Here is a 70,908-nt window from a genome sequence, read left to right on the forward strand (position 1 = left end):
TCATACCAGAATTTACTGTTAAACTACATCCATTAGAACTGCATGGTTCAGTTCAGTTCAGTCACTCAGTCGTGTCCGACTCTTTGCGACCCCATGAATTGCAGCACACCAGGCCTCCCTGTCCATCACCAACTCCCGGAGTTCACCCAAACTCATGTCCATTGAGTCGGTGATGCCATCCAACCATCTCATCCTCTGTTGTCCCCTTCTCCTTCCGCCCTCAATCTTTCCCAGCATCAGGGTCTTTTCAAATGAGTCAGCTCTTCCCATCAGGTGGCCATAGTATTGGAGTTTCAGCTTCAACATCAGTCCTTCCAATGAACACCCAGGACTGATCTCCTTTAGGGTGGACTGGTTGGATCTCCTTGCAGTCCAAGGGACTCTCAAGAGTCTTCTCCAACACCACAGTTCAAAAGCATCAATTCTTCGGCGCTCAGCTTTCTTCACAGTCCAACTCTCACATCCATACATGACCACAGGAAAAACCGTAGCCTTGACTAAACGGACCTTTGTTGGCAAAGTAATATCTCTGTTTTTTAATATGCTGTCTAGGTTGGTCATAACTTTCCTTCCAAGGAGTAAGCGTCTTTTAATTTCATGGCTGCAGTCACCATCTGCAGTGATTTTGGAGCCCAAAAAATTAAGTCAGCCACTGTTTCCACTGTTTCCCCATCTATTTCCCATGAAGTGATGGGACCAGATGCCATGATCTTCGTTTTCTGAATGTTGGGCTTTAAGCCAACTTTTTCACTCTCCTCTTTCACTTTCATCAAGAGGCTCTTTGGTACTTCTTCACTTTTTGCCATAAGGGTGGTGTCATCTGCATATCTGAGGTTATTGATATTTCTCCCAGCAATCTTGATTCCAGCTTGTGCTTCCTCTAGCCCAGCATTTCTCATGATGTACCCTGCATACAAGTTAATAAGCAGGATGACAAGATACAGCCTTGACGTACTCCTTTTCCTATTTGGAACCAGTCTGTTGTTCCATGTCCAGTTCTAACTGTTGGTTCCTGACCTGCATACAGGTTTCTCAAGAGGCAGGTGAGGTGGTCTGGTATTCCCATCTCTTTCAGAATTTCCCACAGTTTATTGTGATCCACGCAGTCAAAGGCTTTGGCATAGTCAATAAAGCAGATATAGATGTTTTCCTGAAACTCTCTTGCTTTTTCGATGATCCAGCAGATGTTGGCAATTTGGTCTCTGGTTCTTCTGCCTTTTCTAAAACCAGCTTGAACATCTGGAACTTCACAGTTCACATATTGCTGAAGCCTGGTTTGCAGAATTTTGAGCATGACTTTACTAGCATGTGAGATGAGTGCAATTGTGCAGTACTGAAGCATGAATACAAATGGATGAACTTATGGGGACAAAATAAAGAATAGAAAGGAATAGACTCACTTTATACGGGAATTTATTGTATAAAAAGATGGCATTTCAAATTAGTAGAGAAAAGATGGTTTAGTCAATAAACTGTGAGAATGGCCTAAGTATCTGCCAAAAACAAAGTTGGAACTTTAACTCTAAAAGAATTCCAGATCAAAAGTTCAGGCATGGACTTCGCTGGTGGCCACGTGCATAAAAATCTGCCTGCTAATGCAGAGGACACAGGTTTGATCACTGGTCCGGAAGATTCCACATGCTGCAGAGCAACTAAGCCCGTACGCTACAACTACTGACGGCTGTGCCCTGCAACAAGAGAAGCCGCTGCAATGAGAAACCTTCAAACCACAGCCAAGAGTAGCGCCAGCTCACCACAACTAGAGAAAGCTCGAACAAAGTAACGAAGACCCAGGGCAGCCACAAATAAATAAATAAAGCATTCTGGCTAAAAAAAAAAAAAAAAATTAAGATTCAAGTGCTCACTTCAGCAATACATACTGACGTTGGAATGATACAGAGAAGATTAGCATGGCCCTTGCACAAGGATGACACGCAAATTCATGGAGTGTTCCATGTTTTTTAGTACAGAAAGACAAATATCATATGATATTTCTTATATATGGAAATCTTTTTTTAAAAAAGGGTACAAATGAACTTTTTTTTACAAAACAGAAGTAGAGTCACAGGGATATAAAAGCAAACTTATGGTTACCAGTGGATAAGGTAGGAAGGGATAAATCAGGAGATTGGGATTGACATATACATACTACTATATACTAGGGCCTTCCCTGGTGGCTCAATGGTAAAGAATTCGCCTGTCAATGCAGGAGAAACAGGTTCAGTCTCTGGTCTGGGAAGATCCCACATTCCTCGGAGTAACAGTCTATGAGCCACAACTACTGATCCTGTGCTCTAGAGTCCAGGAACCTAAACTGCTGAGCTCATTGACTGCAACTACTAAAGCCCAAATGCTCTAGAGTTTGTGCTCCCAAAAGGAAGCCACTGCAACGAGAAGCCCATGCATCACAACTGGAGAGTAGCCCCCGCTTGCTACAAGCTGTCGAAGCAATGAAGACCCAGCACAGCCAAATAAATAAATAAAATTATCTTTTTAAAGGTAAAATAGATAACTAATAAGAAATTGCTGTAGAGCACAGGAAACTCTACTCAGTACTGTGTAATGGCCTATATGGGAAAAGAATCTAAACAAAGAGTGGATATATGTATATGTATAAATCATTTTACTATACACCTGAAACTTACACAGCATTGTAAATCAACCATACTCCAATAAAAAAAATTAAATAGAAAAAAAGAACTCTCTCCCAATGCAGATAATTGTTTAATATACTGAAAGTGAGTGGGAAATCAAAACTATCTGGAATTTCACCATTGTTATTTTTTGCGCCTCTTTACAAATATACCATTTATGTTTTTTTAATTTTAAACATAAAAAAATTCATACAACTTTATGTTGTTTGCAATTTGCTTCAAAATAGTCAAGGGATGGAGGAATGGGTGGGGCATAGGTGAAATGAGACTGAAAGTGAAAGTGTTAGTCACTCAGTCATGCCCCACTCTTAGAGACCCATAAATTGTAGCCCACCAGGCTCCTCTGTCCATGGGATTTTCTAGGCAAGAATACTGGAGTGGTTGCCATGCCCTCCTTCAGGGGATCTTCCCAAACCAGGGATCGAACCCAGTTTTCCTGCATTGCAGGCGGATTCTTTACATTCTGAGCCACGAGAGAACCCACTCTGCCCTGTTCTGATTGCTGTTGAAGTTGTTGAGTGTACTGCTGGTTCCTTCCTTCTCTCTACTTTTGTGTATGTTTGAACAAATGCCAAAAGAAATTATTGGGTAATTTAAAAAATAATCTTGGAGCATTCAAGGCCTTTCCAGTTATGTCACAAAACGTTAGAAGCAATAAAAGAAAAGATTGAGCTAGTCCACTAGATATAGATTTTTTTAAAGAAAAAAATTAAACAACTGAATGGCAAAAAAAATTCACCATTGATAAATCAAAAGGTAAACAAACTATGAAAAAGTATTCATGTAGCATAGAAAATAAACTAATTTCCTTTTTATTAATATATCATGAGTTCCTATAGATCAATGAAAAAACAGTAATACATATGAGAAATTGGTATCACTTATGAATATACAATTTGTGAGAAATAAAATGGCTTTCAGATACATGAAGAATGTTTATCTCCACTTATGATAAAAGAAATAAAAAGTAAAGCTTTAATGAGATATCATTTTAAGTTAACCAGTTGGTAAAACAAAAAGGGGATAATATGCTGTGTTATAAAGGATGTAGAAAGACATTTTCACAAGTTGTAAGAATATATATTTGTACCTATTTCATGAAAAGTAATGTGATAATATCTATCAACATTTAAAATGCAAAAAGCTTTTTACTCAACAATTTCACTTCTACTCATTTGTCCTACAGGTGATGTACAAAATAACAATATAAAAAGATATTCATTACAGCACTGTCTGTCCTAGCAGAAGATTGGGAACAACCTAAATTTCCACCAACAGGGAACTATTAATACTTAATAAGTTCTGATATAAGCATATGATGGACAATGAGAAAGATCCAGGCAGACTTTCAGAAGATATGGAATGACCGTCAGAAGATATTGTTGAATGAAAAAAGTGAAGTGCAGAACACTGAGTATAGTGTGTTTTGCATGAAGAAGTGTATGTGTGTGGATGAATGTATGCTATATAAATGCACACGCAGTTGTACATGTTTGTAAATGCATAGATATTTCTAACAGAGAAGACAAGAAGTGAGTAACAGGTAGGCTGGAAAGAAGTATTGTGATGGACAAACAGGGAGATTTATATTTCATTGTTTATTTTCTACCATCTTTAGACAATATCCATTCAAAAATAAATTTAAGAATCATTTGTACATATTCAAAAAGAAAGTGATGAAGGAAATGTAGTAAAATGTTAACATTTAGGGACTGTTGGTGAAGGCTCTATGGGAATGATTCTACTATTTTTGCAGCTTTTCTGTATGTCTGACATGATTTCAAAACAGAGTTTCCAAGGTGAATAAACTTAATTTCTAAAAAAATACTCTCACAACCAACCATCACTTTCACTCCCTTTTTACTGCTGAAAAATTGGTACTCAGAGTTTCCATGGCATTATTGAGCTAAATAAAAATTCATTTTTAATACAACAAAAATGTGTTCACAATTTTATTCTTGTAATTTTTATTGGTACATAGTTGATTTACAATGCTGTGTTAGTTTCAAGGGTATAGCGAAGTGATTCAGTTATACAGATATGCATGTCCTCTCTTTTTTTTTGTTTTAGACTTTTTTCCCATATAGGCTATTACAGAGTATTGAGTAGGTTCTTACTACTAGTAATTTCATATATAGTAGTGTGCATATGTCAATCCCAATCTCCCAATTTATCCCACCCCTGACCTCTGGTAACCATGTTTTCTTTCTATATCTATGACCCTACTTCTATTTTGTTAATAAGGTTTTTTTGTACTCATTTTTTTTTATATTCCACATATTATGCAATATGATATTCGTTTTTCTGTGTCTGGCTTACTTCACTCAGTATTATAATCTCTAGATTCAGCCGTATTGCTGCAGATGGCATTATTTTGTCTTTTTGTGGCTGAGTAATATTCCATTCTATATATGTACCATATCTTTATCCATTCCTCTGCTGCCAGAGGTTTAAGTTGCTCCCATGTTCTGGTTATTTTAAATAGTGCTGCAGTGAACAGTGGGGTGCATGTATCTTTTTGATTTATGGTTTTCTCTGGGCAGTGCTGAGGAGTGGGATTGGTGAGTCATATGGTGGTTCTATTTTTAGTTTTTTAAGGACCCTTCATACTGTTCTCTGTAGTAACTGGACCAATTAACATTCCTACCAATAGTGAGGAGGGTTCCCTTTACTCCACACTCTCTCCAGCATTTACTGTTTGTAGCTGTTTTTTTTTGTTTGTTTGTTTTGTTTTTTATGATGGCTATTATGACCTGTTGGAGAAGGCAATGGCACCCTACTCCAGTACTCTTGCCTGGAAAATCCCATGGATGGAGAAGCCTGGGAGGTTGCAGTCCATGGGGTCGCTACTAGTCGGACATGACTGAGCGACTTCACTTTCACTTTTCACTCTCATGCATTGGAGAAGGAAATGGCAACCCACTCCAGTATTCTTGCCTGGGGAATCCCAGGGATGGAGGAGCCTGGTGGGCTGCCGTCTCTGGAGTCGCACAGAGTCAGACACGACTGAAGCGACTTAGCAGCAGCAGCAGCAGCATTATGACCTGTGTCAACAAATATTTATTGAGTGTCTAATACGAGCCAGCACTGAGGATACAAAAGTGAAAAAAATAGGGAAAATCCATATACAATATAATATAATCTGATAGAAATAAGTGGTATGAAGAGAAGTAAAGAAGAGCAAAGGGATTGAACGGTGAGAGGTATATTTTAGATGGTGTGGGGGTGTAGCAGTCAGGAGAAGTCTGTCTGAGGAGCTGATACTAGGATAGAGTATGTGAGGAAGAAGTTTTGGAAGAAGCATGTTCAGGGCGAGGAAACAGTGAGTGCAAAGGCCCTGAGGCAAGAACTTGCTTTGTGTACATGAGAAGAGGTGAGCAGACCATTGTGGTTGAAGCAGGTAGTGGAGGGCAGAGTGAGACGAGGCCAGAGGTGTGACCCGTAGACCCTGTAAGGACACGGTTTTTTATTGTAAGTGAGACAGAAGCCACTTGGAGGATGACAAGATCCTGTGGGGGTTTTAAAAGGATCCTTGTGGCTGCTTTCTTTGTGGAGAATAAACTGCGTTAGGCAGAGGCAGAACGAAGCGGGAGACCAGTGAGGGGGCTGCTACAATAATCCAGACAAGTGATGGCAGGGACCAAGGGGGCAGCCGCAAGTAACGAGAGGTGAGCGGACTCTGGATATATTCTGGAAGGAGGGCCGGCAGTGCTTGCTTCTGCGTTTGGGCAATTGCAGGAGATCTGGGACCTTTTTCTCTCCAGCAAGGGACTCTCCCCACTTCTCTGAGAGTAGAGTGAGTTTGGATTGTTAAGATCAAGTACCCAGGATCTCAAGGCATCCCGGGTCCATTTTCTCTCACCCCCACCACCCCACCGCCCAACAGTGGAAACAAAGGGGCACAGAAACAGCAGGGGGAGGTCCCAGCCGCCTCTGACGGAGCCTGTGTCACAGAGTCGAATTTGTAGGTGGTGAGAGCTCAGCCTGGCCTCCCCTTCACACCGGCCCCTGGGGAGAAACCCGCCCGTGAGACAGCTGGCAGGAAGACATAGCTTGATGCTAGGGAAAAATTAGATGCAGGCTTTTGGGGACACAGTAGAGGTAACTTGAAAATGCAACGTCACTGGACTGAGCTCAGAAACTAAATTTTACAAAAACGAAATGAAGGAACGAGGATCAAAGACAGTGAGATGGTTTTGTGAATGCGAAAGTTCCACGCTCACTAATTTTCTTTTAAAAATTTTTTATAAGATGAAAGTGAAGTCGCTCAGTCGTGTCCGACTCTTTGCGGCCCCATGGACTGTAGCCTACCAGGCTTCTCCGTCCACCCAGGCAAGAATACTGGAGTGGGTTACCATTTCCTTCTCCAGGAAATCTTCCTGACCCAGGGATTGAACCCTGGTCTCCCGCATTTTAGGTAGACGCTCTACCGTCTGAACCACCAAGGAACTGTTTATTGATTGATTGATTGACTTTCATGTGTATTTTTTTAGCTGTGCAGCATGCAGGATCTTAATCCTCCAACCAGAATCTTAACCACAGGACCTCCAGGGAATCCCTAATTTTCTTTTTCTTTTTTTTTTTTTTCCAGCTTTTTATTTTGTATTGGGGTATAGCTGATTAACAATTTTGTGATAGTTTCAAGCGAACAGGGAAGGGAGCGAGTCCCTAATTTTCAATTCCCTAAAGGGCTTCCTTGGTGGTTCAGACGGTAATCTGCTTTCAATGTGGGAGAGCTGGGTCCGATCCCTGGGTCAAGAAGATCCCCTGGAGAAGGGAATGGCAACCCATTCCGGTATTCTTGCCTGGAGAAATCCATGGACAGAGGAGCCTGGCGGACTACAGTCCATGGGGTTGCAGTCAGACACGACTGTGTGACAAACACTTTCAAAGATGCTTGGATTCATGTCACAGTTTAGTAAACTGTGAAGCAAGATGCTCTCTGTTCTGGGGTTCAGTGGTGAGAACTGGGGCTCAAACCGGGACACCTGGGTTCCCTGTGTCCAACTCTCAGGTCCAAATTATTTCCAGAATGAGCTTAGATGAGCTGATCTCAGGGGAAAGGAAAGCCAGGGAACTGATTAAAGTTGCATTTATATAGCACGTTTTACCTAAGACTGAGAAAATCTAAGCAGCAACAAAAACCCAGGAGAGACACGGAAGGAGACAGGTGCCCTAGGCTCCTCTGAAGAGCTGTCACGCAGCTGTAGCCCTGGGCGAGGCACTTCCCCTTTCTGGGTTATCGAGCAAGCAATATGACCTGGGTCATCAGCGTAAATATCCTGGCACCCCACCACTTCCTAGGGGTGTGACCTCAAGCATGTGACGTAAAGGTTGGTCGCCTCAGTTTTTTATCTGTGAAATAGAGGCAATAATGGTGCCCACCTTGGAGGTGTGTGATAAGGATTTGATGCTATAAGCCTTATAAAGCACTTGGAACCATGTTTGGCAGATGATAATCAATGTCAGCTGTTGCTACTTTTGTGGTTGTTAAAGGGAGACGGAGTTACAGAACTGCCAACGTCTCCATCCTAGCACTTGCCCTGTGGCCTGGTTCACACGCCAGACTGATTGTCGAGGGATGAGGGGCAGTGACGTGGAAGCTGGGATGGGGTGGGGGTGAAGCTGAGGACTAGGGCGAATGTTCAGGTCAAGGAAATTCAAGCCCCAGTGAATTTCAACAAATACTGGTGTGCTGGCAACTTTCAAGGTGCTGGAAGACAGCAGTGAATACAAGAGGCAAAGACCTACCTTCATGGTGTTCGTGTTTCTGTGGGCTGAGTGGGAAGGGCAAAGCTGCAGTGATCTTTGCTAACTTGTTCACCCGGACACTAGGCTGGCTGAAGGGTTATAGCAGCCACTGCTGACACCCCCACCTGCATCCCTAGCCTCAAGTCTGTATTCACCAGAAGTTTTGGTAAATAATTCCTGGCAGGGATACAGCATCTCATCTCAAATGCTTGCATCTTTCTGGTTTGCTCTGGCATTGCGAAAACTACATCCACCCAGGGAGCAACCTGAATTTGCTCTTGGAGGCTGCTCTCAATCGACAATGGCTGGCGTCCGTAGTTAAGTACCCCAGAGGTACCTAGGCAAGTAAACCTAGGACACGTTCCACACAGTCTCCTCAGACCTCACGGTTGCACGCAGCAGAATTTGCTCACCAATACCTCCATTGGCCTTTTTTTTTAAAGTGAAAGTCGCTTAGTCGTGTCCGACTCTTTGCAACCCCATGGACTGTAGAGTGCATAGAATTTTCCAGGCCAGAATACTGGAGTGGGTAGCCGTTCCCTTCTCCAGGGGATCTTCCCAACCCAGGGATCGAACCCAGGTCTCCCATATTACAGGTGGATTCTTTACCACCTGAGTCACCAGGGAAGCCCCCCTTTTTTTGTCATTATTATTTATGTATTTATTTGGCTGTCCAGGTCTTAGCTGTGGCATGCAAGATCTAGTTCCCTGACCAGGGATCAAACCCAGGCTCTCAGCACTGGAAGCGCCAAGTCTTGGCCACTGGACCACCAGAAAAGCTTCCCCTCCACTGGCTTTTGCCTTTCTTTTCCTTTCCCACATTCCCCACTCTCCATGCTTCTAGAGCCACCTCCCAAGTAAACCACCTACATACACACCCATATCTCAGGTTGCTTTTGGGGGGAAAAAAAAATCTAAGAAAGTTGGTACCAGAAATGGCAGAAGGGCTTCTGAAAATGGCTCCCTCACCAGTGAGGTGACTATGGGGCCTGGCGCTGGCGGTGAGTAGGGAGATGATAAGTTCCCTGTAGGCTGCGGCCTCCTGCTGACCGAGACCCGGCTGTGGGAGGTAGACCTGGGAGAGACACAGAAAATACAGGGCTTCCCTGGTGGCTCAATCAGGAAAGAATCCGCCTGCAAAGCGGGAGAACCGGGTGCAATCCCTGGGTTGGGAAGATCCCCTGGAGGAAGGCATGGCAACCCTCTCCAGTATTCTTGCCTGGAGAATTCCATGGACAGAGGAGCCTGGCAGGCTGCAGTCCACGGGGTCGCAAAGAGTCGGACACGACTGAGCAACTAAGCACACACAGATGATAATTATGAGGATTGGGCACTGGCTGACCTCTGTTAACTTCCCTAGAAGTCTTGAAGAAAGAGCATCACAGGCTCAACTCAGGGCAGACCATGGGAGACAAAGAGACCCCCCCACCCGGCCCCCACAATCAAAGCATTTGAAATGGTCCTCATCTCTTGTGGCCCAAGGGCAGACTGTGCTGATAATCAGCCTCAGTTCAGTTCAGTTCAGTTGCTCAGTTGTGTCCGACTCTTTGTGACCCCATGGACTGCAGCCTGCCAGGCCTCCCTGTCCATCACCAACTCCCAGAGCCTACTCAAACTCATGTCCGTTGAGTCAGTGATGCCATCCAACCACCTCATCCTCTGTCGTCCCCTTCTCCTCCTGCCTTCAATCTTTCCCAGCATCAGTGTCTTTTACAATGAGTCCGTTCTTCCCATCAGGTGGCCAAAGTATTGGAGTTTCAGCATCAGCATCAGTCCTTCCAAAGAACACCCAGGACTGATCTTTAGAATGGACTGGTTGGATCTCCTTGCAGTCCAAGGGACTCTCAAGAGTCTTCTCCAACACCACAGTTCAAAAGCATCAAATCTTCAGTGCTCAGTTTTCTTTATAGTCCAACTCTCACATCTATACATGACCACTGGAAAAACCGTAGCTTTGACTAATAATCATAGCTAATAACCATAGCTTTGATAATCAGCCCTAGAGTTTGGTATAAAAGTGGTAGAGCTACAGGAGAGACCATGCATGGCTGCAGCCAGCAAGGAAAGAGTGGGGTTCTGAGTCCTGGAATGGAGGTGTTTAGATGGATGAATCTTACACTCCCTGCTTCCCTGAGCCCTCCAGGCCTGCAGAATGCCCGTCCCCTGCTAGAGGAGAACACTCACCCATCACTTTAAGATTCACCCCACCTCCCCTCTCTGCCTGTAGACAAGAGTCAGCAAATGCTTTAAGGGCAAGAGAGTAAATATTTTAGGTTTGTGGGCCACATGGTGTCTGTCACAACTACTCACGTCTGCTTTTGTGCTGCTTCAAGTATAACAACAGCCATAAACAGCAAGCAAATGGGTGTGTCAATACAGAAGTAAAACTCGATACAAAAATGGGCAGCTGGTCCCTGGAGGTAGGGTTTGCCAGCCTCGTCTCTTAGACCAATAACTGGGTCAGGTCTCAGCATTGCCTGAGTAGAAAAGGTAGAATTTCTGCTCCTGGAGAAGCTAACTTGCCCGAATGCTACAGGTCTGACCGATATGTTTTGGTAGGAACAGGGCGAACGTATTGGAGGAGATCTCAGGGGTGTGGGACTGGCACTGGGGGAGGGGAGGAATACAAGGCAGCCAAAGACAGTGTTTATTGAGCCCTCTCTCTTGACTCAAGATTAAACATCCCGGGGAATCCCCTGGTGGTCTGGTGGTTAGGGCTCTGTACTCTCACAGCCCAGGGCCCAGGCTCGATTCCTGGTTGGGGAACTAAGCTCCCGTAAATCATGCGGCGCTGTTCCCTCTTGGAGTCCAGTGGGTCCAAATGAGTCTGCGGCTACTTCCCAGCCCCTGAATGCAAATCGGGATGGATGTACTCAGCAAGTAGCAGAACGCTGATTGTTTCCCTAACTGGTGAAATAAAAGCCATTAGGGAAAGGACTGAGTAGAAGTCTCTTCAGTTCTCCCACTGGTCAAGATGGTAAATCAGAAGCAGTACCACCTCCCTGGTAGAATTGCGAAGGTTAATCCTACCCTCAGAAACTTAAAGGACACAGTGTTTCCCAATCTGCCCCCACCTGCTCCTACAAAAACACAAAGCAAGCATGGTGACTGATAACGACAGCCTTAGTTGCAGCCATTATATCATAAAGTATGGCATGTCTACTAGAATAGTCTCCATAGCTCTGATTGTAAGAAGCTAATAACATGGCCAATGCATTCTTTCCAATCCATATCAGGAAAGCGGATCAACAGTCATGACCACATTCCCCACAAAAATTCAGGAACTTATCATGTTAGTTAAGATTTAAATGGCCAACTGAGTTAAGGCATGCCGGGACATTCCCCCTGTGGTTGCTGTTCAGTCACTCAGTCATCTCTGACTCTTTGCAACCCCATGGACTGCAGCACACCAGCTTCCCTGTCCTTCACTATCTTCTAGAGCTTGCTCAAACTCATGTCCATTGAGTCGGTGATGCCATCCAACCATCTCATCCTCTGTCACCCTCTTCTCCTCCTGCCTCCTTCAAAAGCATCAGGGTCTTTTCCGGTGAGTCAGTTCTTCGCATCAGGTGGCCAAAGGATTGGAGCTTCAGCTTCAGCATCAGTCCTTAAAATGAATATATTTCCTTTAGGATTGACTGGTTTGATCTCCTTGCTGTCCAAGGAACTCTCAAGAGTCTTCTCCAACACTATTCAAAAGCATCAATTCTTTGGAACTCAGCCTTCTTTATGGTCCACCTCTCACATCTGTGCATGACTACTGGAAAAACCATAGCTTTGACTAAGACCAACCTTTGTCGGCCAAGTGATGTCTCTGCTTTTTAATACACTGTCTAGGCACTCCATGTGGTTAAAGGACAAATTATTATACTGTGGACATCCTACCAATAAAAAGAGGCATAGTGCTGGTGGCCAATAGGGACATTGGAGGCAGTATACTGAATACTGCTCCAGCTCATGTATTGGATGACTTATTTATTAAGTGGAGTCCAGAGCTAAAGAGGCTCTGTAATAGGTCCTCACTATGGGGAAACAACCTGGGACGTGACCCAGCATACCCCATAATACTAGAACTATCCACGGGAGATAAGCAAACAGTGTAAAGTCTCTAAAAGCCCCAAGGGCAGAGCCTCATCTCAGACCCTTAGAGTTCTGGAGCAAAGCCATGGTCCACAGAACAGAGGATTATTCAGTATTTGAAAAGTAGTTCTTAGCCAAACTGCAGGATCCAGAGCAAAGAAATTATTACTGTTTTAAGCTACTAAGGCTTCAGTCAGTCAGTCTTAGGGATGATAAATACAGATAATCAGAAGATTCATGTAAGAGTATTTTGTTCTTTTTAATGTCATATAGGATTCCACTATATACAGATACCACAGTTTATGTATCTGTTCTTATGTTCTGGACATTTAGGTTGTTTCATAGGCTCTGTTATGAATAACGCTGCTATAAAAATATCTTTTGGCACAACTGTGTGTTTATTTCTCTTGAGAACAAACCTAAGAATGGAATTCCTAGACATCATTCCTCCCCTAGGCTTGAGGGGAGGCATCTTTAGAAGATATTGCCAGAGTTATTCCAAAGGAGATGAAATAGTTCACGCTTCCACCAGGAGGTATGAGTTCCAGTTGCTCTGTATCCTCACCAACACTTGGCATTGTCATTCTGGTAGATGTGTACTGGTATCTTATTTGTGATTTTAATTTGCATTTTTTTCTGATGAGTCACAATATATTCTTTACTTTTTAAAAAACCACACGCAAGAACCAAAATACTGACAGTGGCGATCTGTAGAGGTGTGATGACTTATTGTTTTGTTATTGTCTGCTTTTTGTTTTGTGGTCTTGGTCTTTCTTTTGCTAAACTGTTTTGCTTTTTTATCAAGTGCTTATTTAATTTAAAAAACCTCCACCTACTTGTTCTTATAAATAGTAAGGTATATCAACCACAACACTAATATTATGAGTAAAGTCATCAGGAGTATTTATTGAGCACCTGCTGTATACTCAGCACTGTGGGCGGGGCTTTGAAGCGCACAGAGCAGTACAGGACTTACTCCCTGCCCTTGAGGGGCTTCCAGTCTAGGTGGAGACAGAAGAAACAGGACGTACTGGAGCCAGGAGGAAACAGTCCAGGCCAGGATGCTACAGGAGCTGGAAGGCGTCTGGGCTCAGGCCCACCAAGTGGTTCAGCCCCAGGAAAGACAATGACTCACAGCTCCCAGACCCATATTTGCCCACTTAGCATATCCTATCCACAGCCTCTGCTCCCGCCATCTGACTCCTTCAGCTGTTATTCAAAGTGCAATGAAATGGGGGAAGGGGTGGGGCCAATGGAAAAAGTCCTTGGATGAGTTCCAGGGGCTGGTGTCACACTGTCCCTCCTGGAAAAATCTGCTCCTCACCCACCTACTCCTAACACAGAGAGATCCCCATTCAAGGAGGCCTGCCTGACCACCCAGGACCCCCACCCCAAGAGCTAAGAGGAGGGGGCAGTCGCTGCTTGAGGTAGAACTGGGGAACCCTACGCCTAGCATGTCCCTTCCCCTGCCAGTCCACTGAGTTGGGGGTTAGGGCACCCCCCCAGAGCTGCCACCCAGGGCTGAGAAGATACTAAAGGGAAAGGGCATGGAGGAAGAGAGAGGAGCAGAGAGGGACTGAGAGACTAGCTGGGAAACAGGGGCCTCTGGGGCTCCTGGAAAAATGCAGGGGACAGGGAAGCCAGACACTGAGACTGGCTCCCCTGAGGATGGGGGTGGGGGGTGGGGTGGGGAGGCGGGGGTGGTTTGCTACGGGCCCCTACCTTCCCCATGCCTTCACAGGACGGAGGTGGGAATCAAGGGCCAGAAGGGTGTCCAATCCCCCAGCCTCATTTCCAGGCTGTGCCCACTTCAGGGTCACCCTGCCCAACCTTAGAGGGGCAAGGGGAACCCAAAGTTTTGATGATGCCTCCAACTCTGTTGGGCCCCCTTCAAAGTGCTATCTATTTACTTCTCAGATTGTAAGGAATTTAGGTCTGAGAATGCAGGAAAGAGGGGGCGAGACTTCGAGACTTTGTGAGACTTCGAGACTTTGTGAGACTTCGAGACTTTGTAACACCCATCAGATGGCAGGCGGGGAGGGAGCCAGGCCCCTCCAGAGAGTGCCACCCAGAGGATGGGGGTCATGCCAGCCTCAGAGGAGCGAGGACGAGGAAAGCAAAGGATGCTGCTGCTGCTGCTAAGTCGCCTCAGTTGTGTCTGACTCTGTGCGACCCCATAGACGGCAGCCTACCAGGCTCCCCCGTCCCTGGGATTCTCCAGGCAAGAACACTGGAGTGGGTTGCCATTTCCTTCTCCAATGCATGAAAGAGAAAAATGAAAGTGAAGTTGCTCAGTTGTGTCTGGCTCTTAGCGACCCCATGGACTGCAGCCTACCAGGCTGCTCCGCCCATGGGATTTTCCAGGCAAGAGTACTGGAGTGGGGTGCCACTGCCTTCTCCAAGCAAAGGATGAAGAGGGTTTAAATAACAGTTCATATAATAAAAATACCTAGCAATCTAATAAGCCTATTTTTTCTGCTAATTTTTTTTTTTTTTAAATAATTCTAATGCCAGAGGCTGGGGGTGTGGGAAGGGTGGCAGCAAGCAGGGTATGTACAAGAGGAGGCGTTTAAATTAAAACACAAATAATAATTAAGACGCACAAACTGAAGGACCAAGGCAAAAGGTACAGAAGAGGCCTGCAGTGGGCCCCTGTTTCCACGAGGACGTGCTTCCAGCAGCAGGGTTAGGGCTTCCTCTTGGAGCAGATCAGCCTGCGTTTGGAGTGGTAGAAATCTGGGGGGAGAGAACAGACGTCAGCCAGGTCAGGAGGAAGAGGGCCCAGCAGAGCCACCCACGAAGTGCAAACTGCAGAGGGGCCAGGGACCCCTCCCCAGGGCCAGAGAGACACACTGCCAAGTATAGGGAAGAACTCTGGAAACTTCTAGCGTCTCTCCCGGAGGGCTACATACATACAGAACATCCTCCCACGCTTCACAGAGGTGATCAATAACAGACTTTATATGCACGGGCCTGCTTTAAGCCAAGCTGCCCAAATGCAGTGATCGCTAACCCTAGGTGGCTGTTTAAATTAACTAGCGTTAGACTAAAAGAAAAATTTAGTTCCTCATGGCAAACACTCAGCAGCGGTACTGGGCATCTGCTTCTCTGCAGAGCCTGAGCTATCAGAGAGTGTTCTGCCTGATGTCTGAGCCATATAAAGGTTAGTTATTATTATTATCATTATTGTTAGTTTTGACCCAGCTGCAAATGTGCTGTGGGATTCTTAGCTGCACTGCTCCAAGCTTCCATTTCCTCACCTATAATATGAGGATAACACTGGTACGATGCTCGCAGGATTAAATGAAATGTTTCCGGAAAGACCTTGGTTGGGACTTCCCTGGTGGTCCAGTGGCTAAGACTCCTTGTGCTCAACAGAGGTGGCCTGGGTTCTGTCCCTGCTCAGGGAATTAAGATCCCACAAGCCGTACAGCCAAAATAATAACAGTAATACATTTGTAAAGTAAAAAATAAAAAGACGTTGGCTGAAGGCCTGGCACAGTGTTCAACTGCCAGCCTCACTTATTCCATTTCCCTCAAGCACCTACTATGTGTCACACACCATCCAAGGTGCTGAGGACTCAATTATGAACAAGAGAGATACAGATTTCTTTCTTGTGGAGATAGGATCCTATTTGGGAAGATGGACTATATCAAAATACAGAAGTAGCTGTTGATAGTTTAAAAAGTGCCAAAAAGAGAAAAATAGGCTGGGAAGTGCGGGTGAAGGTGTGTATGTATGAAGGGGAAGGCGAGTTAGGTTTGGATAAGGCAGCTAGGAAATTATCATTCATTTACTCTCCATGGCAAATTCAGCGTGGGACCTAAGGCAAATCATTCTACCTCTCAGAGTCCTGTTCCTTTGCCTGTAAAAGGATGCCAAGAATGTCCTATGATATTAGATCACTATAAGGACTAAAAGAAATCTAGACACTTATCAAAGGTCCTGGCACATAGTCAATGTTCCAAATAAATGTCAGCTAATTGGTCTTGGTAGTAGACTTGCTGTGTGACCTCAGGCAAGCCACTTCCCCTCTCTGGGCCTGTTTCCCGCCCCTCAGAGCGATGAGTAAGCTGGGCCAGACAGGTCAGCCCTGGCACAGTGAGTTCTGGGAGTCCCAATCCCTTGCCACCTCCTTCTCTGCTCCCATCCTCACCTGTCATGCTGGTCTGGCGCCGTTTCCGGCCCTGGGAAGGGCCAGGCCCACCGGGGGTCCCCTCGGGCCGCTCAGGGGAGCGAGTCACAAGGGTGCAGGACAGCGACAGGTCCAAGTGGTCCTCCTGAGACGTACCCTGCAGCAGGGCGGACGAGGGGCTCGGCCGCTTGCCCCCTCCCAGGTCGTCTCGGGGTCCCACGGGCAGGTAGAGCTTGGGCAGGCCGAGGCCCCTCACGCGCTCCCAGGCAAAGTCCCCCTCCAGCGGCGTCTCGGTGACAAAGTCGAAGTTCCACCGCTCTCGGGCCTCCTGCACGCAGCTGGCCATGAGGGCGTCGCAGTCCTGGCGCAGCTGCTCGCTGTCCACTGGACCAAAGAGGCAGCGGCAGGCCTTGCTGCTGCGGAGGATTTGAGCGTCCCTGGACGGCTCAGACATGGCACCTGTGGCTGGAACACAAGGAAGACCCAGGGCATGTAAGTGAGACACTCGGGAAGTCGGAGGCTCCCTCTCTGGGCCATGCCACTGCGTAACCTCAGGCGCAGTCTCCTTACTAGAAAGTGAGGTGAGAAGGGCTCTCGGGTTCCTCCCACAGGCTCTCCCAACCTCCACCCACAGAAAGGGTGTGAGGGGCAGAGTCAGTCAGCCTGACACCCCCAGGTCACTGGGGGAGTGGGCAGCTGACGGGCAAGTTTATGTCAACAAAGGCAAGTTTATTGCAATAGCAGGGATCAGGGTCCTGTTTACCACCGGGTGTTATCAGCTAAAATCAATTTGTTTTTCCCACTGAGGTGTCCCTCATGGGTGTGAATGCCCCCAGGTATATGTGAATTGTCAGAGTCCAGCGGTTTCCTAACTCCAGGCCTGGCCGGGGAGGTCAATTACCAAGAAAATGGACGCGTCCTCTCAAATTCTTCCGTCTAGATGCTCATGTGGAGTAATCCTGCTCAGTTACTTAAAACCTACTCTGGATTTTGGGGTTAAAAAGCACCTGGGTTCTAGTCCCTTGCTCTGCCACTTCCTACCTCAACTTTCAAAGAGTCACTTCAAGTCCCCCAGCCTCAGTTTCCTCATCTGTAAAATGGGACTGCATACATGTCTAAAGAGCGGGGCTGTAGATGCAGGCTCAAGGAAATGATTGGCGGGCCCCGCCAGGCAAGGCAGATGGAGCAGAGTTGAACGGCTGTATCTTGGTGGTTCAAGGTGAGGGCTCTGGAACCAGGCCACTTGGGTTGGAATCCAGGCTCTGCCGGGCAACCTTCGACAAGTGGCTTAACTTCTCTGGGTTCTGTTTTCCTCCTGTATAAGATGGAGATGCCCATGTGTAGAGCTGTCTCTTGTGTATGTTGGACAAGGGTGTTTGCTATGACTAGTGTGTTCCCTTGGCAAAACTCCGTTTGCCCTGCTTCACTTTGTACTCCAAGGCCAAACCTGCCTGTAACGCCAGGTACCTCCTGAGTTCCTACTTTTACATTCCAGTCGCCTATGATGAAAGGGACATCTATTTTTGGTGTCATTTCTAGAAGGAGATAACAATAGCGAATGTCTCAGAGGCCAGACGTGAGAATTCGCTAAGCGGTTGTAGATAACGCCCTCTGAGCAGTACCAAGTAGAGAGAAAGTGTTTGGAGAATATTATTTCTCTCTGCCTTTAGTTCTGGCTGACTCCTCCCCATCACTCCACCTGGGCCACCGCCTCCTTCAGACAGCAGCTGACAGGTGTTGTGGGCTGAGGGCTTTTCCCAAGGATGTCATCAGGCAGGCAGCCTGCGGGTAAGGAGGAGCTAGGCAGGGCAGGGCAGAGCAATGATTTCTCCCAGGCTGAGCCACATCCTGCCAGGTCCATCAGGTGACCTGAAGTCTAGACAACCTGGAAGCCCCTGCCCCATTCTGCCTGCATCCAAGGAACCCGTTTTGCAGGCAAAAAAAATTAAAGGCACTGGTCTACCTGGTTCCTCTCCTCCCACTAAAGTGGGAGAGGGAAAACTAAAGGAGAGGGAAAACTGAAGGTGAGCTTGCCCATGAGGGGGTGCTGGCACCTCCCTGCCCGGCTCTGGCTTGACTCCAGGTCTGAGCGCCTGCATGACTTTAACAGGGACTGGGTTTTCCTGGGGACAAGTCCTGATTTGCAGGCTCTGAAGGTGAAAGCCCTGCTGAGGGTCCTCCTGGGGCAGGCAGCCCTGGACCCACACCATATCTACCTGTCCCCACTCCACCTCTCACAGTGAGTGAAGCCCACAGCTCCAAGTCTCAGCACACAGGGGAGGGGAGGGCACTAGACGACCTCTGACCAAGTTTAAAGGGCAGGAGTTTTAAGACTTGCCCTGAACCCACACGGTTAAAAAGATCAATAGCGTCTACTCAAGCTGCCACATAGAGAGAGGGGTTACATAGCGCAGTGGACAAAGCCCATAAATAACCTTTGCTCACTCTCTTCAGGGGTAAGGATTGAGATTTATTTACATATTTTATGAGCCAAGGGCTGTTGTAAAAAAGTTTATGGATATTAATTTTTGGAAGAAATGGGTATATCAGCTCTTTTACGGAAGAGATAACCAAGGCTCAGAGAAATTAAGTAAGTTTCCCAAGGTCACATAGCTCACCAGTGGCACAGGCAGGATTTGAACCCAGCCCCGAATGCCCTGTGTTCTGCGTGCTGGTGTTGAACCCTACTCCCTCTCTAATTCTGAGATTTCCTCACCAGAGAGGAGCTCCTCACCGTGAGGAGCTTTTTCAAAATGTAGATTTGACAGGCCCCTTCTTCCCCAGATGATTAAATTCAAGGGCTTGACAGTTCTCCAGATGGGCATGCTTGGGGTGCCAGCCAAGAGGGGACACACAGAATGGCTTGAATAGACACTACGGATCTCAGGGTTTCATTGGCAAGAGGAGGAACCCTGCTAGGGTTTTATCATGCCTTGGACTTCAACCATATTTTCATTCCCAAATAATCAATAAGCACTCAGTAAACACTGCAGATCCAATGGGGGCACTACTTTTAAGAGAGGAGTGGGCAAAGACTCAGCATCAGTACCAGAGTAGATTACATTGGGAAGCAAAGGCCGGTGAAGACTCATTCCGCGGGAAGGCGGGCTAGCTATTAGCGATGTGGCCAGAAGAGGGCGCCGGTCTCCAGGAAATCACGCGCGGAGGGGGGCTGCGTGGGCAGAGCTTGGGAGGCCGGCAGCGAGCTGTGATGAGTCAGTTTCCTGCAAAGCGCTACCCGCCCGCCAAAACTTCGCATCCACTCCCGCTGCACGTCACCCTGGGGTGGGGAGGGGGAGTGGGAGGGGGCTCGGGGGGCCGCGAACACGTCACGCTGAGCCAGTCAGGCTTCCGAAACGCCCGCCACTATTGGGAAACAGCGCGCTCTCGCGCCGCCTCTTGTGAAACACACGCGCGCACGCGCGTACATACACACACACACTGCACGCACGCACAAGCGCGCCGAGATCTGGTCCCTCCACCTTATCTCCACGCCCAAAGCAAGGGATGAGTCAGATCCCTGAAAAATAAAAATAGACGGGAGCAACGAAAACAAAACCGCTCTTAAGTCCTCCCCGAAACGCAACGTGGAGGAAGGGGAAGGAGGGAGGGAAGGAGGGAGCTGCCCGGGCGCCCTAAAGCTCCAAACCCAGTTCTACGATTCTTGTCCCTACGGGGAAAGAGCAAGTGTCCCCCGAGGGCCCCAGACCAGGCGGACAAGGCGGACGCACTACAGTCCGCGCTGGGCGGTGGCGTCCGAAGGGCGAATCGCCCTGCTCTGCTCAGCCCCGTCGTCCTTGGAGAGGGAATTCCGGACTGGCTTGGAGTCCCCGAAAGCAGGTGACGGAGGCCCGGAGCAGCGACGCACCACGAAGCCCCATCCCTCAAACACAGGACCTTTCCTTCCCTTCCCCCACCGCCCCCGTCCTGGGCTGGGTGCCCCCACCGCGCCGCAGAGCAGAGCTCGGCTCCCGTCCCCGAGTCCGTCCGGCCGACCCAAGGGCAGGCTGGGCCGGGGTTCTCCCGGCAGCGCTGGGAGAGAGGTAGGTCCGGCTTCGAGGCTTCCCTAACTGACAGGCTGGCGCAAGCCCACCCAGCGCCCGGCCGCGGCTCCGGGTCCCAGAGGGCGCGCCTCGGGGCAGGGACCGGACACCCGGTCTTGGACCTCCCGGTGTCCCGGTTTCCCTGAGAACACTCTGTGCCAGCCAAATAGGTCACTGTGCTGGCGTGGGGGGGACAGAGACCGTGGAGACTGTGGCTCCGCCAGAAGTCTCCCAGCCCTGGCGGAGTTCTGATGTCACCAGGCTCGTTCCCCGGGGTCTTCTTGTCACCGTGAGTCACCTCCCAGCTTACTCTTAAGGAACGTGTCCCGACACGTTCCCAGGGGCCCAGGACACAGCCGGAGCTGACCTCAGCAGCACCGGGGACTCCGACCTCGGTTCTGGGCCGGGACGACACCAATCGGATCTGAGAACCGCCCGGGAGTGGATCCCAGATGAACCTGTTCGGCTTGGCTTTCCCCGCCCCTCCCGGAGTCCCGCGCGGACCGGGCTTTGTCCCCACGCAGCGAGCGCGCCGAGCCTGGAGCCCCGGGCGCACCCTCGGCCGGGTCCACGCCTTCCCTCGCCCCGGCGGAGTTTCCAGGGGAGGGATCGCAGAGGAGAGATCCCTAGTACTTGGGCGCCTTCTCCGCGCCCGGAGCCTCCGACGCATCCCGGGCCCTGTCCCCACACGCGCACTAACAGCCCTTGGTGTACTCCAAACCGAGACCCGCGCGCAGGGCCCCGCACGCCATTCACCTGTGAACACAGGACACACGCGCCCCCGCGGATACACACTCCCCAGGGGCACGGACAAACACGCGGACTCCCTCGGCTCGGGAGCCTCAGCTCGGCATCCGCTCTGGCCCGCCCCGGCTCCCTCACCTCTTCTGGGGGTCTCGGGATGTCTCCGTGAATCTGCGCGCAGCGCCGGGTCTCCCAACCACGGTCTCCAGCCGCTGCTCACACCTCAGCTGGCGCCGCCGGGCGCCGGGCGCCGGGCTTATAAAGAGGCTGGAGGCGGGACCGGCCGCTCCGCCCACAGCGGCGCTTCTGCCCCGGCGGCTCCCTGGTGACTCCGCTGCCAGCCTCACAGGCTGCAGTGGGGCGCTTCCCTCCTTCCCACTCTCCGCGCCTGGGTTTGAGCACTTGACATATTTCCGCACGAACTGAGTCCCAATTCTGTTTTTTTTTTTCCCCCAGTGCGGGGGGGTTGGGGTGGGGAGGGCGAGTTGGACCTCCCACCAACGTGACGGCGGCGCTACTGGGACCGGAAAGACTAGCCCCCTCTCTGACCCACCACCGACTGACTCTGGGCAAGGATTTACCCCGAACACCTGAATAAACCACGAGGAGTGACATTAATAAAGAAAAAAAAATCTTTAAATAATTTTGTTTTTAAAACAACACTTCACTTTGCAATTCCCAGAAAAGCCCCACTGTACCACCATCGGTCCCTCACTACACCACCTCTCCCCATCACCTGAGGCACCCAGAGACCCCAACAAAGCATTCTTGGGGGCCAGAACGGATTCAATTCCCTTTATTTCACAGAAGAGGATGCAATTCCCCATATTTCACAGAAGAGGAAACCGACTGAAGCCCACAGAACTAAAGGGGTGAGAAGTTATTTGTCAAATGCTCCAGGGAAGGACGGAATTGGGGACACTGCTAAGAAAGGGCTAACTTGGTCTCCAGGGAAAACGGGACACTGAGCTAAGCTTCACACCCCCTCCTCCTCACTGCCTATATCCACCTCCCGTCTCACCTTAGCAGAAGAAAGCTCTGTGATTGCTGTGGATTTGCGGGCTGGGAAGGGGAGAAGGACTGGGTGGGTAAGTTATCTCCTGGGTAATCCCCATCCACCACATACACTGCTGGAAAGGGAGGCTCAGAGCTCAGAGGCCTCACTCAGGGGATACAGCAAATCAATGGTGATGGTTAGAACACAGACCTTTTGCTTCTCATCCAGAGCTCTCTGCTTATTGCCCTCTCTGTTTCAGCGGCTTTAGAATACAAGAAATGCCCAGCACCCGTCATTTCCAGGCAATACACTGAGGTGACACCGATCAAAGCAATTCTAGAAAGGCCAACCAGAGCTTCCAACAGATGCAAAAGCAAGTGAGGTGCCCTGCTGCTCCCCATCCCCACTTGTACCCCACCTTTGCTTCCTTCCTTCATCTGAAATATTTTTGATTTCTGCTTGTAAAAAAATTGCAGAGAACAGAGTGTTAATCTGAACAGAAATTGACTAAAACATAGAATGCAGGCTGGAAGCAGCTACAATTACTGACCTCTAGGGCTGTTCGGCGTCTGGAAATCTCTGCCCAGACATGCCCAGTCTTCTTCCCCCAAAGCAGCTGACCTCAGGGAGGACAGGCTTGCTTCTCTTCTACTGCTGGGACAGGAGCCCGGGGAGGGGTGGGAGGACCCTTTACCAGACCCCCTTGCCTGCCTGATATTGGAGTCCAGCCAGAATTGTAGGTGGACTTTGGAGGAGAAACTCAAACAGGCTAAGACGCCAGGACCAGCCCTCTCCTCTCCCAGCTCCACCGTCCCTACTTCCAACACACCCGTGCCCACACCACCAAAAGGCTGGGTTGTCAAATGTCCAGCACAGGACGGGCACATCCTCCTACTGTCTCGAATCCCCTTGGCTTTCAGACATTGTAAATAGACTTGACATTGTCTATCTGTTTACTTTGAGGAAAAAAAATTTAACGACGGCTTGTATTGAATTAGTTTTATGGTCCTGAGCTTCACAATGAAATAATTCTTTTTGTTGTTTTTTGGGGAAGTGATTTTTTTTTTATATATAATTTTTAACTCACCACCACCACCACCACCACAACAGAACTCAACAAATATTTATTAAGCACCTACTGGTGTCTAGTACTGTTCAGCACTTTAAAAAAAAAGTTTCCAAGCATTCACTTGAATATGTAGCCAGGTTTGCTCTTAAGAGAGGACTTTCTGCCCTAAAGAGGCAAAGAAGCAGGTTGATAAAAGCCACACTCAAGATCCAAGTCCCAAAATACATACACACACACACACACACACAGAGGCATGCAGGTACACGACAGATCCCAGACCAGTCCCAAGGGGTCTGAGGCAAATCACATATTCTGTTCAGAGAAATGCAGACCAAGGTCTCTCCAGGGTCTTTGGGGGTCTCCTCTTGTCTAAAACCCCAGTCTTGTCTAAAAGCAGGCAGTCCCAAAGACAAAACAGCCACCATCTTCTTCTATGCCAGGGCTCAACATGTTAGGACATGTTCCTGAAGGCCTGAATGCTAGTCAGGCCTGCAGCCCGATGCCCAGGCCTGTTCCCAAGGAAGCAGACGGCTTAGGGATGTAAAGAGATTGAGCCTGAGGAACAAGAGGACCCAGATTAGCCCCATCCAGGAGGGAAGTGATGATGGAAAGGAAAGTTAGGAAAGCCCTAGCCCGAAGAAGGAGGATGTGAGGAAAACTCAATGATGGCCACAGGAGCTACCCAGGAAGGGAGGGGAAGTGCTAGGAACAATGTCACTATTTCTCAGAAAAGGCCTGGGGAGTCCCTAACAGGGACAGAGAGCTTTCAGAGGAATTCACCTCCACACAGGCTCCCAAGAAGTGAGACCGCAGAGAAGAGACAGAACAGAGACATTAATACATTATTGAGCAGAAGTCCCACTTGCTTTTTTTTTTTTTTTTTTTTTTGAAGAATAAGATTGGGAGCTCCTCCCACCCCACTTCTTGACCTTCCAGGGGCTTTACCCAGCCAGTACAAAGATCAGGACTGAACATAAGGTGAGGTAGAGGAATTTGTGACAGAATTCATGCCACACAAATACTTCCAGCTTCCCCAAGCTAAAGATTTCATCTTACCTAAGTCTGAAATTTCACCATTAGAAATTCATTTCTTTGGCATTAAGTTCTGCTCTTCATTAAATAAAATCATAGAAGTAAAATGCTTAGCATAGTGCCTGGCACATAGGAATCAGTGGGGATATTGAATGTACAGGTCCTGCAGAGGGTTCTGGGTGGCATAGCACAGTATGAATGAGTTGATCAGATCATTTAGGGACTAGAAGGTGGTGAGAAAATGCTGTGAACACAAGCCACCTGAGGAATGAAGGGCTATCTGTGCCTTTGTACATATTGTTCACTCTTCCCAGAATGAGTGTCCCTGACCAATATGCCCCACCTCCACTTCTTTCTCCACCTATTGAACTCCTATTGATCCTTCATGACCCAACCTACATGAGCCCTTGGGGTAAGACTCTCTTTCTCTGGCTCCCAAAGTTCCTGGTAAGCAGTCCACTCCACTCTGCTTTGCTGGTTGTCTGGTTCATATGCCTACTGCATCCTCTGAGCTGGGAATCTAGAGGGGATGAGCCTATATTTTATTCATCTTTGTACCCTCAAGGCCTAGCAGCCTCAACCACAGCTCAGTGAATATTTATGGAAGAGCTATTTTTGCCCTGCACTCTGAGGTTATGCTTCAGTGCCGCTGCTTCTGAGCCCTCTCTTTTATTTCATTCATCTATTTACTCATTTATTCATTAAAAATAGTATAATCAATACTCACTGCTCAACCCATGGATTAGAATATTACAAATCATTGCTATTAATACCGTCCTGTGACTTCCTCTATGCTGACCCCTCCACCCACCCCAAAGTAAACACTATCTTGAATTTTATGTTCAAGTGTCCTTTGTTTTCAATAGTTTTATTACATGTGACTGGAATAGTAATGCTCTTCCATTTTTCTATGGAAAAACTGTAATTTAGGCAGGGTAATGTGATTAGTTCTAGCCAATGAGATGTGAACCTAAGTGACATTTGTATCTTTAGAGCTGAGGTCAAGTGAAATTCTCCAGCCTTTCTGTCCTCCATGACTGTGGCAAAAGTGAGGCCTCCTGTCCCAAATGGTGCCATCTCAGTATGGTAGATTTTCTATCAGCCTAAGTTCCTAACTGGCTGGCCGTGTGGGGCCAAGCACTCCACTGGCTTGTGTAAGATATGTATGTGACTGGACTTCTCTGGTGGTCCGGTGATTAAGACTCCACCTTGCCATGCAAAGGATGTGGGCTGATCCTGGTCAGGGAACTAAGATCCCACATGCCAGGGAACAACTAAGCCTGTGCGCCACCACTAGGGAGTGCGTACGCCTCAACAAGAGCCCATGTGACACAGTGAAGACCTCACGTGCAGCAACTAAGGCCCAATGCAGCCAAATAATATATATTTTTTAGATATGTATGGGAGGAAGAAATAATCCACTGTTACATGAAATCACTGAAATGCAAAGCTTATTTGTTCCTGCAGCATAACTTACCTACGATTTATCCATATGGCTATGGGTGGTTGTGGTTGTGCAAGTCTGTGGCACACAAAGTATAGCTCTGGTTATTCACACTCTTTTGCAGTTGAATCTGACTTTATGACTCTTTCAACCAATAGAATGGGTTATCCTGTGCCTATTCTAGGCCTAAGCCTCAAGAAGATCCAGCGACTTCTGCTTTTGCATTCTTGGGGACGTTGAGACACCACCTGAGAAGTCTGATTCCTTTGAGACCACTAGGCTGAGAGAAGTCACCTGGAGGCCACATGCAATATAAGAAGGCTACTTCCACACACACAATAGCTCCAGCTGATCTCCTAGCTGACAGCCAGCATCAACAGGCCAACCACATGAGTGGACCATCTTAAAAGTTGATCTTGGGACTTCCTTGGTAGCTCAGTGGTAAAGAATCTGCCTGCCAATTCCAGGGACATGGGTTCAATCCCTGATCCAGGAAGATCCCGCATAACACGGAGCAACTAAGCTTGTACACCTGTGCTCCAGGGCCCAGGAGCTGCAGCTACTGAGCCAATGTGTCGCAACCACTGAAGCCAGCAAGCCCTGGAGCCCATGTTCTGCAACAAGAGAATCCACTGCAGTGAGAAGCCCGCACATCGCAACAAAGAAGAGCCTCTGATCGTTGCAACTACAGAGAAACCCACACAGTAACAAAGACCCAGTACAGCCAAAATGAATATTAATTAATTAAAACCCTGATTGTTCACCCTCAGTTAATCCTCCCCAGTTGAAGTCACATGGAGTAGAGACAAGCCATCCCCAATGAGCCCCTGCCTAAATGGTAGAATTGTGAGCAAATCAATGATTGTGGTTGCCACTATGTTTTAATATGGCCTGTTATGCAGCAACATGTTATTAAAACAGGGCTCAATCATTTTCACTGTTATTTCACGTCCAGTGATCCCCATCTCCTGTCAACGGGCACTTTGGTTATTTCCAATTTTGTGTTATTATGCATAGGGCTGCTATAATTATTCTTATCCATGTCTTTGGGCCACATGTGCAAGTTATTCTTGGATATACACCCAGGAGCAGAATTGCCCCCACAATCTTCTTGTCAGGAGATAAAATGATTAATGAAGCACCTGCGTTTGGCATTTGGACCTGTCTGTATCTTTCAAGATTCCTGGAAAAAGTCTAAAGCACTGAACACATGTTTGGGATTATCACTGCTTGCATTTTTGTGGAAGAATAAAAAAGGAATCCAAAGGAATGAAGCACTAATGGTGGAATTTCAGATATTGGACACCTGTCAATAAACATTTGGTGGCAAGAGGAACTACCCATAGACACTGAGTTCAATCCTCGGAGGTAGCGTGCAAAGCCATCAGGACATCCCTCTTCCAGATCCTTTAGCCCAGAATAGCTTTCTGAATAATTCCCCCTACATGTAGGAATCAGGCATTCTTTCATGTTTTCTTTCCTAACAAATTATTTTTAAGCCCCTCCCAAGAAAAAGCCCCAGCACACATCAAAGTTCTGAGGATCTTGGGTTTGGGTCCTCCGACTGCATAGTCAGATCCACTATCTGACCCCTACCATCTCCACCTTCCCCCACCTTCCATCCAGGATATGTGCTTTAGACTCATGTTACAGATGGGGAAATGGAGGGCCCACGGGATGCTGGCTTGGCTGAGATGACACAGGCAGAGATTCCAGGCAGACCCAGGGCTCTGGTTGTGGGCCCTCCCTCTCTGCTCGCCACTCCTATCAGCTGTCTGTCCTTATCTTTGCTCCTCTAGGATGGCGCTGAGTGTCACACATAGTCAAAATGCTACCAGGGCCACTGTGGAATGTAACAGCTGCAAACCCAATCCGCATATGCTGGTGACCCCAAGTTCAGAGCTAAGGGGAGATGATGCCTCCCTCTCCCCACCCTCAGTGGTTTTTAACAACCCTGCACCTGCTCTGAGGGATGGTTACCAAAGTCTCCTTTTGGGTACAAGCAAGCGGCTCAGTGCAGGACTGAGGAAGAAAAGTGGGAGTCTGTGTTAGGATGACACTGTACTGTGCTGTGCTTAGTTGCTCAATCATGTCCGATTCTGCAACCCCACGGACTGTAGCTTGCCAGGCTCCTCTGTCCATGGGACTCTCCAGGCAAAATACTGGAGTGGGTTGCCATGCCCTTCTCCAGGGGATCTTCCTGACCCAGGAATCGAACTGGGGTCTCCTGTATTGCAGGCAGATTCTTTACCAGCTGAGCTACCAGGGAAGTCCAGGGTGACACTAGCCATTGTAATAAATGAACTCTCAAATTCTAGTGACAACCCAATAGTTTATGTCTCACTCACATAATGAATACAGTTGAGTTGTTCTGGTTGGCAAGTAGCTGACCTCCAGGTGTGACAATGATTCAGGGACTCAGGCCCTTTCCATCTTGCAGCTCCACCATGCCCAAGGGCATCAGGATCTCTGCTTTCAGCTGGAGGAAGGAAGAACACGAAGAAGGTATATGCCTTTCTTCACACCTGGTTCAGAAGTAACACACATCATTTTCTACCCACAGTGCACTGGTTAGAACTTGTCATGTGGTCCCACTTAGATTAAGGGTCTGTGTAGTCCCCAGCTAGGGGCACAGATCTATGATGATCTGCTAGCTGTCTCTGCCACAACAGAGGAGCAAGGAGGGTCCGAACCCCTTCCTCTTCCCACTCCCTTCCAGCAAGAGAGTTTTTTCCTGCTGAGTTTCTGGACCTGACCACAAGAAGAACAGGAACACCTCTGAGTTGCATGACCTTGGACCTCAAATCTTCATCTATAAAATGTGTACTGTTTAAAATTTTTTATTTTTTAACTTGGCCTTGCCACGAGGCACATGGGATCCCGGTTCCCCAACCAGGAATCAAATGCCTGGCATTTAAATGCCTCTGCATTGGAAGCGCAGCATCTCAACCACTGGACCTTCAGGGAAGTTCGAAAATGGGTACTTTCATATCCATGATCTTACAACCTTTGTGAGAGGTTGAAAAAAAGGGGGGGGGGAGCGGTAGACATGATGCTCCTCATTTCCCAGAGGAAGAAACCAAGACACAAAGAGACAGTGTGACTTGTATAAAGTCACCCAGCAGGACCCAATTTCCCCCTTCTGGTACACAAGTTTGGTTTGTTTTGTTTTGACTAGACAACATCAAAGTCTGCTGAGAAATCACTGGATTGAAATGCAGGAAAATTCCCTACTCAGCAAATCCATCTGAAAATCTCCAGGGGACCTAGGAGGATTACTGAGAAAAAGCCGTTTACTGCCTGAAATGCAGGTAGTTTAAAAAATATATTTATTTATTTGGCAGCATCAGGTCTTGGTTGCGGCTCATGGGAACTATGCTGCAGCACAAAGCCTTCCCTAACTGAGGTGCACGGGCTTAGCTGCCCTGCGGCATGTGGGATCTTGGCTCCCCAGGCAGGGACCGAACCAGCATCCCCTGCATTGGGAGGCAAATTCTTAACTGCTGGACCATCTGGGAAGTCCCTGCAGATAGTCCTTGATAGGGACCCAGCCTGGACCTGGTAGGGGAGAGGGGGCCTGCTGTGGTGAGACTTAAGGGAAGGCCAGCTCCTCCTTTATCACTTTGCAGATACCCGATCTCCATCTTTCAGACCATGTGCCCTCCAGCTCAGGGATTCTCAACATAGGGAATGGGAGGAAAGGGAACCCCCTTTTGAAAAATGTTCACATCCTACAAGTACACTGAATCTCTCTGGAAGAAGACAAAAGAAATGATGGAAGTGGCTGCCTCTGGGGAGAGACGCAGGTTTGCTGTGTCACCTACCTCCATGGGCACCATTAGCACCACCTGAGTCTGTGTGGACAGCGCCCCCTGGAGTTGTGCTGTGTACAACCCTGAATGCAAAATAGGCTATTCCTCATATTAATAGCTAACTCTATTTAAAATAATAATTAAACACAATTAAGAACCTATTTCCAGGACTTCCCTGGTGGTCCAGTGGTTAAGAATCAACCTTCAAAAGCTGGGGCTTAAGGTTCCAATCTCTGGTAAGGAACTAAGATCCCACTTAACCTAAGCCTGTACTGCAACAAAGATCCCACATGCGGAAACTAAGACCTCCTTACAGCCAAAAATAAAAAAGTAAATATTCTTTTAAAAACTTATTTCCAATATCTGGCCCCCTTTCTGAACCTACTGAATTAAAATTGTGTGAGGGTCAGCCAGCTACACAAGGATACAGGGGTTTGAAAAACCTCCCCAGTAACTGAAACCTCCCAGCCCTCCAGCCTCATAGCTTTAGGAACCCTGATTTAGTCTATCCATGCACAAGGGCCCCTTTCTTACCTCTAGAAGTTCTCAGCAGAACTTCCATCTCAGTTGAGAATCAGAGAACTGGGAATAGTGTCTGTCACTAAGTGGAGGTGGGGGGAAAGGCTCAAGGGGCAGGTGGGTGAGAGCGCAAGGCTTAGTGAGCAGGCCAGCTTTGGCCCCCAGGCAGTCGGGTCCCCCAGACGCCTGCAGCTCCTAACCACTCCGGCTATTCCCGCCCTACCCCCACCCCAGTGTATCGCATCAGCATCTTTGGCCGGCACAGCCCCGGCTCGGCCTTGCCCGGGCTTGCCTTTTGTTGCATCATCCTCTGGCCTTGCCGGCTGCCAGGGGAGCAAGCCGCCCACTCACCGCTGGATAAAACCAGCTAATTATATCACCGGGAGACCCAAGGCGGGAGCACGTGGGTATTTTCAGCTGACCCAGCCTGTTTCTACTTGCTTTGCATGATTGTTCTTCTTTCAAAATAATAATAACAACTACCAACCAGGAAAAAAAAAAATCGCCTGGGGCTGTGGAGCCTGCTCCTGAAGCTAGAGCAAGGGTCCACCTGCTGCTCCAGAGGAGACCTTCTTAGCACTCAGCTCAGAAAAGGACAATCAAGTCTCTTGATTCTCAAATCAGGGCTCAACAGACAAACAGCTCTGAGAACAGGATACACTGGAATCAGCAGAATCAGGAAGACAAATATTTCTCTGACAGCATCAATAACATCCTGAACTTCCCTGGTGGCTCAGATGGTAAAGAATAACAGCAGCATAGTAATTTATCTTCTCAAAATTTTTAAAAATTATATCTGTAGTTTAGTCAAAAGTAGAGAGTTTTGTTTTCCCATGCATTCCTATATTTATTTTCTGAGGAGTTAGTACAGGCCAAAGATACAAAATGATACTCAGTGAAAATCCCTCCTAACCCTGCCCTCCAGCCATCCATTTCCTTTCCAGAGGTTGCAGCTGGTTGTTTCTATCTCCTTCCAGGGATAGTCTATGAACATCCTGGACTTCCCTGGTGGCTTAGGTAGTAAAGAATCTGCCTGCAATGCAGGAGACCCAGGTTCGATCCCCGGGTCAGGAAGATCCCCTGGAGAAGGGCATGACTACCCACTCCAGTATTCTTGTCTGGAGTCCGTGAACAGAGGAGCCTGGTGGGCTGCAGTCCGGGGAGTGGCAAAGAGTCCGATACCACTGAGTGAAACACTTTCACTTTCATGAACATCCAGGTCCACAGTCTTTCATCCAAAACATTTGGGGACAAATGCGTTTCAAGATGCAGAACTTCTAGGATTTTAGGCAAGTAATGAGGTACATGTACCATGTATTTTGTGACACTTTCCCTCCACTCGAGGGTCCATCTAGGCTCTGTATAGGATGATCCTTTGTCCCAGTTTTAATACTGTAAGTTTCACGTCCAAGGAATCCCTCAGTCACAGGCAAGCATGATGATGGGTTACCTTAGGTTTGAGGTATAAGATATTCACACTAACCGGGATAAATAACAGCTACAAACAGCTCACATCCTTTCAGCTCTGGTTTTGCTACCAATAAATTTGCCACAAACTGAAGGAAAAATTGCAGCCATGAAATTAAAAGACGCTTACTCCTTGGAAGAAAAGTTATGACCAACCTAGCTAGCATATTGAAAAGCAGAGACATTACTTTGCCAACAAAGGTCCATCTAGTCAAGGCTATGGTTTTTCCAGTAGTCATGTATGGATATGAGAATTGGACTGTGAAGAGGGCTGAGCGCCAAAGAATTGATGTTTTTGAACTGTGGTGTTGGAGAACTCTTGAGAGTCCCTTGGACTGCAAGGAGATCCAACCAGTCCATTCTAAAGGAGATCAGTCCTGGGTGTTCTTTGGAAGGAATGATGCTACAGCTGAACCTCCAGAACTTTGGCCACCTCATGCGAAGAGTTGACTCATTGGAAAAGACTCTGATGCTGGGAGGGATTGGGGGCAGGAGGAGAAAGGGATGACCGAGGATGAGATAGCTGGATGTCATCACGGACTCGATGGACGTGAGTCTGAGTGAACTCCGGGAGATGGTGATGGAAAGGGAGGCCTGGTGCTGCAATTCATGGGGTTGCAAAGAGTCAGACACGACTGAGCGACTGAACTGAACTGAAGGAAAAAACCCTTGATTTTCTGAGTTTTTTGAATTTTGAAATTGTGGATGAGGGGTTGTGAATCTGTCAGCAAATATGCATATATTCTTTTCACCCACCCGAATGGAAACACAGTGTTGGACTCACTGCTTTTTGTTTTGGTGTTTATCTTAGCGCTGTCCCACACCAGTGCAGAAAACACCTCCTGCTCCTTTGTACTGCTGTATAACACTCCGCCACATGGAGGAACATTTAAGCTGTTTCTGTCCAGTCTTTTGCTGTTATAAACACACATAGTTTTAGGTGTAGCTAACTACATGGAGGGGGCTGGGAGCAGAGGAGGAGTCAGATCTTCATTCCTACTGCTTATTTGTGACTGCAGGGTTAAGCCCAAGCCTGCTCAGAAGTTGAGGGAGAGACACCAAAACCTGCTGAGGTCTCCCAGATCTCTTGTACCTGTCCAACCACATGCGTCATGGAAAGTCATTCACATTAAGAATGGTTTTCCAAGCAAGAAAACAACTTATATTCAGACCTACTGTCTTAGGGTTCTCCAAAGAAACAGAACCAATTGCTCATTCTTTCTCTCTCTCTCTTACTATATATATAGAAAGAGAGCTCACAGTCACAGAAGAGATAAAGCTAGGGTACATAAAACAACCCCAGAGAGTATGAAGTGTCTTATATGGTATAAATTGAGAGTTCTGGGCACCACCTGAAAAAGTCCCCTCAAATATAGTCCAAAAGGGTCTTCCCTGGTGGCTTAGCAGTAAAGAATCGCCTGCCAGTGCTGTGAACATGGGTTCCAGCCGTGGTCCTGGAAGATCCCACATGCCTCAGGAAAACTGAGCCCGTTCACCACAACTGCTGAGCACGTTTTCTAGAGCCCATGAGCTGCAACTACTGAAGGCCACACGCCCAGAGCCCATGCTCCACAACAAGGGAAATCACAGCAGTGAGAAGACGACGCACTACAACAGAGAGTAGCCCCCACACTGTGCAACTGGAGGTGGGCCACGCATAGCAGCAAAGACCCGGTGAGGCTGTAAATAAATAAATAAATCATATATATATAAAATATGTTATAATATATGTATGTATAATCCAGAAGGCCAGAGAGACACTGGGAGTTCCTGCCAAACACTGAGATAAGCAGGCTTCCCCTCTGGTCAGTTTCACTTGTTGTTCAATAAAAACCCAAATCTTTAATAAAATGGGTCAGCACAGCAGTATTAATAAAGCCTAAATGTAAGAACACAAGCTCTCAATAAAGAATTCAGATACATCAGGGCTCTTTTCTCCCTGACCTGTGACCATTCAGCAGTTTCATCCTGGTTAAGTCTCCAAATTTAAAACATTTCCCAGCTAGACTTGTCATCCTGTTTCTAAACTGCCAACCACCGTGGGCTCTCAGAGGCTTCTTGTTCCACATAGATTCAAAAGGCCTTCCAGCTTCTCCTGTCTGCCAAGGGCTTTGCTTCACCCCAGGACGGAGCCATTTTTCTTGAGACTACAACAGTACAAGACTATATTCATTCATTCATTCATTTATTCATGATATTACCAGCCCAAATGATGATGTGTAGAGATTATGGCTGCAAAAGGGGACACAAAATACTGTGCACCAATAACAAAGGAAAACAGGCTTACACGGGTGAAAATGCTACCCGAGTAAGTCTCTGTGACCAGACCCAGTTAAAGAAAGGGGCTGGATTTCAGCAGATGGGAACTTGAAAGTCTGAATGAGGAACCCCCTTCCTAAAACCAAGGGAGGGTCCAGGTGGGGCTTAAGTTTATGCAATGATAGAAGTCTTTTATAATAATAAAAAAAAGTCACAGCTATAAATATAGTACTGCCAGGGCCCTTCCCATGCAAATAAAAGTTGTGGAAACCTGCCTTCATTAGCTTACCATCAACCCACCCTCTGTGTGGCTAAACAAGGATCAGGGAGGAGGTGGCATATTGGCAAGGAGTGGCACCTGGGGCCACAGTTTAAAACGTAAAGGACCAGAATGACCTGGGCTGGAGGAGAACGTGGGAGAGGCAAGAGAGAATGGATAGGGCCATCCTGCTGTGCCCAGAGCAGCTTGTCTCCTGCACCCAGGACCCCTCCCCCTGCTGGCTCTATACAGGGTACTCTAACAGATGGTGCCCTAATCCCTGCCTCCCCCAATAGTAATAATATGATAATAATAGTAACAGCAATAATTAGTATTACAGAGGCTCACACTTACTGAGCACTTTCTATGTGCCACACGCTATTCTCAGTACTTTGTCCATAGTCACTTGTTGAGTTTTCATAACAACTCTATGAATGAGACACCACTCTTTTCATCCCCATTTTAAAGATTGGGAAACTGAAGTAGAGACAGGGATTAACTCATCTGCTCAAGACAGACAGGGACAGAACAAGGATTTGAACCCAGACAGGCTGGCTCCAGAGGTAAAGCTCTTAACCACTAATAACAATAACAGCTAACACTTAGGTCGTGATTACCCTGTGTCAGCTGCTCTTCTAAGTGATCACATGTATCAGCTCAACTAATCCTTACAGGTACTATTACTAGCCCCATTTTACAGATGAGGCAACCAAAACACAGAAAGGTCAAGCCATTTGCCTAGGTCACACAGCGGGGAAGCTGCATAAGAGGGACTTGAACCCAGGCAGTGAGGTTCCAGTGACCACATTCTTGTACCCTGAACTGTACCCTTGTGCCATGACTGGATTTAAGGGTAATCTGAGGGCAGTGGCCATGGCTTACATCTCTCTGCATCAAGTGTGGTGCAACACTGTGGGATCTAATTAGCACTCAACAAGTAGTCAATGAATTTTTCTGTAAAATAACCCTTCCTGAATATACAAAAGTTGTATTTCAAGTCTGTTGTAGAAAATCTGAAAAATACAGAAAGGCTCCAAGAAGAAATGCAAGTCATCCTCATGCAACAGAGACAACCACAGTTGACATTTTGGTGTCTTTCCAGCCAGTGTTACAAAATAGGGATCCCACTCTATGCCCTGTTTTGTAACCTCCTTTTTTCTCACTTATCAATACATCACAATCATTTTCCCACGTCTTTACATTTTCTTCTGCAGCTTCCACAGAGCAATCATTTGTGAATGCTCAAGTGACTTGCTCAGGGTGCTGCCAGCAATGAACGGGAATGTCACCCACAAACAGCCCCTTCCCCAGGGGGCTCCTCGTAAACAGTCCTCTCCCGCCAATCTCTCTGTCTCCTACATAGGCCAACCTTATACACGCGACCCTCTCCTACTTCCTGGCATCTCTAGAAATCCCTTTGCCTTCCTTCTTAGACTCAGGGTCTCCTCCTCAGTTCCTGCCAAGGGTGTGTCCCCATCCAACACCCCTTACCTCTGTTTTCCTATTTTCTCCTCTCCAAGTCACCGTCACCTTTCTCATACCCTTCCTCAGCCACAATCAAACTTTTGCTATCCTGTGCCCCATTCCCACAGAACTTGCTAGAGACATCCAGTTCCATCAACAAGCAGGCATTAGGCAATGTCTGTTGCAATGTACTGAGTGACACAGGAGACGATGCCAGCGAAGATGCTAGAGGCTGCAGTGTGGGAGTCGCTCGCAGGCATTTTGAGCAGGAGTCATCAAGATACAATGCCTTTACCTAAAAGGGGGGGTCTCTCCTGGTGTGTGATTTCCAGCCACCAGACCGGGGCTGTGAAAGATATTTTGAGGCAAGGATCTCTTTTGACGTACTTTAAACCCCAACAGGGAGGTGGAGGCCTAATCCACCCTGAGGGTGGGGCAGCCTGGGCACTTTGCCCTAATGGGATGGAATGAAAGACTTTTGAAAGTGGTGGCTCAAGACAGGTGGCTTCTTGATTCTAGCCGCTGTGTCTCAGGATGGGGGGGAGTGGGGGGACTGTACAGACAGCTGGCAGGAGCGGGAAGCCTGAGTGGGATGACCAGGAGGACAGGACTTCTTTCAAACTTGCTCTGCCTGACCTGTGCCATGTGACCGCAAACAGGTGCCTATGCTTTTTGGCATCTTGGCATAATAGCACCTACCTTACCTACCTCACAGTTTTGTGTAAGGATCAAATGAGGTAAGCTCAGTAAAAACCGTTTTGCCAAGGGTAAAACCTCCAAGTTAGGTGTGCTTAGGACTCTCTGCCTCTTTCCTTTTTTTGGAAGGTGCTGATAACAACTTTGTTTTTAGGGCATTTCCTCCTTAGCTGCATTCCTTTTGTAGACGAGGGACAGTAGTGGCTGCAAACAGGAACCACTCCCGAGCCTCTTTAGATCTGGGCCACTGCAGCCCCTTATCTCTTTGACCCCGAAGCAGCCTGATTTTATCACTGGTACTAATTGAAGGTCCAAGCCTGATTCATTTGAACAGTGTGTAGGGTGACTACCATCACGGATTCCCCGCTCCTCCTTCCCCCCACCCCCACCCCAATTCGAGGCATTTCCTGGGACTTAGGACTTTCAGTGTTCAAATCAGACCAATCCCAAGCACAGGGAAACGGCTGGGCACCACAGGAGTACCAGGGGTTGGGCGAGTCTGGGGTGGAGTGTATACCTGTCCAGCCTGCTGAGGTGTGGATACGTGTGGTTTTTCATGTTTGTGCACAAACATGTAGCGTGGATCTGTTGGTACCTTGGGGTTTTGTGTTTTGAGTAAATGTTGCTGAGTGTGTAATCATAGGATGTGTGCGTGTCTGTAAGATGCGTGAATTATGCGCAGAGCTTCTATAGTATGTCGTATTTAACATGGTGTGGGTAATATCAGCACTTGTGTGACAAACGCATTGTTCTTTTCAGCCAGGGTTTAAGTGTATATTTTGTGTCTGGTGTCAGCAGTGGCCACAGGACTGGAAAAGGGCAGTTTTCATTCCAATTCCAAAGAAAGGCAATGCAAAAGAATGCTCAAACTACCGCACAATTGCACTCATCTCACATGCTAGTAAAGTCATGCTCAAAATTCTCCAAGCCAGGCTTCAGCAATACGTGAACCGCGAACTCCCTGATGTTCAAGCTGGTTTTAGAAAAGGCAGAGGAACCAGAGATCAAATTGCCAACATCCGCTGGATCATGGAAAAAGCAAGAGAGTTCCAGAAAAACATCGATTTCTCCTTTATTGTCTATGCCAAAGCCTTTGACTGTGTGGATCACAATAAACTGTGGAAAATTCTGAAAGAGATGGGAATACCAGACCACGTGACCTGCCTCTTGAGAAACCTGTATGCAGGTCAGGAAGCAACATTAGAACTGGACAGGGAACAACAGACTGGTTCCAAATAGGAAAAGGAGTACGTCAAGGCTGTATATTGTCACCCTGCTTATTTAACTTCTATGCAGAGTACATCATGAGAAACACTGGGCTGGAAGAAACACAAGCTGGAATCAAGATTGCCGGGAGAAATAGCAATAACCTCAGATATGCAGATGACACCACCCTTATGGCAGAAAGTGAAGAAAAACTAAACAGCCTCTTGATGAAAGTGAAAGAGGAGAGTGAAGAAGTTGGCTTAAAGCTCATTCAGAAAAACGAAGATCATGGCATCTGGTCCCATCACTTCATGGGAAATAGATGGGGAAACAGTGGAAACAGTGTCAGACTTTATTTTTTTGGGCTCCAAAATCACTGCAGATGGTGACTGCAGCCATGAAATTAAAAGACGTGTACTCCTTGGAAGAAAAGTTATGACCAATCTAGACAGTATATTCAAAAGCAGAGACATTACTTTGCTGACTAAGGTCCGTCTAGTCAAGGCTATGGTTTTTCCTGTGGTCATGTATGGATGTGAGAGTTGGACTGTGAAGAAGGCTGAGCGCCGAAGAATTGATGCTTTTGAACTGTGGTGTTGGAGAAGACTCTTGAGAGTCCCTTGGACAGCAAGGAGATCCAACCAGTCCATTCTGAAGGAGATCAACCCTAGGATTTCTTTGGAAGGAATGATGCTATAGCTGAAGCTCCAGTACTTTGGCCACCTCATGCGAAGAGTTGACTCATTGGAAAAGACTCTGATGCTGGGAGGGATTGGGGGCAGGAGGAGAAGGGGACGACCGAGGATGGCATCACGGACTAGATGGATGTGAGTCTGAGTGAACTCTGGGCGATGGTGATGGACAGGGAGGCCTGGCGTGCTGCGATTCATGGGGTCGCAAAGAGTCGGACACGACTGAGCGACTGAACTGAACTGAACTGAACGGTAGTGTGCAAGGTACGCGTGTCACTTGGATTGTGGGGGGTGTGTGTGTGTGTGTGAAATTGGAACTCCACGTGGGGTTGAGAACGACTCAAAACCCACGGTGCTCGCAGTCTTCGCGTGTGGAGGTGGTGCACCGTGTGTGTGTTGTGTGTGCCGTGCTTGGTGTGCCACGGGATGCACACAAGCCTTTGGCAAGCAGAGTGAAGGCTGGGTGTACCCTGGCAGGTCTGCACCCGGTGCTGGGCTTCAGACGTGCCGTTCCTGTGTAGAGGCAGTGCATGGTGCTCTGGGCAGGCTCTGAGAAGCTGCGCGCTCTTCCACGTATGGCGGTGTGATTCCTGTGTGGACAGAAACCAGAGGGTGTTGTGTGCGGAGATGTATCAGTGGCGGTTGTGCGGTGTCCACTGTAGATGTTGCTTGTGTGGGGTGGGCGTCAGGCGGTGGCAGGAAGCCAAGAGCACCGCGGCCACTTCCGCAGTGAGGAAGAGGATGGGGTCCCATTGCCAGACCTCGCCCGGTCCGGACTCGCACTTCCGGGCCCGCACTTCCGGACCCGCCTGCGAGGCATTCTGGGAAGCGGGGCCACGCCCGCCGCACAGGCCACGGGGAAGCGGCTGAGTCGGTTGCGCTTGCCGTTACCGGAGCAGTCTCTTCCCTCGCCTGCTGGGGGCTGCGCTTTGAAAGCCGCGTGGAGTTTATATTGTCCAGCTCGCCGGCTCCTACCGAGCGCCGTACCCGGCACGTCTGTTTTCTCCTTTAATCGATACGGCCAGCCTCTGAGGGACCTTCTAATCCCCACCGCACAGGTGAGTTACCTCAAGCTCCAAGAAGGGAAGGAGCCATCCCGGCTTAGGCCCCTGACTCCCAAACTTGGCGCGAGAGAATTTATGACGAGAAAAAGGGCCGCGGGGTAGTGAAACTCCCCGAATAGCGTGCGTTTCCCCCGAAACCTGTAGAAAGATACCAGAAATCTCTCTTCAGACCTTTCTGAATTTCTCGCACTTGCTGGAAAGGGAGGGAATCATCGGTTAGTGCAATGAAAACGAAGTTGGAAGAATGGAGGTATTAGATAAGCTCGTATGGTATAATATGATACTTCCCAGAGGGTGTACAATTAAATAATGAAGAAGGTAATTGTCCAAAGTTATATTTATTTTTTTTTCAAAGTTATATTTAATACCCGTTGTGGAGTGAAGGATTAACATTAGTTTTTAAGTTCCACGTGGTCATTCTTCAGATGTGCTTCCGGTGGCGTCTTACTCCTCCCATCCTTCTTTATTCCTTCCTCCTCTTTCTTCTGCCATATCTTCCTATGTATTTGATCTATTAGGCTGAATCATATGAAATTACCTTTTATGTAGATCAAAACTAGTTACATGTTGGCAATTTCATATGTTCAACCTAATGTATTTTAGAAAGCTTTTTTTTCTTTTTGGGGCGGTTAGGGGGAGGGGTGTGTCGTGCAGGATCTTAGTTCCCAGACCAGGGATCGAACCCACACTGCCTGCAGTGGAAACAGGGTATCCTAACCACTGGACCACCAAGAAATTCTTGGAAAGCTTTCATATTTTCTGTTTCAGAAACCCTGAGATTTTCACTGATTGTAGCTTATACTTACGTATTATGGTTAGAGGGGTGGCATATGGTGTGCTGGAGCTGGCTCTCCAGGAGATTATTAAATATTCAAGGATTTTGCAGGAGAGTTGTTAAACCATTGGTAGCTTGAAATTGGCCATGGAGGGAGTATTTACACTATGGAAATTGGCTTCCCTCCTTGTCCTCCTGGGATCCAGTTTAGCGGGACGCTGTTGGTTGTTTGATTTATCTTAAGCCAAGTGAAATCAGTTCAGAACCACATAGATCCCCAAACAGAAACTGAGACTGAGGAAAGAGTAGAATGGATGCTGGGGAGGCAACCAACAAGTTCAGTGGTTGTGGGAGAAAACATTGAAAACTTGGGTATGTGCTGTCACAGTTCATAATTAACAGTTCACTTTAGTTAGTGTTAAGCATTTATCAGCACTATTTGAAGTACTTTATATGTGCTAACTCATTTGATCCCCACAGCAACCTTATAAAGCGTAGATACCATTGCCATCCCTGTTTTACAGATGGAGAAACTGAGGCTTAGAGAGGCTGAGTAACTTGGCTGAGGTTATACAGATAGTAAGTGGCAGAGTTTGGCTTTGACCTCAAGCTATCTTAACTCAAGAAAACATGATTTTAACTACACTCTCTGTATTATATACATTAGGTTATGCTGCAGTAATAACTTCCAAATTTCGGTGTTTTACAGTAAAGACGGTTTATTCTTGCTCACATTTTTACATGTTGCCTATGTGTCAGATGTGATTCTGCTTCACACATCTTATTCTGGAACCCAGGCTGAAGGAGCAGCTCCTGTCTTGGCCCCAGAGGAAAAAAACAGTTCTAGCACCATGCAGTGATTCTTAAGATTCAAATAATATGTGGCATACTTCTTGTCACGTTCCATTGGTCAAAGCATATCACGTGGCCAAGCTTGACTCAGGGAGGGCTGAGAAATAGAATCCCCGTCTCCCTAGGCACTGCAAGTCACGTGGCAACCTTCTGGGTAGTGAATAACTGGGAACTGTTTTAGGTGAGGTTCCCAGAAGCAGACCCTGAGTCAGGAATTAGAGTGCTCTATTAAGGAAGTGTTCCTAGGAGAATCCAGAAAAGGAGTGGAGGAGCAGGACAGGGAAGGAGGCAAAGCTAAGTAAGGGTATAATTTCAGGCCAAGTCCTGGGCTGAGCCTTATCCAAAGGGGGTTCTGGGTATAAATTATACCCAGAGTTTATCCCAACTCAAGGCAGGAGAGCTGGACTTTCATATTTCCACAGCTGTGAGTCATCAGTTAAGGACTGCTCTAAGAGCACTTTTTGCTTTCTGAATATGGATGAAGCAGTTCCAGTATCCCTGGACCAGTCCTTCGAAAAGAATCACGGGTGCATGGCTCTTAGAAACAAAGTCACACAGAAGTCAGGAGAGGGAACAGAACCTGAAAAGAGATTTAAGGAAATGTGGACAGAGCACCAATAATTGACACTAAAGGAATAGTAATGCCAGCTACCACACTGCCTCTATTTCATACTGTTTTATTTTGATATCAAAGGTATGACTTTTTTTTCTCCTGTAGTTAGTGGCATGTCTTTTTTTTTTTTTAGTGGCATGTCTTTGATGTCAGAAAGAGGGACCACAGTTTTCTCCTCTTGAAACAAAAGGTGATAGGGAATCATTACAGGTTTTTCAATAATCCTGTGTAGTACTTACTGAGCATGTGTGTCTAACACTGAAATTTCTTCAGAGTGAAGAAATCTGTGTATAATACTATGGTGCAATTCTGTCAGTAACCCAGAGTTAGTGCAGCCTCCACAGGTTAAGGGTACAGTCCTAATAAGACTGCCCTGTTCCACCTATACCAGCTGCAGGTTCAAGGGTTCCCAAGCCCTGCTTGCTTCTGACCTACAAATTCAGGGGTTCCCATGACCTTTTCAGGTTTGTTGATTTGCTAAGATGATTTATAGAACTTGGGAAAGTGCTAGGCTTTATGATTAGTTGTGTTACAAAGGATACGTTAGTTTTGTTACAAAGGATTCAAGTCAAAATCAGCCAAATAAAGAGACATACAGGAGGAGGTCTGGGAGAGCCCTAAGCATGAGCCTCCCAAGCCCCTCCTTGAGGAATCCAATGTGTCACCTTCACAGGACACTGATCTATTCATCTGGAAGACTCAACCAAACTTTGAGTGTTCAGAGTTTCATTGGGATTTCATTATATCTGCATGATTGACTGAATTCAGTCTCCAGCCACCCTCCTCTTCCTGGAGAAAGTTGGGCTAATATCACATGACTCAAATCCCCAATCCTTTAATCACATTACTGGTCTTTCCGATGTAACCAACCCCCATCTTGAGGCACTCATTAACATAAATTCAGGTGTGATCTGAGAGCCCCACCATGGTTAACAGAGACACCCTATCTCTCAGGAAAATCAGGAAGGGTTCAGAAGCTCCCTTCCCAGAACCTAGAACAAAGACCAGATAAATTCTTTATTATGCAGCATGTATCATCAGATTGGAGAACAATATTTAACTGAGCGGAATTTTTGTAATTCCACAGGTAAACATAAATGTAAAAGCAAATACAGTACACCAAAGACAAAAAATCGTATCCTAAATGCAACCAGGGAAGTAAAACAGATGACTTAAAAAGGAACTGTAGAATAACAGCAGACTTATCTTGCACAGCAGTGAAGGCTAGGAGATAATGGAGTATCTCCAAGAGAATTATAAGGTAGATTGCTCTTACTGAAAGATAAAGCATAAAATAATTATAGGATACTGTAGTGAGATTTATCTGACATCCCAGAAGAAAGTTAATCTGTTACTGAAGTTATCCACTTAAAAACCAAAACATTTTAATGATTTTTGATATAAATCATTCCAAAGTATATTACCCCATCCCCCTGCCTTCTTAACTGGTGAGTTCAGCATTAGTGTGCTTTTAGGTAGTGAGACTCCCCGGGGTTACTGAGATTTTCTGTGCTGTTTGCCCTAATATTAAATGTTTCCACATGCTGTATTTTATACTTCTTTCTGCTTATTATAATCCTGTCTCACTGCAGCAGCAGTTTTATTGAAGCTCTTAATCTGCTGCTGATTTAATGTGCATTTGTCTGAATATGGGTCACAGGCTTTCTCCATCCTCCTAATATATATAGCTCATTAGCTATATCTGACAGATTTTATTTTCTGAAAATAAGCACCATGATACAGTACATCCAGCATGTTCTTCTTACTGTGTAATGTTGACATCATGTAGGCTTTCCTTTATTGAATCTGAGTATGTCCATGGTGCTATGTAACTTCCAAGGTTATAAAAAGATGATATAACTTCCACCTCTCGGAATGCTTGTTCTTGGAACCTAATCACTATACCACAAGGACGGGGAGAAACCACAGGGAAAGGCCCCATGTAGGTGTCTGATAGAACCCCAGCTGAGGCTCCATTCAGCAGCCAGCACTAATCTCCAGCTTTGTGGATAAATGAGTGAGCGAATGAGCTTTCAAGCGAGTCCAGCCCTAGCCTTCAAGCCACCCTAGTTGAGACCAGGTGGAGCAGAAACAAGCTGTCCCTGCTGATCCTGCAAATAATCCAAATTATGAATTTAATAAGCCAAAGAGTGATGGTTTTAAGCTCTAAGTTTGGGATGGTATCATTCACAGCAGTATATAACTGGAAAACAACGTGACTACTTTTTACTCACAGCTTAAAAGTTGTTCCATGTGGCTTGGAGCCACCTGGGAGCTCTTAACCCAGAGGTGTCCTTTGCCAATTTTAAGGAAGTTAAACTTTGTAAATTATTTTAAGTCTGTTCCTGCTCTAAACAAAACTTCTTTGGTTTCAAGGAAGGATAAAAGAACCCGTTCAGTTTACTTCAGGAAAGGAGAATTTAATGAAGCGACACAGGGGCTTATAGGAACCCAAGAAGAGAAACTGCTATACAGCGTGGAAACTGCAGCTGTTTTCACATATGTAAAATATATGTATACATAATATATAAACAAATATAGATTTTATATATACAGACATATGTATGTTTGTAATTTCTACCACTCTCTGCACATGTACTATATTCTTTCCTCATTATATATTCTCATTTCAGAAGTGGTTCATCATAACCCTTCCCCACTTTGTAGTCCCCTTTCTAATCTCAATCTTTATAATTCAAGTGCTGTTACTGATTCAGTGCCCAGTTTCCATTTCTTGAAAAAACATCTGATTAAAACAGCTCCTCTTTGCTAGGTAAGGTCCCACAAAGGACAAGCATCTGGGCTAATTACACCTGAACTAACTTTGGTCAGGTGTCCCATCTCAGGGAAGACAGCTGCAGTTTTGAGGTAGAGAGTCCCCCAGAAAGAGTGGGTGGGCATGTAGTGACTGACCTCTAGAGCAGCTCCTCATTAAGGCTGTTAACTCCTGGCCAGAAAATGGAATCTGAGATGGGATAAGCATGACCAGATGAGAGTAGCACATAATCAGGAACTGGCAGCCCAGAGGAGGATCAAGAAGAGGGAGGATGAAGAAGAATTACGTCTGGCAGCAGATGGTGAGACCTGCAGGCCGATGACGTCTGCAGGTGTCATTTCACCTTAGATGGGTCCATGGTGCCCTACATAGAGACCCCAGAGTACAGTGGTTCAAGTTCTAGGTCAGCTAATATAAAAGCTGTGAGACCTCAGGCAAATTACCATCTTTGACCCTTGATTTCTTCATCTGTAAAATGGGAATAATAGCACAGCCTTGCTGGGCAGGGGTGGGAATTACCTAACTCGTGCCTCATCACAGCCATTCGGTAAGTGTAAACTCCCTTTCTTCCTCCACTTGGAAGTCAGAGCTCCCCTTCCAGGTTGTGGAATGTGCTGGGACAAAGATCCTGTGGCTAGAGGTCAAAAGTTTCTCACTTCAGTTACAACCTCAAAGGAGTTCCCTGCCTCAGGGCTTCACACCTTGCAAAGGTGAAACAGGCCTTTTTGGGTCCAGAGCTACCCTGATGGGGCCACTGACTATACCTTTTTGTAAAAATCACCAGATTGCTGGAACCAGTAGATGTGCACTTTAGAAATCAGTGAATAGAAAATGCACAGTGAAATAGCACTGAAGCTCTTGGATAGGCCCCTCTTATGTTAAGAACAGAAATTGTGAAACTGTCAGGCAGATCTCAGTTCCATGAAGACTCTCTCTCTCCTCAGCTGGTTCCACACTGTACAGTGGCAGTTACTGAACTGTGTGTGTTGCACGTCAAGTGCGAGAACAGAGGCACGGAGCTTGAGGGAAGGGGCTCTGGATCAGCCTTGCTGCTGCCTAGCGTCGTGTCCTTGGGCAAGTCACTTTCCCTCTCATCCTGATTCTCCACACATGTAAAATAGGATGACTGGACCAGTTTCCAAGAGGCCTCAAACTCAAATAAGAAAGGAGTATCTTAGTGATTAAAAAGAACCCTCAGAATTACCCAAAGTGAAAGTGAAGTCACCTAGTTGTGTCCAACTCTTCGTGACCCCGTGGACTGCAGCCCACCAGGCTCCTCCATCCATGGGATTTTCCAGGCAAGAGTACTGGAGTGGGATGCCATCGCCTTCTCCGAAATATTAGTTCAAATCCTGTCTCTTCCACTATTAGCAGTGTGACCCTGAGTAAGTTGTTAAACCTCTATACACCAGTTTCCTTATCTGTAAACTGGGGATAGTTACAGTATAAGATTGTTCTGAAGATCGAAGAAGGTAAACCATGAGTGGGTGCAGCACACCACCTTGTACATAGTAAGTTCTTGATAAATGTTAGAGATTGTTGTTAGGGATGGGGATTTTAAAATATATTTTTGAAAGTGTAGCTCTATTAATCATGTTGACCCCTGGGACTCCTCAGGCCAGAATCAGTAGATTTCTGGAGTGTCAAAAGAGGAACAAATAAAAATTTGTACAAAAAAGTCATTGCACTCCTTCAATTAACAAGTTTCCCTTTTTTGATGATGGTGGGGACCTCCTTGTAAGACAGTGATCTTGAAAGCCAGGTTATGGGGAGAAAGAAATGATTTTATAAATGTTTTAAGCTCCTACTCCTTTATGTCAGCCTGGAGGACTTGATCATTAAGGAGATTACTTAATCCAGGCTACAGAGAACTTAGTATATGGCACAGAGCAGTATTTCTGTAATTTCTCGAGAGAGAACAAGACTCAGATTCCTGGGTCACATCCCAAATTACTTGATGGCTAGGAATCTCCAAGGGTAGGAGCCTCTGAAGGGATGTTTATTTAAGCTGGTGCCCAGTTACTCTTGTCCAAGAAGTTTAGGAAACCTTGGCAGAGAGGATAGATTGCAAGACTGAGAACTGACCCTCCCCAAGGTACATGGGAGGAGGAGAAGGGAGAAATGGTCGTTTTAATGAGGTGACTGAATATTTTATCTGTAAAGTGCAGTTGAAATGGAGGCAGACCAAGATTCCTAATGGACAAGTTGTCCCCTTCCTTCTCAGTTCCCACTCCATGAGGTGTGGACTCATGAGACAAATTAAATGAGGGGAAGAAAAATAATGTCTTTGTACATCTGAGTGTTCTGAGTGTCCTGTGAATGAATTGCTGCTCTCAGTGATGTCACAACATCATCATCAAAACATCACACCATCGTTATCAAAAAGTCTTCATCTAAGAATCTCTTCAGCTTTGAAACCCAGCTTTTATCGGTCTGAGGTCACCCAGGAGCTAAACCAGGTTACGGCCCCTTTAGGTCTGAGAAGTTGCCCTTTGCCTCCAGGGCAAGAACCAGAACATGCTCTTCTAGTCTTGCTGGGAAACATTTTGGGAGCAAGAGGCTGGGAATTAAATCTTCCTGGAGGAATCACATAGCCAACCAATTAAAGAGTGGGTCCACACAGATGGTTAGAAGAGAACAGGTCAGTGTGCTTCTCTGCCCTTGGCATTCTGGTTTTCTCCAGTGGTCACACTTCTGGGCCAAGGGTTCATGTCCCTGGGGCTCTGTCCTCTTTCTGAGAGGGATTTCCTTCTTTTTTCTGGTCACTTCTTGCTCTTCCCTAGTACAGATGAAGAACTCTGAAATTCTGAACATCTAATGCCTTTGATTATTGATTGTAGAAATAATCATAATCTCAGATTTGAACCATCATTTATACTGTTTTTTAAATTGTAGTAAAGAACATATAAAATCTTTTTTTTTTTCATATAAAATCATTTTAACCATTTAAAGTATGCAACTCAGTGGCACGTAGTACACTCAACAGTGTTTTGCAACCAACACCACTATCTAGTTCCTGAGTTTCCTCACCTCAGAAGAAACCCTGTACCTATTAAGTAGTCACTGTCCATTTGTTCCTAACCCCCAGCTGCCAGCAACCACTAATGTGCCTTCTGCCTTTGTGCATTTGCCTGTTCGGGATATTTCATGTAAGTGGAAGCATATGATATGTGGCCTCTGGCTTCTTTCACTTAGCATAAAGATTAAATAGTATTCCATTGTATTTAATATACTACATGTTGTTTATCAATCAGCTGGATATCCTTTATACATTTAAAGTGATTTTTTTTTAATTATTTATTTTTGGCTGCGCTAGGTCTTCATTGCAGTTCGGGGACTTCTCATTGTGCTGGCTTCTCTTGTTGCTGAGCATGGTCTCTAGGGCATGTGGGCTCGGTAGTTGTGGCCCATGGGCTTAGTTGGCCTGCAACATGTGGGATCTTCCCGGACCAGGGGTCAAACGTGTGTCACCTGAACTTGGCAGGTGGATTCTTAACCACTGGACCAACAGGGAGGTCCTAAAGTGCTTTTTATATACACCGTATCACCTGATCCTCACCGAAACTCTGGGAGGTGGTCAGGGCAAATATTAGTCATTATTACGGAGATTTTCCCCATTTTACAGATGAGACTGAGGCTCATAAAGGTGGAGTTACTTGTCCAAGGTCTCATAGGTGGTTAATAGCAGAATCAGAACCCAGGTCTCTGAGTTAGGATGACCAAAACCTTTCTTGAGCTGTTTGCTTAGTAATACTAAACAGTGTCCTCCCTCCAAGATCATGAGTGGACATGTGCTCATCATGGCAAGACAGGTGAGGACCAGTGAGAGTTGAACCCTTCAGTTCAGTTCAGTCACTCAGGCGTGTCCAACTTTTTGCAACCCCATGGACTACAGCACGCCAGGCCTCCCTGTCCATCGCCAGCTCCGGGAGTTTATTCAAACTCATGTCAATTGAGTCAGTGATGCCATCCAACCATCTCATCCTCTGTCGGCCCCTTCTCCTGCCTTCAGTCTTTCCCAGCATCAGGGTCTTTTCAAATGAGTCAGTTCTTTGTATCAGGTGGCCAAAGGATTGGAGCTTCAGCTTCAGCATCAGTCATTCCAGTGAATATTCAGGACAGATTTCCTTTAGGATGGATTGGTTGGACCTCCTTGCAGTCCAAGGGACTCTCAAGAGTCTTCTCCAGCACCACAGTTCAAAAGCATCAATTCTTTGGTGCTCAGCTTTCTTTATAGTCCAACTCTGACATCCATACATGACTACTGGGAAAACCATAGCTTTGACTGATAATCATAGCTAATAACCATAGCTTTGATAATCAGCCCGAGGGTTTGGTATAAAGGTGGTAGATACAAGAGAGACCATGCGTGGCTGCAGCCAGCAAGGAAAGAGTGGGGCTCTGAGTCCTGGAATGGAGGTGTTTAGATGGATGAATCTTACACTCTCTGCTTGCACAGGCCTAATTTTGTCCATTGACAGAGTTGATCACTGCCTACAGGGCCTGATCTTACAAGGCTTTTCTGCTCAGACCTCCTTAAGAATTCTCCTTCCATCTCTGCACGAAGCATACATACTTTCCTAGAATACTTTACTCTCCAACAGCAAACCCAGCAGTCAGGGCTTCATAAATGTTTGCCAGCTAAGTCAGTTTAAGGACTTCAGGTCTCTGATGTTTCACCCTTTTTCCTCAGCAGTGTGTCACCAGTAGCAATCTTCAGTCAAATAAGCAGGACTTCGGGGAGTAGAATCCCACTCTGCTGCAATGAGAGTTTTATTCTCACTAATAAAACAACAAAACCAATAATGGAATGTTTGGAAAGCTGAACAAAGCAACAAAAATGATCCATAACCTTACTACCCTAACACAACTGTTATTTTGAATAATTCTCTTTGCCTCGCTTTCCTTCCTTTCTACCTTCCTTCCATCCATCCATCATGAAAGTAATACAAAATATTGTAATATTTTAAACATTACCTAATATCTCACACCCAGAGACAACCACTGTGAACATTTTGCCCACTTTCTTTTTTTTAGGATTTATTCATTTATTTATTTGGCTGCATTTGGTCTTAATTGCGGCCTGCAGTCTCTTTGGTTGTGTTATTTGGACTCTTAGTTGCTGTGTGTGGGATCTAGTTCCCTAACCAGGGATTGAACCCAGGAACCCTGCATTGGGAGTGTGGAATCTTAGTCACTGGGCCATCAGGGAAGTCCCAGAAAGAGACACTTTAAAAAAAAAAAAATTTCAACTGCACTACATGGCATGTGGGATCTTAGTTCCCCAACCAGGGATCCAGTCCCCACAGCCTGCATTGCCAAAGCAGTCTTAACCGCTAGATCACCAGGGAAATCCCTTCTTGCAGTTTCTTTCAATGTTTTTTTCATAATTGCAGCTATACTGAATATTCCATTCTGTTAGTATATATGTTGTTTTTGTTACTAATTTTTTTATAATAAATATGTTTATTTACAGAAATTTATGGAAAAAATTAGCAAATAGGAAATAAAAATTACCCAGAATATCCCTTCTACATATGGAAATTTTAACATGCATTTTTAAAAAAGATTTATTTGTTTTTGCTTGTTTGTTTTTGGCTGTACTTGGTCTTCGTTGCTGTATGTGGACTTTCTCTAGCTGCAGCGAACATGGACTATTCTTCGCTGCAGTACTCGGGCCTCTCGTGGTGGCTTCTGTTATTGTAGAGCACGGGCTGTAGGTGCGTGGGCTTTCAGTCGTTGCAGCTTAGGGGCTCAGTAGTTGTGGCACATGGGCCTAGCTGCTCCACAGCTTGTGGGATCTTCTGGACCAGGGATCGAACCCGTGTGCCTTGCATTGGCAGGTGAATTTGTAACCAGTAGATCACCAGGGAAACTCTAACATGCGTTTTTTTTTTACATGGTTGTGATCCTACTGAATACAGTTTTTTTCTTTTTTTCCCACCTATCTTAATCTCATTTCCCCATGTTGCCCCATAGTCTTTACATTAACTTCATTTTTGTCTTTTTAATATGTAACACATTTATATAGTACAGTATTAAAAAATAAGGATACTATGGAAAGGTTTTTTCCCCACTTATTTTTCATTTGCCTATTTTTCCTCCCATAGCACCCACTGTTACCTGTTCCTTGTGGACCCTCCTCCTGAAGCACCCTTATGTGCATATGTAAAATACATTATACTTAAATATATTCTTTCCTCATCTTTCCATTTTTTACATAAAAAATAATGAACTATGCACACTCACTTTCTAAAACTCAACAGTATATCTTAGAGTTTTTCCTATTTATATTCAAACAGAATTTCCTGTTTTTATATACCACATAGGATTCTGCTTCATATAGGGTAGCATAATGTATCAAACTAGGTCCCATGAGGGGAAAGGCAAGATAGGGGTATGAGTACAAACTACTGTGTATAATGTAAATATGCTACAAGTATATATAGTAAAACAGAGAATATCACCAATATTTTATAACTATAGATGGAATATAACCTTTAAAAATTGTGAGCTACTGTGTTGTACACCTGAAACTTATATAATACTGTATATCATCTATACCTCAGTTTTTAAAAAATGTTTTTTAGAAATTAGGCCCCATCAGTGAATATTCAGGTTATTTTCCTCTCTTTGTGCGCAGTGCAGCTATGGCTCGGGGTCCCAAGAAGCACCTGAAACGTGTAGCAGCTCCAAAGCACTGGATGCTGGATAAGCTGACCGGCGTGTTTGCCCCTCGTCCATCTACTGGTCCCCACAAGCTGAGGGAATGTCTCCCCCTAATCATTTTCCTAAGGAACAGACTTAAGTATGCCCTAACAGGAGATGAAGCGAAGAAGATTTGCATGCAGCGTTTCATTAAGATCGATGGCAAAGTCCGCACTGATGTAACCTACCCTGCTGGTTTTATGGATGTCATCAGCATTGATAAGATTGGAGAGAATTTTCGTTTAATCTATGACACCAAGGGTCGCTTTGCTGTTCATCGTATTACACCTGAGGAGGCCAAGTATAAGTTGTGCAAAGTGAGAAAGATCTTCGTGGGAACAAAAGGAATCCCTCATCTGGTGACCCATGATGCTCGCACCATCCGTTACCCTGATCCCCTCATCAAGGTGAATGACACCATTCAGATTGATCTGGAGACGGGCAAGATTACTGATTTCATCAAGTTCGACACTGGTAACCTGTGCATGGTGACTGGTGGTGCTAACCTGGGAAGAATTGGTGTGATTACCAACCGGGAGAGGCATCCAGGCTCTTTTGATGTGGTTCATGTGAAAGATGCCAACGGCAACAGCTTTGCCACCCGGCTCTCCAACATTTTCGTTATTGGCAAAGGCAACAAGCCATGGATCTCTCTTCCCCGTGGAAAGGGTATTCGCCTTACCATTGCTGAGGAGAGAGACAAGAGGCTGGCAGCCAAACAGAGCAGTGGATAAAATGATCTCTATGTAACATGATTGGAAAAGTCTTTGTACTTAGTTAAAGATAATAGCACATGAAAAAATAAAGTTGTTTCTAATCTGCTGCCAACAGTACTACTGTGACTAACACTGTATGTATGTCATTTCAAATGTGTGAGCCTCCATCTGTGGAATAAGCTCCTAGAAGTGGAACTGCTGGGTCAAAAAGTGAATGCATTTTTAATTTTGATAAGGCCAAATTGTACTCTGTAGGTTAGCAACACCAGCATGTGATTTAACCCAGTGTCTAGCCTTAGTTACTTTCTCCATCTTCTTTTGTCCCTATAACAGAGTTAGGACCAGCCTCAGGCATAAAGCAGTTTTCCTTTCTGGCTACTCTTACATTATCTATAATATATTGAAGGCTACTGGATGACAGGCACTTGCTGTGTGTTGAAAGACAAATATGTATAAGACACAGGTGCTGCCCTTGGGAGCTGATCTCAGAGCTAGTGGGGGCTGGGAAGGGAGCACGGAGGAAGGGATGTGTAAGAAGAGCCCACCAGGCCTTCAGCCTCTGAAGGGGAGGAGCTGGGTGTGGTTTTGCTCTCCTTATCCTGGCACCTAGCAGAGCAGATGGTAGGCAGCCAGTATTCAATATACATTGAGGGAATAAACGATTAAATAACAATGTCTGGTGTGGGGGAAAAGGGAAAGGTGCTGGAGCAAGGGTGTTGGTCAGGGCAGGCTTCACGGAGAAGAGCATTTGAGCGCCTCTGAGAATTTCACCAAGGCAAATTCTAGGCCAGAGAGGCTAAATATTTGTTGGCTTCCTGACTCAAAGACCAGTTGGGCAAGGAGAGTAGGGTGTCAGGAAGGATCTGGAGACAGATCTGAGCGGGTGGAGTTTGGGGGTCCCTCTGATAAGTGCTGGATGGTATCTTTGAAATAAGGCAGAGGGTCTTTGAGCTAAGACAAAGGGGGAGAGGCTAGAGAAGACTGCCAAGGAAAAGCCCCCCCATTTCCCCACTCCGGTGCAGAGTGCAGCTCCTGTGGGGGGCAATGACCATTCTCCTTAGCCTGTCCCAGACCCTGGTACGCCCCGGACAGTGCAGATTCTGCACCCTGCTGGTGCAGGCTGCACAAAGGATCCCACCCCTTCACCATCAACCAGATTCCAAACCCCAGAAACTGGACTGATGGTTTGGAAGCTCTGCCTGTGTCCCCAGGAACACAGATCCCTGATTGTCTCTGGGAAGCAAAGCAGCATGATTTTAGCTTCTCTAGTTTTTCCTAGAATTTTAGAACATTTTAAGGATCCAACTCCTACAGAAAATCAAATGCCAGCCCATCCCCCACCAGCCCACCTATTTTACAAGTGAGGTCACTCAGAAGCAGCGCTAGGTCCTGACTGTATCCAGTACTCTGTTCTGAACCAGGGTATGGCGGTCAGGATGTGACACACAGCTCTGAGGCTGGAGAGGGGAGCCCAGTGCAGGAGCAGGAAGCAGGGTAGGGGGTCAGCTACCTACACCTGTTCCAGTTGTGTGCTACAAACCCTCATATTCCAGATAATACACTCATGTCCAAGCTCCCTGCTTGGAAGCAGGTTTGCAACATGGGTTTCAGAAAGTCCTTGGCCCAGGAAAGATAGGTGTGTCACCGAGAGAAGTGGCCTGGCTAAGGGAGGTGGATGCTGGAACGCCAGGTTCAGGAAACCATCTCGGGTAGAGCTGTTCCACCCCTGCTCTCCCAGGGGCCCCGACGGCTTCTAATAGTGACTCACAGCCTGCAGGCAGTGTCCCTGGGAGCCTAGCCAGAGCGGAGTGGCGGCTGGCCTCTGATTCCTAGACAAAGGATGGGAGGCTCCTCCTCCTGACTTCTTGGAACCTTGACTGCTCTCGGGAAGCTGCTTTGAGAATACACCAGAACTTGATTTTCTCTTCATAAAATCCACAGGGGAGTCTACTTTGGGATTTAGCCTCTGAAATGCTTTTCTAGGTACACTTTCAACTCTGGCCCACTCCAGCCAGGGATTCCTGAGGGGTGAGGGGCAAGCACCTTCCTTTCTCCTGCAGTGGAAGAGGAAGGAAAGAGTTCACCTGCTAGAGCAGACAGACCTGAATAAAATGATGAAATAACAAAATGATGAAATCAAAAACCTGTCTCTTACGTCAGGGAGTGGGCACCTTCAGCTTTCTCGGCTCCTGGTAGAACCCCGTGAGAGGTTTTGTAAGTCCTCTCACAGATGGGGAAACAGGCCCAGTGGTCATGCCACTCGCTCTAGGACACAGGAAAGTGCCCAAGGCCAGGACTCCATGACTGTTGGCCTAGACAGTGACTCCTCCCATTCAGATCCTTGCTGCTACAGCACCCCAGGCCTCCCCTGAACAGCTGATTGGCTTTTCAGTCATAAACTCACTCAAAGAGAAACTGAACAATACTGGTTGAGGGCTGTGTTTTTTCAGATTAGGGGATTGTGATTCATATTAAGAAATGCATTTTTACACCACGATGCAGTAACCAGACACAAATATAATTCACAACACTTAGAATAGTTGGTAATTATTTTCTGTCTACTTACAGATATGTAAAATGAATGCAAGTTTCATAAAATAATGCTTCCTCCTCCTGCCTGTGATGCAGTCTTTCATTTTCTAATTCTCTTGCTATTCCATGTCAGCCTTTTTTGAAAAGTGCTCATGTGATTCACTAAATTAACTCCATGCCTTGAAGTTTGAGAAAAACTCTGATGGATGGCAGCTGGGTCCCCCCACCCTTGTCTGCAAGCGGGAAGTGGACAGTGAGGCAAGAGATCAGACTTCGTACACTTTGTGCCTGGCATTGAACTGTGTCCTCTGGGGACAGGAAGAGATATACCCACGGATCCCTCCCTTCAGTCACTTATAAACAGAGGAAACACTTGCCACGTGTAAAGCAGAGCTGACACAAATTAAAGGCAGAAAGAATCAGGGCCTTTTAAGTACTATATTAATCTTCTCAGGGGTGCTGTAACAAAATATCACAGACAGGGTGGGTGGAACAAATTTACTTCATCACACTCCTGAGGGCAGGAAGTCTAAGATCAGGATGCCAGAAGACTTGATTTCTCCTGAGGCCTCTCTCCTTGGCTTGCAGAGGGCTGTCTTCTTGCTACCTCTTCACATGGTCCTGCCTTTGCACATGCACCCCCGGTGTCTTATGTGTCCTAGTCTCTTCCTATGAAGATACCAATTCGATTGGACACTAAGGTACTGGGGGGTAGGGCTTCAGCATATGAATTTGGAGCAGGGGCTGTTCAGTCCATAACAAGGACCTACATGCACACCACATTAGCTGATGCATCTTCACCCTGGGCTGGGCACTAGAGGCCTTATCTGTTTTGAAGATATGGAGGCTAGTCCTGGTAGTGGTTGGCAATGGCTTACTGTCCTCCAGCTGACAAGTAATGGCACAGCATTTGTGTTCATGCTCTACCCTCTCACATATCCTAGACTTTCAGACTTCAGTGGGAGAAGATTGCACTGGGCGGAGTTTTAAAAAGCTGTCCTGCAGGCAGATGGGAGACGAGTGAGAGCAGAGGAGAAGGAGGCAGTGCCTTGGCAGGACCTCATAGCTTTGTGCAGATGGGAGGAAGAGGAGAGAGTTCCAGACAAGGACAGTGAGAACTGGAAGGTCCTCCTGAGAACTCTGTCCACACTTCCCATTTCATCGGTGAGGAAATGGACTGGGAAAGGAGGGAGTGACGCAATGCTTCCACCTTGTGTATCTTCACGTGAAAGTCGTCTCTTCTCCCTCTACTCGAGGCCAAACAACATTGTCAGTTTCTCTTCTCTGCATAGGGCCCAGTATGCCATTCAGAATAGAGGTTCGGGTGTTTAGCTGCAAAACACGGAGGAAGAGAAACAGCGGTAAGGGGGTCCCAGCTTTATTCCCCTAACCCCCAGTGGTGCGATGTAAAGGTATACACTACATCAAAGGAAAAACCAAGCAAATTGCTAGTCACACACACTCCTAAAGCATGCTGCTGCTGCTGCTAAGTCGCTTCAGTCGTTTCTGACTCTGTGTGACCCCACAGACGGTAGCCCACCAGGCTCCCTTGTCTCTGGGATGCTCCATTTCCTTTTCCAGTGCATGAAAGTGAAAAGTGAAAGTGAAGTTGCTCAGTCGTGTCCAACTCTTAGCGACCCCCTGGACTGCAGCCTACCAGGCTCCTCTGTCCATGGGGTTTTCCAGGTAAGAGTACTGGAGTGGGGTGCCATTGCCTTCTCCACCTAAAGCATGAGGATGTGTATTATATACACACACACACCTGCCCCCAAAACACACAATTTTTCCCCTTTTTAGGCTTTTCACTAGATAGACATCCTTCAGCCAACACTTACTCAGCATCAGAGGGTCTTTTCCCTCTCCGGGCTACTCTTTCCTCTTCTTCCTGCCTCCACTGGAATTCTCCATGTTCTTCCAGGCATCTTCAAATGAGGATTTTGCTAGATAAACCTCTCTTTCTTTGACCACTTCTCAAGTGTTATTTTTCTAAAATATTTGCCCAAACAACCCAATCAAAAAAAAAAAAAAAAGGTGTGGAAAACCTAAATAGACATTTCTGCAAAGAAGACATGCAGATGGTCAGCAAACACATGAAAATATACTCAACATTACTAAAGATTCAGTTCAGTTCAGTTCAGTCACTCAGTCGTGTCCGACTCTGCCACCCCATGAATCGCAGCACACCAGGCCTCCCTGTCCATCACCAACTCCCGGAGTTCACTCAAACTCACGTCCATCGAGTCCGTGATGCCATCCAGCCATCTCATGCTCTGTCATCCTCTTCTCTTCCTGCCCCCAATCCCTCCCAGCATCAGAGTCTTTTCCAATGAGTCAACTCTTCGCATGAGGTGGCCAAAGTACTGGAGTTTCAGCTTTAGCATCATTCCTTCCAACGAACACCCAGGACTGATCTCCTTCAGAATGGACTGGTTGGATCTCCTTGCAGTCCAAGGGACTCTCAAGAGTCTTCTCCAACACCACACTTCAAAAGCATCAATTCTTTGGCGCTCAGCTTTCTTCACAGTCCAACTCTCACATCCATTCATGACCACAGGAAAAACCATAGCCTTGACTAGACGGACCTTTGTTGGCAAAGTAATGTCTCTGCTTTTCAATATGCTGTCTAGGTTGGTCATAACTTTCCTTCCAAGTAGTAAGCGTCTTTTAATTTCATGGCTGCAGTCACCATCTGCAGTGATTTTGGAGCCCAAAAAAATAAAGTCTGACACTGTTTCCACTGTTTCCCCATCTATTTCCCATGAAGTGATGGGACCAGATGCCATGATCTTTGTTTTCTGAATGTTGAGCTTTAAGCCGACTTTTTCACTCTCCTCTTTCACTTTCATCAAGAGGCTCTTTAGTTCCTCTTCACTTTCTGCCATAAGGGTCATCTGCATATCTGAGGTTATTGCTATTTCTCCCGGCAATCTTGATTCCAGCTTGTGTTTCTTCCAGCCCGGTGTTTCTCATGATGTACTCTGCATAGAAGTTAAATAAGCAGGGTGACAATATACAGCCTTGACGCACTCCTTTTCCTATTTGGAACCAGTCTGTTGTAATATTCTATTTTATGTACACACTAAATCTTAATCTATTCCTCTGCTGATGGACATTTAGGTTGCTTCCATGTCCTGGCTATTGTAAATAGTGCTGCAGTGAACACGGGTGGGTGTATCTTTTGGAATTATGCTTTTCTTCAGGTATATGCCCAGGAGTGGAATTGCTGGATCATATGGTAGTTCTATTTAGTTTAGCTCACAGAACTGAATATTTAGTAACTGGCTCTTGCAAGCCTGTCTGAGCTGGTTCCAGCACACCCCCAGACCTGGTGTGAGGCAGGTGGGAACAAAGTAGAGGAGAGAGAAAGAACCCCCTCTGCCACCCAAATAGTACAGCAGGCTGGTAGGAAAGATGGCATCAAGGGGTGTTAAAGAACCTCTGAAAGTGAAAGTGAAGTCACTCAGTCGTGTCCGACTGTTTGTAACCCGTGGACTGTAGCCCACCAAGCCTCTCCATCCATGGGTTCTCTAGGCAAGAATACTGGAGTGGGTTGCCATTTCTGGACCCCTATAAATCATGATGGCTGCCCCTCTATCAGCCACTGAGTCTCTGCCCACAACCTTGGGTCCTGGTCCACGTCATCCCCTCAGATGGTTCCCCTGTCCTCCAGGAGCCCCAGGGCCTAGGCAGCGTGGCAGGTGGGCGGTGGCATCCCACAAGGGCCCCCCCTACCCAACAGGGCACAGCAGGGATTTGTGCACACACCCTCATCCTCGCCCAGAGCGGCAGAGGATTCAAACTGTCTTTGTTCAGTGCCTCTGGTTGGGTGGTTCTGCTGAAAGGTCTCAGGCAGGCATAGGGTGGAGTGGGAGGCGAGGGGTGCTGTTCAGGAAGGGAGGGGCTTGTTTTCCCGTCGGGAATCAGAGGGGCCCATCCAATGATGTTCCTCCTCATCAAAAGTTCCCAATGATGAGGATAACACAGGCTTCAGTGGTTGATTAGGTTGGGCCCATGAAAATCTGGAAGGCTTTGGGCACATTTTCAGAGCTTCCTAAAGCGCTGGGGGTAGGGGTGGGGGGTTGGGGACCTCAGGCATGCAGATGGCAACAGATTCCAGCATGGGGCCCCCATCTGGGCCTTCAGCCTTGCTGTGTCAGTGGCAGGGCTGGGGAGGAGAGTGCCCTCCTTGAAGCACTGACGGTGGTCGCTCTAATTCTTCAAGGAAGCCTGTCCAGAGTCAGCCAAAGGCAGTTTGTTTTCTGTAAGCAGGATGGAGAGGAGGCACTGGGAAACCTAGGAGGAGGCGGTTCCCTTTCTGCCCCCCCTCTCTCTCCCCCTTTCCTGACCTGTTAGGAAGCTAGGGGCTTGCCACTCATCCCAGAGGTTCTCTGAATCCTCACAAAACCTCTACAGAGCTCCTCAGAATCTCATTTTCCAGAGGCTCAGCTGCCTCTGGGAAGGATCAGGCCTAGCAGTCACCCCAGAGAACAACTTTCCTCCCCACCCTTGCCTTTCCCTTTTCCTGTCCTGTAACACAGGTTTAATCATTGCCTTCTGACCCAGGCAAGGGGTAGGAGGTAATTGGTGTGAGTTGAGGCTCTGGTGACCACTGCCCTTTTGTGCCACCAGCTGCTCTGAGGCGTCTTTTACAAAGTTCACTTATACAGTGCATGGGCGCTAAGTCGCTTCAGCTGTGTCCATCTTTCGACCCTATGGACTGTCCAGCCTCCTCTGTGCATGGGGTGCTCCAGGCAGGAATCCTGGAGTGGGCTGCCATGTCCTCCTCCAGGGGATCTTCCCGACCCAGGGATCAAACCCATCTCTTACCTCTCCTGCACTGGCAGGTGGGTTCTTTACCACCAGCGCCACCTGCCCTTCACTATTTCTCCAAAGAATCCCGGGGGGGTTGCCCTGCTGCCTATCTGACAACACTGTCCCTATCAGTCACTGCATCAGCTTCTACTTTGGGGCCTTTGTCAGACCTCCCCTAGGAGGCCCCTGAGGCCAGCCTATCACTTGGAGCTGAGGGAAGCTGGAATCTGCACTAGCAGAGGGTGGCCAGCCTCCAGCCTGGTCATGGAAGACTTAGCCACAGTGCTCCAAACAGGTGGGCCACATGCCTAGAAGGGCTGGCCAAGGTCAGCTGGCCAGAGATCAGGGCAGGACTTCCAGTCCCCACGCTCCGCACGTCCTACCAGCTCAGAGCCTTTACACATACTGTTCCCTCTGCCTGGAAGTCTCTTCATTTGATTAACTCACTCATCTGCCCCAGCCCAACCATCACCTCCTCCAGAAAACAGCTTTCTGCTCATTTTCCACGTTTATGACAAACCTCTGTGATTACAGTTTTCATAGCCAAGGGATCCTGTGTATTGGACCTGACTTCTTTGGGTATTAAAATGTTGTTAATTTCTATGTCTCCACTTGAAGCTTCCCAAGAGTAGGTAGAAGGTCTGTTCTTGCTCATCATTGCACCTCCATCTAAAGATTTACTGAACGAGGGGACGACATGAGTTACCACCTCTGTGAGGCCCTCACCACACAGCATTCCCCACCTTGTGCTGAAATCAACTGTTCATATGCCCGTCTCTCTAGGACCTGAGGTCCTGAGGTGATCTGGTGAAAAGCAGGGGTAGTGGAGCCACACTGACTGGGTTCATACCCAGGCTCTGCCACTTACTAGCTAAATAATAACCATAGGCAAGTTACTAAATGTCTCTGTACCTCGGTTTCCCCATCTGTAAAATGAGGGCAATGGTAAGTGAGTTAACATATATGAGATGATTAGAGCAGGGGCAGGCAGGTAAACGCTCCAGTAAATGTGGGTGCTGTTACTATATGTCACCCAAACCCTAGGGCCTGGGGCATAAGAAGTGTTCAGCAAAGGCTTATTGATTGACCCAGCAACATCCAGAAAAAAGAAAACGGAAGAGATGGGAGAGTGAGCCTAAGGTAAGAATTGGAGGGCTTCAAGGGTAGAGAGAAGTTAGACAATCAGAAACCTAGCTGCCTCAATATTTCCCTACCTAGCAGTGCTTTTCCCCCGTTAGTATCAGTTCATTCCAAGAGTAACAGCTGATTCTAATTTGCTTTTTTCCACCAGTACTCACAGACCCAGCCTCCAGGTTTGCCCCCAGGGACACCAGGACCACTAGCGGACACCCCCTCACCAGAAGTCTGGGTTTCAGTTTCAAGGCCAGCCATCCTCCCAGCTTCTAAGTTTCAACAACTGCAACCTTTCCCCTTTGTTTCTCCAGCCCTAGGGAAGCCCCACTGCTTCCTGTGGTTGTGACTCACTGATACTTCGACATTCTCTCTTTGCCTTTTTCAATTCTTTATGTACTTTAATCATATTTTATATTAGATTCTCTGTTGAAATGACTGGTGTGGTTTCTGGCTCCTGACTGGACCCTGACTGATACACTTATCAGATCCTCGAACCTGAGGCCCAGAGTAATACCGCAGGAGCCAGCACCTCACAGCCCTGCTTTGCCTGAATTCTAATGGGAAACAGCTGCTTCAACCCCTTTTTGGGAATCCTATGGATGAGAGAGGGATATACTGCTCACAGGGATATCTAATCGGCCCTGGAAAAACTGGGCCAACAATTAAACCACACAAACAACACAGTTACAGCTCCACATAGAACTAGCTGCCTGGGATAATGCCAAGACCAACACTCAGGGGGCTCTGGGCCCCACCAGGGCTTCAGGCTTCTTGGGTATGCATGGATACATCTCAAGAAAGAGGTGTTGAGTCCCCAGGGGCTGTCATTCCTGGACTCCAAGTCTTCCTTCATGCCTCTTGGATTCTCTAGAATAGGCTGCCCTGTTTTATTTTAGAACCTTCTGGTAAACAAACTGTGGAGCCTTCCAGGGCTTCCTTTCCTGGTGCATGTCAAAGGCAGTGAAATACACATGGGACGTTTCTAAAACTACTGATGCCTGAGCCCCACCTCAGTGCTGGTCAGAGATTCTGGTCTGGCCCAGCATTGAGCATTAAAGCTCTCAAGTGATTCCACTGTGCAGCCAGGATTAAAATCCACTGAGCTAAAAGAATGTATTAGGACAGCAATTCTCAAATTTGAGAATGCATCAGAGTTACCTGGAGGGCATGTTAAACCACAGACTGCCAAGCCTCACACCAGTGTTCCAATTCAGTAGTTCTGGGGCAGGACCCAAGAATGTGTATTTCTTCTAAGTTCCTGGCAGATGCTCTGGTGTAAGGACCACATTTTGAGAGCCCCTTACTTGTGAAGTACACCCCAGGTCTGAATCTCAAGTTTGCCAGATGTAGCTGACTATCCACCTGTCACGCGAGTGTATGCTCCTTGGTTCTGTCTCGTCACAACAAAGATTTGGAGTGACGGACATTAAAGCCCCCCTCAGCGTGTCACAGCTCTCGGGTCTTAGACCGTGATATAGCTCTCAGGTCTCAAGCCGACCGTCTTATAGCTCTTAGACAAATCAGTGTTACAGCTCTATTTTATTTAGATAATAGCAGGAAAGTACATCATCAAGGCATGGGGGCATGTCGGCCCAAAGATGCGAAGAGAAGAGCGCCCCAGCGCTCCGGGGAGAGAGAGACAGAGCTTTGGCTCCTCTTTTTATCTGTTTTTCTCTCCCTGGGCCTGTCCTGTGTAAATTGGGCCAGCCAGGAGTGCTGTTTGTTTTACCTGAGGTCCTCACTCTGGTCCTGGACCTTCCTTTGTTCTACTTTCGCAGGCTTTTCTCGTCCTTATTTTTAGCCACCGCCACTCTGGACTCCTTTTCCCTGTTCTAACTCCCTAACTCACCTGTGAGAGTTTTGTGAGGAATGAGTGACAGAACTTGGCCAAAGAGCCCCACACAGTATGTACTTATGATAATTAGTAGGCAAAGCTACAGAAGTCTTCTTTTTTTTTGGAGGCGGGGTGGGTGGGGCCATGTCACACAGCTTGCAGCATCTTTCTTCCCTGACCAAGGATTGAACCTGGGCCCACAGCAGTCAAAGGGCTGAGTTCTAACCACTTGGCCACCAGGGAATTCCCAATAAGGCGGCAGAAATCTTGACTTGCAGCAACGTCATACTGAACCATCATTTTAATCAGAGCCTCAAATTTCCTCATCTGGAAAGTGCAGATAATGATACTCTCGCTCAGCTCACTTTACAAGTTGCAGAAGGATCAAAGGAGTTCCTTGATGTCAAAGTGTCTTGGATACTATAAAGCCCTGTAGGAGAGCTTTATTACAAAGCGGTCAGGCCAGCACAGCCCCATCCTGGAGTCACAGGTAGGGTTCCCTGCTCACGGAAGACATCTGAAACAGCAGTTCACAGGCTGGTGAGAGATGAATTCCAGTGAGTCCCTGCTGCATTCCTGCCACCCTCAGTGTATTCAGATGTCTCAGGGGAAGAGATAGGGGGATGAGGGTGCTGCCAGGCACCACCTCAGCAGCATTTCTGCAAAGAAAAGGAATGTGGTGGAAGAGAGCAAAGTTGTGTAAAGTTTCCCTCCCCAGGCCTGCCCACACTGCGGCCATCAGGTGCCTGTACCTCTGCCCACCTGGCTCCAGGGAGGGAAGATGGGCAAAAGCTGCGCTCCCAGCAAGACTGTTCTGCTCCGGGTAGGCGCATGTCCACCTGGTGCCGTCTCTGCAGTTCAACTCAACAGACACATATTGTACATCTGCTAGTACAAGGCTAACAGGCTAGTTAGTGTTAATGCTTTCTGAATTTTTTTTTAAATACATATTTTGGAGGAATGGCCTCACAGGGGCTGAGCTGAAAAGAGCTAAGAGCCCTTAGCAGTGAGAACTTGAGAAGCCAGTGGGCCTCTACACTGCCAGCAGGGAGGGACAGGGGGCTTGACTTGACTCAGGGGCCATTTGTCAGAACAGATCAAAAGTCCAAAAACGTGCCTTATCTGACTTGGGGAAGTCTAGGAATCCATCACAAGATGATATCACAAAACGATCTGATTTTTTTTTTCAGTCTTGGCTCTAATGTGGGTGCCTTAGGGCAAGTCACAGCTTCATCCCTAGAATGGGGCTTAATAATGGCATCCCACCAGGCAGGGCTGAGGAAGAAATGAGACAGTGCTTCAAATGCAGTAATTTCTCACTGATACCAGCATCTTGCTCAGGGGACCCTCAGATATAGAGCCCCAGATAAGAATTTGGGAGGCGAGCCCAGGAATCACGTGGGGCTCTGAGCCGGGGAGGGAAGGAAGTCCCTGCAGGGCACATTCCTCTCGCTGTGTACAGAATGAGCTGCCTGATGAAGCAGAGTCCGGAAGGTGAGGGGGTACCTGGAGGTCTCTATTCCTTTAAGTCTCGCTTTTAAAATGCTCAAGACTGTCTCCACAGTTGAAGGTGAGGGGAAAATATTCTCAGGTTTAAGCCACATATTTTGCTCTTCTGTTATACACAGCTGAGTTTAATAATCCTTATCTGAAGCTGGAGGCCAGTGGCTGTCCCCAGCAAGAAGCTTTCCAGGGGGACCCAGTGTGGAGGCCCAGTAACACAGGCAAATGCTGTGATACTAACATCTCCCTAGGGAAATGATCTCACCAAGGGGCTCTACTCACACTACCCACCCTCCTGGAGCCTAATTTTGTAGTGGAAAAAGTTCTCCTAGGTAGGCGTTCATCCCTCCCACCCAAATCCATAGGGTGTCTGGCACCTCCTTCCTGCTCAGAGGTGTCACAGCACCTCCCTAAACGTGGCCTCCCTACGCCCAACCCTTCCCAAGCCCTCCTTCACAACTGATCCGTTCCCTGCGCCCTTCTCCTTGGTGTCTGGTCTCTTAGGCAACAGCTAGCACTTCTGACAAGTGAATTGGTGTTACTGGGTTAATGTGTCACCCTCCAAGTAGCCAGGAGGCTACTTTGACAGGAGCCTGGAGGAGTTGAGGCCCTATGCCCAGAGCCAAGTGACATGAAGATCACCAGAAAAGCTAGAGGCCACCCTGCTGCTGGCCTCACTTCCTGTGTGCCACTCCCGTTTCCCCTTCATCCCATGCCCTCCCTTGGCACAGCCGACCATGGTTGTAGCTCCTACCTCAGCAAATGCCAGGTCCCCCCTCCACTGCCATTTGGCCTGAGCTGCCACACTGAAAGTGAAAGGAGGAGTCAGAACAGAAAGAAAAATAATAAAACTACTGAAAGAGAAGAAACAGCTGGCAGAATACTGGGAAAAAATCCCAGGCGGGAATCCCCAGCCCTCAAGGGCTATGACTGGCTGAGGACCTTCTTAAAGGGCAATCTTGAAATATGTTCTTCACATCATGGCCAACTCACAGGAGTACCCGATCCCTGGACCCCAGCCTGCTGCAGAGTGGGGTATATGCAGTCAGAGGGTCAGAGCTGAGTTAGGGTGGGAGGGAGGGGGGAAGGGCTGAAGGACGCAGCAGGGACGTGGATGCATGAGAATCCAAGCTCTTCTGGAATTCCAGGGGACAGGCAAACCCAGCAAGGAGAGGGCTTGGCAAAATCGTGCAGCCAAGAGGGCGTGCGTGCAGGTGCAGGGAGGAGGCTGCCAGGAGGCTGCACTGGCAGCAGCCAGGTGGTGGCAGCCAAAAAAAATAAAGTTGGCCGCTCTTACCTAAACCCAAGTGAAACTTTATATCCGTTCAGGAAACATGGATGGAAACTGGAATAGGTTGAAAAAGGGATCTGGCTTGTGCTTTTGCAAGTCTGAAGCAGGCATGACAGAGGTTGGTAGGCAGGGAGGCAAAAGCAGTGGTACCACGAGCACAAAAGGCTCCCACCATGCCTGGGGACCAGCAGACCAGCCACCAGGAGGGGCTGGCATTAGGATTTCTGATGAAGAAATATGAAGGGGCCTGCAGGGCAGAGATGGGGGTGGGGGACAGGGGGTGAAGGAGAATAGGAGTGGGTCTGCAACTTACCCGAACGCTGGGTTTGAGGTAATGGGAGTTTGGAGAGAAAGACCAAGGCTGGACCTGGCACAAATCATGTCTCTAGCCAAGTCTGGGAGACCTTTCAAGCCCCCGTGTTTTGGGCTCAGGACCTGACCCACCAGAGAGGCCCCCTCACCCTTTGTGAAATGCAGTTACTGATAATACAAAGAATAATCAACAATAAACCGGCAGTCAGTCCTCTTCGATGAGGAGAGAATAATTTCCACCAAGTTCATTAATTCCAGACAAGCTATGACCTAAGGAATGTCCCGAGCCCTATCTACTGATTCTTCTGTCTTCACTCTTCTCCCTCCAGCCAGTAAGGTTAGAGGGGTTCGCTGCCCGCCCCCAAACCCCCAAGTCCTTCCAGCCATGTGCTTCTCCCCATTTGACTCCACACACACCCCCGGAGTGGGCTTCCCCTGTGGTTTGGCTGGTAAAGACCCCACTTGCAGTGCAGGAGACCTGGGTTTGATCCCTAGGTTGGGAAGATACCCTTGAGAAGGGAAAGCCTACCCACTCCAGTATTCTGGCCTAGAGAATTCTACGGACTGTATAGCCCATGGGGTTGCAAAGAGTCAGACACAACTGAGTGACTTTCACATTCATGCCCCCAGTGTCAATCTTCCAAAGACACTTGGATACCCACTTTCCCTGCCCAGCATTTGCCACCATCCAGACCAGCCCGTGTTGCCTGGCAACCTGACCTCCCACCCTTTCTCACGGAGGGTGGTGGAGTAGAGGAATGTCACGGCCAGAGCGGCCAGAGTGGGGCCTCTGAGTCTGCAGATGCCTCCACTCTCCGTGCCAACACTTCCTCATCTGAGGACTGGAGACAATAACCATGCCTACTTTATGTGGATGTTTTGAGGATCAAATGAGTAAATAAAGTACTTGAAACAAGTGCGAGGTATGTAGTAAGCACTCAATAAGTGTGAGCTATCATTATCTTGGCTATGCACTACAACGTCCACAGAGGAGGGATTTTTGTTTTGTTCACCAGCTTCATCCCGGTGACTCGAACAGGGTCTAGCACGTAGTAGACAATGGACATTTATTATTGTAAACTCTGTTGTAACCTAACTCTTCCCTGTAACACATTTTATAGATTCCTGCCTCCATGCCTTTGCTCATGCCATTCCCGCCTCTTGAAGGGCCACACCCCATCCAGGGTTATTCCTCCTCCTATTTTGAACTGCCACTCCAGCCTCCCCCCTGCCCCCTCTCGCCCAGACGCCTTCCCTGGGCTCAGAACCTGCACAAAACAAGCTCTCAGTAAAGCCTCAGTGGTTTGTGGCTGGGATTTTTTTTTTTTTTTTTTTTAACGCTTTGGCTCTAAAACAGAGTCTCCTCACTTGGCACTTAATGTTCACCACCTCCTGGGGTGGGCCCTAAGAAGTGGCGGCCCTCCTCACCAACCAGCGACTATATATGTCACTTATTGTGTGGCTCTGACACTCAGAGAGGGCTTCCCAGGTAAAATTACCTGAATAACTAGACAAAACTGGACACGTGGTCTCCAAACCACAGTTTCTAGGCTTCCTAATTGGTGAGCTGAGAGACACGGCATCTGTTTGGCCAAGAAATATGAGCCAGGGCTCTACATCAACAGCCTGCTTTCCGCCCTGGATGGGACAACAGCTGCCTTAACTTGGCTGTTTGTGCACTAAAAAAAGAAATTCCATGGTGACCAGTTGACTCAAGCCAGCTCCCAATGTGAGGAGGTACTTTCAAAGTAATCCTTGATGACACCAAACGCTCCCCACCCAGTCCTTAATGAAAAGAAAAAACAAGGGCAAACCTTGAGCAGGAATTTGCATCAGTTGATATTCTAAACCTCCTGGAGTGTGTGGAGTCCCAGCTGGAGTTGCATCTAGGAGGCCTAACAGCCCCCTCCAGGCAAGCTGGTCCCCCCTCCCCAGAGACAGGGCACTCTCCCCACTCCCTGAGAAGGATCACAGCACCATCAGGAAGGTCCGCTTCTGAGGCTGGGGGTGGGGAGAGAGCAGGATATTGACTTGACCAGCAGCATGTCCGGGCTGGACTGTCCACGGGCCTCCTTGGATAGCATGATCAGGTTTTCTCCACAACCACACTTATCACACATTAGGCTTTCTTCTCAGTGCATTCCATACATAGCTCTTTTTAAAATTTTATTTTTATTTTTGGTTGCAGTGGGTCTTCGTTCAGTGCACAGGCTTCCTTTGGTCGCAGAGAGCAGGGGCTGCTCTCTGTTTGTGGTGTCCAGGCTTCTCACTGCCCTGGCCTCTCGTCGCAGAGCACAGGCTCTAGGCACAAGGGTTTCTTAGATGTGGCACCCATGTGCTTGTGGCGCACAGGCGTAGTTGCCCCAAGGCATGTGAAATCTTCCCCAACCAGGGATCCTGTGTCCCCTGCACTGGCAGGCAGATTCTTGTCCACTGTGCAGCCAGGGAAGTCCCATTGTTCTCTCTTAATCCTCACACACAGCCAGGAAGGTAGGCCAAATTATTTCTGCTGTTGTACAGGCGGTGAAACTGGAGCCCAGGAATGTTGACTGTCCCACCTGTAACCACTTGGAAATGGTCAGGCTGGTTGGAACCTGGGCCCCAAGGCCATTCTGAGTCTAGAGCTAAGCGGACTTTAGTGTGTGCCCTTCCTACCCCTTGAGAGTGCCACCACCGCCTCTCCAGCACCACCGCCCAGGCTTCATGCCTCCCAGTCACCACTATCTGTGTGAACTTTGCACTCTGCCCCTGTGGACCCAAGAGAAGTGCTTCCTCGTAAGAGCACATCGCCCAGTTTTATAGTTTCCTCCTAGACTCTTTGGCAACACCTGAGCCTGCTGCTTCCCTCTTCCCCATCCCCACACTCAGTCACCCTCACACACTCAGAATTACACTAGTCTCACACACACAAACACTAGACGACATACACATTCACAGACGGACACACAGAAGCGGTGATGACATTCACACACACATAAAAGCCACTCACCTCTGTGATGGCTAATGGGATGAGAACTACTTTCTAGAAAATCCTGCCTGACTTTCCTTAAAGCCCTTTTTCCCAGCCCCTGGAGCTCCAGGCTTCTGCCTCGTTTCATATTTCATGAGTCACTCTTGCTCCGAGGACCACGCCCCCCTTCCTGTGCCTGCAAGCAAATCTGGATGTTCTTCCCCGTGCTGCCACCTTGTGACCCGAGCCCAGAACTGTGGGCTCTGTGCCCAGGGGAGACCCACTTCCCCCGGAGGTTCTAGGAGCCCGGCGGGCTGTTAGGAGAGGCCTACATCCAACTGTCCCCCATCTGCAGACGGGCAGGCCGAGTAAACCAAGTTGCCCTCTTCCTCCAGCTGGTCGTCAAGGGCACAGTCAGCTGGCACGGCAGATGAGAGGGTGGGCCCCATGGACCAGTGCGTGTCAGGCTAGAGCTCAGACATAAACGTGACCGGCTCTCACCTCACTCGCTCCACTCGGGGACACTTCCAGGCCTCTCTGCCTTTGGTGACGCAGCAGCCCAGGTGTGCCCCCTCCTTTCCTCCTTGAGCCCAGAGCCAGTGTGTTTCAGGCAGAGTGATTTCAGCTCGTCTCTTTTACTCAGTTTTATTTTCGGCCCTCTGGTGCAGTGATGAGTCAGCCCTACTCCCCAGATGCCATCACGGCGCCTGGCTAGTCCCCTCTTCTGTGTTTCCCTTCACCCTGAGGGCCACTCCCCCCCACCAGCGCAGGCAGCCATTCTAGTGTAGTCTTCTCTATATGTATTCTAACTGCAGGGGTTTGTAGGTGTGTTACCGCACAGCATAGCCTGCTGCCGCCTTCCTCTTTCATCACCATTTTCCTGTTATTTAAAGTGTTTGGGGGAAGGGTTATAATAGACACAACGTGTTCCAGAGTGGAAGAGCCTTACACTGAGACTCTCTGTATTAGTGATCATGGAAGTGACTGCACTTTTCCACTGATTTGTGTTTCCTCAAACATAACCTCAGGATTGTGGGTCATGGGCACCCCCACTGGGCAAGGCTCCCCAGAGGCCTGGATCCTCACCCTCAGCTCTGCCTGAGACCCCCTGCAGGTTTTTTACCCTCTGATCTGTGGATTCCTCATCTGTTAAACAGCCCTTAAACTAAGCCCTTGGAAAGACCCATCTACCTTGAATGGTCTTTGACACTCAGAAAGGTGCTGTCTAAGTCACCAGCCCTGGAATTCTTATCCTAAAGCCAGAGAGCCTAGGTTCCAGTTCCAGCTTCCCCACTTGCTGCCATGTAATACTGGGCCAAGTTAATTAACTGTGTCTTTCTTTTTTAACTTGAAGATAGTAATACCTACTCTCTGAGGGTTGCTGTGAAGATTAAATCAATTAAATTAGGTGAACAGTGCTGGGCACCCACTAAGCATTCATTAATGATTACTGGAGTTTTTTTGTTTTGTTTTAAATTTTATAATAGCCCTATGTTCCTATTTTACAGATGACAAGACCAAGGCTCAGGGAGCCAAGTAACATGCCCAGGATTACATAACAGTATTACTAGGAGCTAAATCTAGGTCTCCCAACTCTGAATGCTATGGTCTTCCCACCAGACAAAGCCTCAGGACTTCAATGTGCAACCTGGAGACATTATGCAAAACCTTCTTGATACCAGTCTGAGTGACAAGAGGTGACCCAGCGCCCACTGCCCACTGCACAAACAAGTCCTGGCCCTGGCAGTCTTCATTCCTCACTGGCATCCTTTTCCTTTACACCACTTGCCCTCTCTGACAAAGACACTGCTTCCTTTAGGGTTCTGTGGGTATCCACACAGCCTCTGAATCAATGGGAACCACAGTACCAGACCTGAGACACAAAACTGAGATGTGCTGGAAGAGCTTGGGGCTAAGGAGTCAGGCCTGGGTTCTAGTCCTGGCTGTGGCATTTCCTCACTCTGGGAGGAAATTTTCCTTCTCTAAACCTCAGTTTCCACATCTGTGCAGTGGGAATAGCAACTGTTAACAAAGTTGTGTGAGGACTGTTTATGTGACTATTCCAATCTTAATAAAATACGAACATTTGCCTGACCACTGTCTAACAGAAAGTTCCTGTTAAAAATCCTGATGCCGGGATTTCCCTGGTGGGTCCAGTGGTTGAGAACCCACCTATCGTGGGGCAACCAAGCCTGTGCGCCACAACTGAGCCCGAATGCTCTGGAGCCCACACGCTGCAGCAAAGATTTGCACACCGTGTACCCAATGCAGCCAAATAAATTTAAATTTTTTTAAAAAGCCTGAATCAGCCTTGGATGAACTGTCACCCATTGTATGCATTTAACATTTTTCCTTTACCCTCCAGAAAAATAACTGTCTGAACCGGCCATCCTTACCAAAATATCATATTCTTTTTCTGGACTTGACAAGTCTTAGAATGTAAGTGTTGGAAAAGACCTTGCAAACCATTTGGTCCCAGTGTAGTGTACTTGTATCTAATCAAGAGCTGCCTCTGCCTGAAGCAGTGCATGAGCTAAGAGCCCAGCTGGAAGGACACTGTGGGCCGTCTGTTTGCTGGGTGCAGCGAGAAGGCACAGGCTGCCACAGGAGGTACATGCCACCTGCAGCCCGTCCCCCCTCCTCCAAACAGGCACACCAAGGTGAAGATCCCGTCTCTGCCTTCAGCTAACCGACCCTCAGGGCTACCAGGTC

The 70,908-nt window shown here is 47.3% G+C and overlaps 2 protein-coding genes and 1 non-coding gene across 6 annotated transcripts; 2 read left to right on the forward strand and 1 right to left on the reverse strand.

The window, feature by feature from the left end:
• The first annotated feature begins 1,856 nt into the window (after positions 1-1,856).
• Positions 1,857-1,962, forward strand: LOC120870657. Its single transcript, XR_005722857.1, has one exon. It is a non-coding gene; the product is annotated as a U6 spliceosomal RNA (small nuclear RNA).
• A 13,013-nt stretch (positions 1,963-14,975) lies between these two features.
• Positions 14,976-30,398, reverse strand: CDKN1A (cyclin dependent kinase inhibitor 1A). Of its 3 annotated transcripts, XM_040249809.1 has the most exons (4): positions 30,297-30,398; positions 28,299-28,419; positions 16,643-17,086; positions 14,976-15,221 (listed from the first exon to the last, which is right to left on the reverse strand). In XM_040249809.1, the coding sequence occupies exons 3-4, from the start codon at positions 17,073-17,075 to the stop codon at positions 15,172-15,174; spliced, it is 483 nt and encodes a 160-aa protein (XP_040105743.1). In that variant the 5' UTR covers positions 17,076-17,086; positions 28,299-28,419; positions 30,297-30,398; the 3' UTR covers positions 14,976-15,171. The 3 variants fall into 3 exon arrangements, with proteins under 3 accessions (XP_040105743.1, XP_040105744.1, XP_040105742.1); XM_040249810.1 differs by lacking the exon at positions 30,297-30,398 and having other exon boundaries at positions 28,299-28,422; XM_040249808.1 differs by lacking the exons at positions 28,299-28,419; positions 30,297-30,398 and adding an exon at positions 21,547-21,655.
• An 8,424-nt stretch (positions 30,399-38,822) lies between these two features.
• Positions 38,823-51,942, forward strand: LOC120870200 (40S ribosomal protein S4, X isoform-like). Of its 2 annotated transcripts, none has more exons than XM_040249811.1 (2): positions 38,823-39,382; positions 51,048-51,942. In XM_040249811.1, exon 2 carries the CDS (start codon positions 51,055-51,057, stop codon positions 51,844-51,846), a length of 792 nt encoding a protein of 263 aa, XP_040105745.1. In that variant the 5' UTR covers positions 38,823-39,382; positions 51,048-51,054; the 3' UTR covers positions 51,847-51,942. The 2 variants fall into 2 exon arrangements, with proteins under 2 accessions (XP_040105745.1, XP_040105746.1); XM_040249812.1 differs by having other exon boundaries at positions 39,148-39,382; positions 51,053-51,942.
• The last annotated feature ends 18,966 nt before the right edge of the window (positions 51,943-70,908 follow it).

The sequence above is a fragment of the Oryx dammah genome, unplaced genomic scaffold, assembly GCF_014754425.2.
Source record: "Oryx dammah isolate SB20612 unplaced genomic scaffold, SCBI_Odam_1.1 HiC_scaffold_11, whole genome shotgun sequence".
NCBI classification, from domain to species: domain Eukaryota; kingdom Metazoa; phylum Chordata; class Mammalia; order Artiodactyla; family Bovidae; genus Oryx; species Oryx dammah.

Coding starts and splice junctions, on each gene's coding strand:
- CDKN1A (XM_040249809.1), bottom strand. CDS start 17,075: ATGTCTGAGCCGTCCAGGGACGCTCAAATCCTCCGCAGCAGCAAGGCC. Junction 15,222..16,642: donor GCGCCAGACCAGCATGACAG/GTGAGGATGGGA, acceptor CTCTCCCCCCAG/ATTTCTACCACTCCAAACGC.
- LOC120870200 (XM_040249811.1), top strand. CDS start 51,055: ATGGCTCGGGGTCCCAAGAAGCACCTGAAACGTGTAGCAGCTCCAAAG.